Below are 60,122 nucleotides of genomic sequence, written 5' to 3' on the forward strand. Positions count from 1 at the left end.
TGGTGGTCAACCGACACCGGTTAATTTTCATAGGGGCATAACCCTACCAATGAGTCGTTGAATCTTTTCGATCCAAATGTAACGAAGAACCAGGGTCTGGTCCTGAACAAATTTCACCCTTTGTTTTTTTTCTACCTATTACGGTTACGGTGTTGGAACGATAACAAGGTTTTTGGGTTTCGGAGGGATTACTCCGAACCGACAAAATATTTCGACTCACAGGGTGAGTTCCGGATAGGTATTCATGACACCGATACAAAGTGTGAACATGAAAGCGACACGTCTTACGGTTACGGAGGCTAACTTCGTCAAAGTTTGGCGGAACAAAAAGAATAATAATAATAATAATAATAATCAGAAGAAATACAGTAAGGTCTTTCCTTATAGAAAAGGAAAGACCTTAATAATAAACAGAAGAAATACAGTAAGGTCTTTCCCTTTTGTAAAAGGAAAGACCTTAATAATAATAATAATAATAATAAACAGAAGAAATACAGTAAGGTCTTTCCTTATAGAAAAAGGAAAGACCTTAATAAACAGAAGAAATACAGTAAGGTCTTTCCCTTTTGTAAAAGGAAAGACCTTAATAATAATAATAATAATAATAATAATAATCAGAAGAAATACAGTAAGGTCTTTCCTTATAGAAAAGGAAAGACCTTAATAAAGGAAAAGTAAAAAGCAAAAAGGGGGGAAAAAATCTTTCAATTAAACAAATAATTTAGTATATTTATATACAATCCGTATACTCCTGGTCCGGGGTTATATCAGGTCACAGTCCGGACTCGCCTAATTTTAATTTGTTGATTCTCGGGTACACGTCTTTTATTAATGTTTCCGACGACAATCCAATAAGGAAAAAGTTGAATGAATAAAAATGAATAAGTTGGTCTCATCAAATAATTTGTGAAGTTTTTATATCTCTATCGATGTCTATAGTTTGCGAATACACCTAGTCCGGGGTTACTTCAGGTCACCATCCGGACTCGCCTATTACAATTATATTTTTCGTTAAATGTCGGATAAATATCTTATAAATTTCTTATGTATTACATGCTTGATCAAATGTCCCGTCAATATACTTTACGACGATAAACAGTTTACATACAGTTAGTCGTCGTAATGCAATACACGCAGGTATAGTAAACTTCAAGCTAGTCCGGGGTCATGTCAGGTCACAGTCCGGACTCACCTGTTCAAGAATGTGTATTACATTGTTGAAGGCCGCTTAAGTGTCGTTTATTGATTTTCCCGATGACAATCGAATAACTAAAGAAATAGAGAAATGAATAAAGGAAAAGTAAAAAGCAAAAAGGGGGGAAAAAATCTTTCAATTAAACAAATAATTTAGTATATTTATATACAATCCGTATACTCCTGGTCCGGGGTTATATCAGGTCACAGTCCGGACTCGCCTAATTTTAATTTGTTGATTCTCGGGTACACGTCTTTTATTAATGTTTCCGACGACAATCCAATAAGGAAAAAGTTGAATGAATAAAAATGAATAAGTTGGTCTCATCAAATAATTTGTGAAGTTTTTATATCTCTATCGATGTCTATAGTTTGCGAATACACCTAGTCCGGGGTTACTTCAGGTCACCATCCGGACTCGCCTATTACAATTATATTTTTCGTTAAATGTCGGATAAATATCTTATAAATTTCTTATGTATTACATGCTTGATCAAATGTCCCGTCAATATACTTTACGACAATAAACAGTTTACATACAGTTAGTCGTCGTAATGCAATACACGCAGGTATAGTAAACTTCAAGCTAGTCCGGGGTCATGTCAGGTCACAGTCCGGACTCACCTGTTCAAGAATGTGTATTACATTGTTGAACGCCGCTTAAGTGTCGTTTATTGATTTTCCCGATGACAATCGAATAACTAAAGAAATAGAGAAATGAATAAAGGAAAAGTAAAAAGCAAAAAGGGGGGAAAAAATCTTTCAATTAAACAAATAATTTAGTATATTTATATACAATCCGTATACTCCTGGTCCGGGGTTATATCAGGTCACAGTCCGGACTCGCCTAATTTTAATTTGTTGATTCTCGGGTACACGTCTTTTATTAATGTTTCCGACGACAATCCAATAAGGAAAAAGTTGAATGAATAAAAATGAATAAGTTGGTCTCATCAAATAATTTGTGAAGTTTTTATATCTCTATCGATGTCTATAGTTTGCGAATACACCTAGTCCGGGGTTACTTCAGGTCACCATCCGGACTCGCCTATTACAATTATATTTTTCGTTAAATGTCGGATAAATATCTTATAAATTTCTTATGTATTACATGCTTGATCAAATGTCCCGTCAATATACTTTACGACAATAAACAGTTTACATACAGTTAGTCGTCGTAATGCAATACACGCAGGTATAGTAAACTTCAAGCTAGTCCGGGGTCATGTCAGGTCACAGTCCGGACTCACCTGTTCAAGAATGTGTATTACATTGTTGAACGCCGCTTAAGTGTCGTTTATTGATTTTCCCGATGACAATCGAATAACTAAAGAAATAGAGAAATGAATAAAGGAAAAGTAAAAAGCAAAAAGGGGGGAAAAAATCTTTCAATTAAACAAATAATTTAGTATATTTATATACAATCCGTATACTCCTGGTCCGGGGTTATATCAGGTCACAGTCCGGACTCGCCTAATTTTAATTTGTTGATTCTCGGGTACACGTCTTTTATTAATGTTTCCGACGACAATCCAATAAGGAAAAAGTTGAATGAATAAAAATGAATAAGTTGGTCTCATCAAATAATTTGTGAAGTTTTTATATCTCTATCGATGTCTATAGTTTGCGAATACACCTAGTCCGGGGTTACTTCAGGTCACCATCCGGACTCGCCTATTACAATTATATTTTTCGTTAAATGTCGGATAAATATCTTATAAATTTCTTATGTATTACATGCTTGATCAAATGTCCCGTCAATATACTTTACGACAATAAACAGTTTACATACAGTTAGTCGTCGTAATGCAATACACGCAGGTATAGTAAACTTCAAGCTAGTCCGGGGTCATGTCAGGTCACAGTCCGGACTCACCTGTTCAAGAATGTGTATTACATTGTTGAACGCCGCTTAAGTGTCGTTTATTGATTTTCCCGATGACAATCGAATAACTAAAGAAATAGAGAAATGAATAAAGGAAAAGTAAAAAGCAAAAAGGGGGGAAAAAATCTTTCAATTAAACAAATAATTTAGTATATTTATATACAATCCGTATACTCCTGGTCCGGGGTTATATCAGGTCACAGTCCGGACTCGCCTAATTTTAATTTGTTGATTCTCGGGTACACGTCTTTTATTAATGTTTCCGACGACAATCCAATAAGGAAAAAGTTGAATGAATAAAAATGAATAAGTTGGTCTCATCAAATAATTTGTGAAGTTTTTATATCTCTATCGATGTCTATAGTTTGCGAATACACCTAGTCCGGGGTTACTTCAGGTCACCATCCGGACTCGCCTATTACAATTATATTTTTCGTTAAATGTCGGATAAATATCTTATAAATTTCTTATGTATTACATGCTTGATCAAATGTCCCGTCAATATACTTTACGACAATAAACAGTTTACATACAGTTAGTCGTCGTAATGCAATACACGCAGGTATAGTAAACTTCAAGCTAGTCCGGGGTCATGTCAGGTCACAGTCCGGACTCACCTGTTCAAGAATGTGTATTACATTGTTGAACGCCGCTTAAGTGTCGTTTATTGATTTTCCCGATGACAATCGAATAACTAAAGAAATAGAGAAATGAATAAAGGAAAAGTAAAAAGCAAAAAGGGGGGAAAAAATCTTTCAATTAAACAAATAATTTAGTATATTTATATACAATCCGTATACTCCTGGTCCGGGGTTATATCAGGTCACAGTCCGGACTCGCCTAATTTTAATTTGTTGATTCTCGGGTACACGTCTTTTATTAATGTTTCCGACGACAATCCAATAAGGAAAAAGTTGAATGAATAAAAATGAATAAGTTGGTCTCATCAAATAATTTGTGAAGTTTTTATATCTCTATCGATGTCTATAGTTTGCGAATACACCTAGTCCGGGGTTACTTCAGGTCACCATCCGGACTCGCCTATTACAATTATATTTTTCGTTAAATGTCGGATAAATATCTTATAAATTTCTTATGTATTACATGCTTGATCAAATGTCCCGTCAATATACTTTACGACAATAAACAGTTTACATACAGTTAGTCGTCGTAATGCAATACACGCAGGTATAGTAAACTTCAAGCTAGTCCGGGGTCATGTCAGGTCACAGTCCGGACTCACCTGTTCAAGAATGTGTATTACATTGTTGAACGCCGCTTAAGTGTCGTTTATTGATTTTCCCGATGACAATCGAATAACTAAAGAAATAGAGAAATGAATAAAGGAAAAGTAAAAAGCAAAAAGGGGGGAAAAAATCTTTCAATTAAACAAATAATTTAGTATATTTATATACAATCCGTATACTCCTGGTCCGGGGTTATATCAGGTCACAGTCCGGACTCGCCTAATTTTAATTTGTTGATTCTCGGGTACACGTCTTTTATTAATGTTTCCGACGACAATCCAATAAGGAAAAAGTTGAATGAATAAAAATGAATAAGTTGGTCTCATCAAATAATTTGTGAAGTTTTTATATCTCTATCGATGTCTATAGTTTGCGAATACACCTAGTCCGGGGTTACTTCAGGTCACCATCCGGACTCGCCTATTACAATTATATTTTTCGTTAAATGTCGGATAAATATCTTATAAATTTCTTATGTATTACATGCTTGATCAAATGTCCCGTCAATATACTTTACGACAATAAACAGTTTACATACAGTTAGTCGTCGTAATGCAATACACGCAGGTATAGTAAACTTCAAGCTAGTCCGGGGTCATGTCAGGTCACAGTCCGGACTCACTTGTTCAAGATTGTGTATTACATGGATGATCGATCGTTGCTTAAATTTTATTGGAGCAATTCCAACTTTGTATCATCCAATCAGGAGCCGCAGAAGATTTTATTCAGAGTACCATCTTGGGGTAAAAAATATTCCGGTTAACGTGTAACACAAGATTATTTCTGTATTTTTTACCAAAGGAATACTACTGATACGGAGATTACGAGTGAATAATTCATAAGCGATGTATCTTAGTTTATTTTGACAATGGCTGCTAAAATAAAATTATTTCACTATATTGAACATTTTTATTTATTATTTCATTATATCTCGGAGCTAATGCCCCTTTAAATCTGACTTCTATACATGCTTGATTATGATTGATAGTGTAGTCTTTGACACCTTTTGCGTGAAACATTGGATTGTTGAATTATTTTAATAGACTTTGTGATGACAATCAAATAAGAAAGTAAATCTTTTTTCTATTATTTTATTTATAAATACCATGTTATCGACAAGTGACGCGTTATTTGCGATGTTGATATAAGAATAAGAATGATGTGAGGTGATGTTATTGCCAATGAGACAGCTGACAAAGAAGACCAAATGACACAGACATTTACAACTATAGGTCACCGTACGACACCGACTACAGATATGAGAATACTCGCAGTTACTGATCACAGCTAGTACAAAAAATTCGTAAGGGTTCCGCAGAACCCAGTGTCTCGCCTACTTTTGCTGTTAATCGCAGACTCAACAAAATGAGGAAAAACATCAATAAAAATTTCCCTCTCGATACTGTCTTTTGATTGAAAGAAGCTTCCAAGTTTGGTAAAAAATCCAGGATAGTTTATGAATCTAATAAATGTTGTATAAACTTTAACTGCAGACTGTATGTAATGTTAACTGGAAGAAAAACTAAGTCCATTGATAAGTAAAATACGAAAAAGGTGAATTTTTTTTTTACAAAATTTACTTCTGAATAATATCTTATGATCAGAAACAAGCTTCTGTCTAAGTTTGGTAGAAATCCAGGATAGTTTAAGAACATTATAAAAATTTTAAAAACTTAAACCACAGAGTGAATCTTTTGTTTCTGGCAAAAAAACTAAGTCCATTTATAAGTAAAATACGGAAAAGTGGAAATTTATTTTTACAAAATTTTCTTCTTGATACTATCGTATGATTATAAACAAGCTTCTGTCCAAGTTTGGTACAAATCAAGGATAGTTTATGAAAGTTATTAAAATTTTTAAAACTTTAACCACAGAGTGAATGTAATGTTTCCTCGCAGAAAAACAAAGTCCATTTATAAGTAAAATACGGAAAAAATGGAATTTTATTTTTACAAAATTTACTTCTGGATACTTTCTTATGATCATAAACAAGCTTCTGTCCAAGTTTGGTAGAAATTCAGTATAGTTTAAGAAAGTTATTAAAATTTCAAAAACTTTAACCACAGAGTGAATATTTGTGGACGCCGCCGACGACGACGCCGCCGACGACGACGACGCCGACGCCGACGGAATGTAGGATCGCTTAGTCTCGCTTTTTCGACTAAAGTCGAAGGCTCGACAAAAAGCAATCCATCATAGTTTTTACTTTGGTTATTTAAACACTGAATTACCAATAGCCTTAATGTATTTTGTAAGTAATTCCTGGTTGTGTCTTCTTTTTTCTTTTTCTTTCAATTAAACCAATATCCTAAAATAGTGTAAACCTTTGTCAATAATTCATTCTGAGGAACAGTATTAGAGAAGAATTTAGAGAAACAATTAAAACTCATAAGAATTCGGAGAAACCATATAAGTCTTAGAGATTATAATAACTCGGAGGAACAATAAAAAATCATAAGGCTTCTGAGGAACAGCAAGAGATCATAAGAATTCGGAGGAACAATCAAAAGGCATAAGAATTCGGAGGAACAATAAAAAGTCATAAGAATTCTGAGGAACAATAAGATATCATAAGAGTTCGGAGGAACAATAAGATATCATAAGAATTCGGAATTACAATTAGAGATCATAGGAATTTTTATGATACTAGTTGACAATTCATAACATATGTACAATTGGCTAACGAAAGAGGTTTATATTGATGAATAGAATGTGACATTCACCTGCAATTAACCTGTGCACAATCGACGCAAATGAAAGATCGAAACTTTTAAAAATCGGCGCAAATGTCAAACACCCAATAAAACACGAGACTTTCATTACACAGTGACATAACAACGCGTAATTGATGTTCTCATAACAGGAAACCAATATTAAAAGTGATTAATTAAGACTGCCAAAACAATGTTTTAGAAAAGCAGGAATTCTATTTTTCCCTTAATGTCTAGAAGAAGAAAACAATACAAAAAAAATATAACCCTCGAATGTTTCAAACTATTGCGCTTTACTCTTCCTATGAAAAGAATTTAATTTGCTGTCATTGATAATAAAAAGATTTTATTAATTTCAATAAAACAATAACGACAAAGGAATTATTATATATCTCTTCCTTACTTTACTTTACTCTTTTTTGTTCAATTTTGCGCTCGGAATGTGGATTTTTTAAAAAAAATTATATATACTGTAACTAATTATATGACAAGTAATCTCAAAAAAAAATCAAAGTGGTAAAAAAACCCACAGTCCGGGTCCGGCATTTAGTCCGGGTCCGGGTCCGGGTTTCATACCAAAGTCCGGGTCCGGAGTCCGGTCCGGTCCGGGTTTCAGTGCGTACCGACAAAAACTATCAATCGAAAGGGATATATTATTCTATCTTGCGTTGGATTTTGAAAATAACTTGTCGTCCGTTTTCGTTCGTTGATGTTCTCAGTTGATTTTTGCAAAGCATATATCTGATGAAACTTTTACCAAAATTGACCACAATCATTAGAATAGAACAGACGGGTAAAATGCATGTTGTGTCCATTATCATGAAAACCATGCACTATTATACATATAGAAAAGTTTAGACACAAGTAAACGTGTTCGATATCAGATTTTCATTTTGTATATGTACACCAAAACGACTAGACAATTAATGGCTCTAAATGACGCGATTTTTAATGTTTTTGTTTTCGATTAATAAAGGCAACAGTAGTATGCTGCTGTTCGCAATTCATAAATCGATTGAGAAAATAACAAATCCGGGTTACAAACTAAGTATGAGGGAAACACATCAAATATAAGACGAGAACTACGACACAACAGAAAAACAACACTAAAGTGTAACAAACAGAGAAACGAATTATAATAATTATAGCAATTACCATTTCATCACTTGGTACAGGACATTTTAAGAATAAAATGATGGGTTGAACCTGGTTTTGTGGCTAGCCAAACCAACCCCCATCCCCGCTTTTATGGAAAATCATAAATATAATATTATAATGACAACATAACAATACAAAACTACAATACAAATAAATGGGAGAACATATAGGACAGAGCAACACACAAATAATAGTTATCCAATGGTACCAGTTTTATAATTTAATACACCAGACGCGCGTTTCGTCTACACCAGACTAATCAGTGACGCTGAGGTAAAAAAGTTCAAAAGCCAAAACAAGTACAAAGTTGAAGAGTATTGAGGACCAAAAGTTAAAAAAAAAGCTTGATACGGCTAAGGTATTCTGCCAGGGATAAGAAAATATTTAGAAAAGTTCATACTTTTGCAAACATATTTTTATGGATAAAAATGACTTTAAAATAAATATATTAATTATAGATTAACTCCTATTATCGAAAATGATCAGCGCGATAAGTCTCGAGACCGAAATAGTCAAAAGGGATCTAGTTGTAGTTATCACTCTTTCAAATAGTATTACCATGTTTTTGTCTATAATTTTTGAAACTAAAACAGAACGAGTAACTGTTAGAGAGCACACAAGACCCACAAGCAGGAAATACAATAATTGAGTTTTACAGTAACTGAAATCGTTGGTCAAATCTTAGCAAGATCCCTTAAATTTGGATGTCAAATAACCAATATACTTGGTTTTCAGTTGACTCTTATTCTGAAAGCTATATTATATAATATATGTACATAAAAATACTTTTCTATGTTGTGATGTTTTGCTATTGTTTCAGAAAAAAGGGAGAAGGTTTGGTACAATTAAAACGTTTAATCCCGCTGCAAATGTTTGCAGATGTCCTAAGTCAGGAATCTGATGTACAGTATTTGTCGTTTGTTTATGTAATTTATACGTGTTTCTCGTTTCTCGTTTTTTATATAGATTAGACCGTTATAGGTTTTCCCGTTTGAATGGGTTTACACTAGTAATTGTGGGGCCTTTTATAGCTTTTTGTTCGGTGTGAGCCAAGGCTCCGTGTTGAAGGCCGTACATTGACCTATAATGGTTTACTTTTATAAATTGTTATTTGGATGGAGTTGTCTCATTGGCACTCATACCACATCTTCCTATATTTAGAGATGGATACAAATTTGAAAAGCAAAAATGAACAGCAAGCAAAGACCAGATCTGCTTCTAGGAGTTTTGTTAAATAAACAATACGTTTATACCTTTTTTTTGTGCAACTACTTTGGATACAATAAAGCAGGTAAGAAAAATTGAAAAAAATATCAATAATTCAGCAATACAAATTCAATAAAAAATTCAATTTTATTTATCAATAGTATTCTAGTCTACAATAAAACAAGGTGTATTGAAGATGCAAATACACCTATTGGTACTGTCTCAAGTTTATACACAATATAGTAGGAAATTGATATATATGTAGCACTTAACTACCAAAAACACCCACTAAAAACCACAGAAAACCAAAAAGCAGACCGTCTTGAAGACTGAAGAAATTATTGCAACTATTCAACTATGGAAAACTTTGCAGATTGCAGTATTGTGAGCATTTGTATGAAATGTAGTTCAAAACAATTTCATATGGGAAATAGTTGGTGCTTGAACAACTTCAAACAAATTACGGATAAAAGCTATCATTTCTATATGCATAAATTACCAAAAGGCATTTGAGGCTCAAATGTAGGTATTTAAGCTTTTTTTCTAAATATGCGTTTCTTTTTGATATTTGATATTGCCATGTGATTATCATGATTATGGACTTTCCAATTAGATTTTCCTCTGAGTTTAGTATTTTTGTGATTTTACGAAGATTATTCTCACTTTCAATTTGGTACTTTCTATTGTGCAGCAGTAATATACCAAATGAACATCGTTTGGCGTTAACATAATTGTTAATAAATAAATAAGTTTGTGGATCCTCATTCTGTACTAAGAGTATGCGTAGGATTTAAAGGGAAAATTATAACTCATAATACGAAAATAAACTGATAACACCATAGCTGAAAACGAAAAGGAACAAACAGACAAACAACAGAAGACAAAACACGACATAGAAAACATCAGACCGAGCGACATAAACCCTGCTAAAAACTTTGGGGATCTCTCTTGCTCCAGATTGGTATGCATATCCTGGTCAGCACGCGAAACTTACTGTAGGTCCGAGTCATGGAAAAATGTGTCTGTTATTCGAAATTTCATCGGCATATATATCTTAATGTATATTAATTTACCGTTTACCTATTAATATACTCATTTAATGTATTTGTGAGTTGTAAGTGAATTTATTGATTGTTTTCTGACAAATATGAATCAGATTACTCATATAGGTTACGTCATTGTGCTACTACACAAATATAAACTTTTTAAAACGATTTTTTTTTGTGATAACGTAGAGTGGTTTAGAATCAGAACTAGTTTATCCTACTGAGGAGGACAACTTTCAACCAGCACCTCTGCTGAATAGGTACGAAACGCAATCGTTTCGATTTTTGACAAAAAATCATTTACTCCAGTTACCATACTGCAATGTATCTGTTCGTTTAGAATTTCCTGCGACGACCTTTTAGTTATAGGAGAGTTAGTAGCTTGCAAAACAAAAACGTGGATGTATTTATTGACATTTTCAATTTCAATTTACCAATTTTTTTTTTACTTTTTAAATCTAACGGCCTCATCAAACGTTTAAACTTTAGTCTTTGTGGAATTTATTTCCAAATGCCATTCCTGGGCATATAAAGTCAATTCATCAATCTGATTTTGATTGTTATTTAAACCTAATTGAAGACACAAAAAATAAATCATCTAACAATTTTTTTTTATATTATCGTTATTGATCTTTAAAGAGTCACAAGATAAATTTATATTTTGCAAATTAAACATTGATAAATAAATAATACAGATTACGGCTAGTCCAGAATATACGGACGATAAATGGCTGACCAGTGTTAAGGGCGAGCTATTTCTCTTGCATGTAAAAGACACCCTAGTAGATCTCAAACAAGAGCAGGCTTATTTTGCTACAAGGCAGCACTCGCGGCCGCAAATTCAAGTAGAAAGGGATTGATATCAGTTACAAAAATATAACTTCTTTCCCAATCCTCTATAAATATATGTGAATTAATCCAGATTATTTCTCTGTCTAACACTAATGACTAATGACAAAAAAAAACTAAGTATCTTGTATCTTATTTCATATGTCAACAGCGTTATAAGGACTTGAGCACGAAAGATACAAAAAATAAATAACATGCAAACCAGTAGATCTAAATTAAACTGGCACCGCCATGACCAAGAAAGTGATGTAGGTATAACAAAAGAAACTATTCAATATGCTATGGTCCCATACATGTACTTATATAATATGCGTCATTATATGGTCCCCTTTATACTCGTTGATTCGTTGGAATGATAAACTACACATGACTGTAGCGATATATGTGTCATCGAATTTATTTTGAAATTGTCTTTAGAATATATGATTAGGTATTTACGTGTAAGAATATCTGTACAAATAGTTTGGCTCACGACACATTTAATTGAAACTTGGTTACGGACACGATCCGTGGACATGTATTGGAGTCAAGCCTATATATGGTCCCATCTCACTTTCAGACCAGGAACATACATTAAAAAAATACAGAAGCTACATCATAAACGAAACAAAATCAAGCTATGCATCATGATTTCCCAGAATTGTTAAATAAAATAGAAGATATTTCTGTCTTAACAATTAATACATGTAACAATCAAGTTCTTCAAAACAATTTCCAGAGCCGGTATCAAGTTTCGATTCTTGTGATCTAAATTGCATGTTACATTAATATTACAGATATATGAGTCATTATTCTGACTCCGAGTTGACCAGTCTTTGCTCCTACATCTAAATGGTGCGTGCTGAGTAGAGAAGCATCAAATACGAAATTTTGCATTCTGGTTTAAAGCGGCTAGGGCTCGAAGCTATGGTCCTCTTTTCTTTTTTAACTGTAAATCGAACATTAAACACAAAATGAATTGCACGAGGAAAGGATTTTTTAAGGGGTACCGTATAAACATTAATTTTCGTGTGGTTAAAATTTCGGGGTTTTGTTTCCAAAAGTAAGTTCTTGGGGATTATTTTCGTGGTTTTTAAGTTTGGCAAACAATAATGTAAATTTCACTTTACAATTGACAATACTCAATAAAACTGATCCAACATTCCCGTTTGGAAAATCAATAATTGCATTTCATAGTAACAGTGACCACTAATAAAGTGTTGCAACCTGCACACACTAATTGCCAATTTGGCTTTTACACACCTTTAATGTTTTTTTCGGTCCGTGTAACACTTATCAATTCAAAGTTTTAAAAAGATTTGAAACTTTAGATTTTTGGAATTTTGATCAAAGTTTTAAAATATCAAAATTTCAAATTGTGTAAAAGTTTTGAAATTTTGAAATTTTAACCAAATTATTAAAATATTAAAATTCTAAATATCGTTTATACATTTGATAGTTTAGGAATTAGATCAAACTTTTAAAATACTAAACCTAACGTGCAATTTTGATTATTTCACTTTTTAAAAGTTTGATTTTTAAATTTTTTTATTAAAATATCAAAAATAGAAAAGGGGCGAAAAGAGGGTTAACTGTTAACACTGATGTAAACACGGCTCTGATAACAATCATTTTTAGTATAAATAAATAGCACGAAATATATCAAATCATTTTTAATTACAAAATAAATAATGGAAAGAAGAAGCCTTTTTTTTTATATATATAAAACATATTAGACATCACATGGGATAACAGCATCCTGAAATTTTAAGGTTGTGCATTTATCAAAAAAAATTGTTAAACCTAATTAAACCGGAGTTAAATAAGTTGATTTAAATCTCTTATATAAGGTTAGCGTTTGCGATAAATAATTCAGAGTTATTTGGTGTTCCCAGTACCCAACATTTAGAATTATCGAAGTAACAGTGAAAACTGACCAACTCGCAGTAAACCAAATAGTATTATTCGCCTTTTTGACGTTCCTGATGAAGGTAGATCCAGAAAAAGCGCTTCGGTGGCATGCAACTTTAAACGTTTTGTTTTCTTTTTTATCAATTGCATGATGATGATATATTGCCTTTTATGATTTATTTCAGTTCCAACAAATAACACAGAAGGAATACTTAATGTATAGCGTCGCAATGAACGTTGTGCTAGGCGCGCTTCAGCTGGCCCCTAGACAAAAAAGTGTACTGGTTCAGTGATTATAGACGTCTTACTAAACTTCGAAATATAACAATGAACTAAAATTAAAATCATACAAGTCTTAAAAGAACAGAGGCTCCTGAATTGGGGCAGGCGCACAAATGCGACGGGGTTGAACATGTTTCGTGAGATCACAATCCTCCTCTATACCTCTAGCATATAAAGAATGAAAAACACACAGTAATACGAACAGTGAAACGCACTTGAAAAGGGAATACAAGTCCTATGTCAGAATAGGAAACAAACTAAACTAGTAATCAAAATGACAATGATAATAAATTAACAAAGGACTACTATAAAGCTAGCAGTTACTGCCATACGCCAGCTCCAGACCTCAATTAAACTGATTGAAAGGTTATGTCTTCAGTATGCACACTCTCTCCCTGTTGTATTTATTGCTAACTTGTTCCGGAACATTCATGAAATACATGTATGCGTCACTGGCAACAAAAAAATCGATAATTTAAAATAGATTGTTAACGTACAAATTACGAAGAAACTTAGGATTCAACTCCCTCGGACAAAGTAGCCCTTATAGATGGATTTTGATATGTTTAAACTGCACTTTGTCCAAACACCTCTTCAAATTTTTTCTGTTCTTATTTTTCTCGACTTTCAAATTCCAGTTGTCAGCGTTCCGTAGTTGAATTCTTTACTTAAAATTCAGCGTTTTACATTGTACTGGTTTTTCGAGAGCAACATTGGTGTATGGCCAAAAATGAAAAAAATCCATCATGCAGCTGACACTGTGGCTTCTCTCTACACACCCCATTCTGACTGGATGTACCTGTGTTCTTTTAGTTTGCTAAAAGTCGATTGTCGTACGATACCTTAAAAATGTTCAAATAACAAAATGCAAATACGGAACAATAATATCTCTTAATACAAAAAAATCTCTTTCCTTTTACTTACTATTTAAAAACAGTGGCTGATCTAGGACCCATAATGGAGCTACATGTACGTATATGATAACCAGTCTATAAGGGAGCAACCATTTAACTTTAAAAGTGGGGTGTTGTGTGTTGTCGAAGCGCTAACAATTTTATTAAGTATGTAACACTCTCAAACGTGTCCTTCCCCCAAAACGTGTCCGATTTCCCCAAACGTGTCCAATCTCCCCAAACGTGTCCGTAATATTCAATATTCCCCAAACGTGTCCGATTTCATAACCCTCAAACGTGTCCGATGATTGTTATTCGCCAAAACGTGTCCATTATTACACGCCATTTTTTCTGATATTTTAAAAGCTCTTAAAATCATAAACTGGTTATAAGTTTTTTTTTTATATAAATCATCAGGTTTCGATCACCACTAAATTCGGCCCTTTTATAGCTGACTATGCGGTAAGGGCTTTGCTCATTGTTGAATGTCGTAAGGTGACTTATACTAGTAGCTATTAATTCCTGTGTCATTTGCAATCATACCACATCTTCTTATTCATACTGTAGATAGGTTCTTTTATCATACCGGGAATTTAAGATTGGACCTAATTTCTAACGGTTATTCGGGATTAACACGTTGGGATTTTAATCTAAAAATAATTGAGAGTTAGTAAAAACCTAGTTTTTATAAATTCAGTAAGAAACGCGAAGAGAATAGCACATTCTCCCTACACGAGGTGTCTGATTTAATATCTTCACGTATTTATGTTATTGACACGAATGATAATTCCAGTAAAAATAATGGACACATTTTGGGGATTGGACACGTTTGAGTGGGTTTTTTTTTAATGGACACGTTTCTAAAGGCGTTTATACAAATGACACGCTTTGGCGCTGTTACAACTAGACATGTTTTGCAGTTCAGTGACGTCGATGTGGACACGTTTTGGGGAATCGGACACGTTTGGGGGGAAGGACATGTTTCTGAGTGTTACATATATATCGCTGATATAAACTTCAATTTGAAAAAAAATTTCAATTTTCAAAATGCCGACACCTACAAATAGATAGATGGGCGCTTAATGTAGTACAGTGGCAACTATTACATACATATGAATGCTGAAAATAATGTTTAGTGTATAGGTTTATATATGATATGAATGGTTTCAACTTTTACAAAACCAGAGCTATAAGTTTGATATAAACGGTTAATTTGTTTGGCCTTTTTAATTTTATTTGACTTTATTTGCCTTTTTAACTAGATTTGAATCGAGCGTCACTGATAAGTCTTTTGTAGACGAAACGCGCGTCTGGCGCAAAAACCGACAAAATTTATATCCTAGTATCCATCTATGATGAGTTTATGTAGATACCTTGTAACAATATCTTGGCTCCAGTCTACTAATATTTGGTCGTAGTACTCTTAATTTCAGCGTAAATAAGATATATATATATATATTTTATAACAACATTTTCGTTTAATAACACCTTATATCAGTACCGTTGTGCAAATCTTTAGACTGATTTAATTTTTTCCTTATCTGCATAGTATCGCCTATTCTAGACGATCCGGTACATAGTAAATTTGCTGGTTGGTCCTTTTTATAGACTTTTATATATATATATATATATATATATATATATATATATATATATATCAGTCTAAAGATTTGCACAACGGTACTGATATAAGATGTTATAATACGAAAATGTTGTTATTAAATCGTGCTGACAAATATTTCGGCTCAACAAATGGCCTTCTTCAAGTGTCACAAGTTTTAACAATACTGATACATGATGTATAAGGTGTAAAAATAGATCAGTAATAATACAGGTAAGTTTTGGTCGATTGATTTTTAATCCAAAAGCCTGAATATCATAATATAAACAAAACACTATAAATCAATATACGTGACTGTGTATATTAACAATAAAAATGAGTGAAAAAACAAAAACGCTAGTATTTCTTATTGATGCCGTTTGGATGATGTACATAAAGTTCCTTTATCCAAAAGCTTTCCCTAACCTGTCGCTGGGCATCACTCCAGTGAATATTCTGTTCAATCACTAGAATTTTCATGCGGTTAAAGTCATCAGGTTTGTGACCCGACTGTCTGAAGTGCTGAGAAACTGGGAGAAGTGGCTTCTTAGAGATATCACTCCTATGGCCATTGAGGCGTTTGTGGAAAGGCTGCTTTGACTCACCAACATATTGGAGGCCACAAACCGAACATTCTAGTATGTAAACAACATTCATACTTTTGCAGGTAACATTATATATATATAAAAAAAATAATAATAAAAAAGGCACATCAGCGAAGCTTCATATTTCAGAAGTATTGTATTTATATATATATATGTCATATTTCCATTGCCCTTGTCCACATTTTAGTAGTTCCGCGATTTGCTAACAAAAATTGAATAGCTGTAAATTTTATCAATTGAATTTCACACTGTTAATGGTTGTTAACTATGATCAATGTGAACATTTCGAGTTCTAGTCCTTATCAGGGGCGGATCCAGCCATTTTAAAAAGGGGGGTTCCTAACCCAGGACAAAGGGGGGGGGGGTTCCAACCCCCGGAACCCCCCCCTCTGGATCCGCGCCTGCTTATCTCTAATACCATAAGCAATACCGGTCAACTTTATTTGCTCGAATTGCATTTGTGCACATGACTTTTTTTATAACTTTATTTTCTTGGTTAATTGGTGAAGGTTGAGGGTGGTTTTTTTTGTATTAATGATTGAAATGTGTCAAAGTCCGTCAGGCAGATTTCATCTGACCTTAACTTTTATTTATGGTTTATTATTTAACAAAGTTAAGTTTTTATAGCACCGCAGGTAAATTATCACGTTGTGATTTGTTTAACGCCGTAACGTGGTGGCCCCCTATGAGACCGTAAGGGGTTCGTGACGCGTTAATTGTGACGTCATCTATTAATGTTGTTGTGTTTCATAGTTTATTTTTCAACAAAACGCAGCAGTAAAAGTCTAGCGTGCGATAAATTCGTTATACGGTTAACTACTGACCTCCTACGGATCCATAGAGTGTGTATAAAGTCCATGGGGGACTCGGCCTCCTAACCCCCTATGGATTTTAATTTTACTAACCCTCTATGGATCCGTAGGTGGTCAGTAGCGAACCATATTTAACTTATAATGTGACACTTTTGTTTAAGTCAAACTTTTATCTTGAAAATAAAATCAATTACGATCATAAGCAGGCGCGATAATTTACATTTTAGTGCGTGCATTATTGTATGAATAACACGTAGTGTCTATTTATGTTGAAAAACGAAGGGTGACATTTTTTCCGCATGTTTGATTTGTTTCCCGCTCGTTTGTGAAACTTAATTGTGAATTGTTAGACAAAATTATGAAATTTAAGAACAATGAAATTTTGTTTGGAATTCTTTGTTGGTTTTAGCCAACCTAACCCAAAATGAAAGGTGAGCTTTTCTCATTACATCGTTCGTCGTCTTCCATTAATTTTTACAATAATCTTCTCCTCTGAAATTACTTGGCTACATTTAACAAAACTTGTCCACAAACTTTTGTCGGTTTAAAAGGTCGAAAGAGCTTATTCTTTCCTGTTTTGTATGCTTTTTAACGACTTTAAATACATTTCCTTTTATTTGATTTGACAATCATCATTGGGATATAAATCAAGTTTTTAAATCATGTTTCGGTTATCCCGCTTACAAGTATGTTTATTTTGGCCGACATGCAACATCGGGGGATTAGGGAGTTTTGTCTGGTTTTTTTTAAAACCGCAATAGATAAAGAAATCGTTGCTTTTCATAATTCATTTGTGGTTTCCAAAAAAAAAAAACACCGGGTCTTATACAAATACAAAACCGGGTCGTTGTGTAGTAAACAACTCTGATAACTCCGGGTCTTTCTATTTGTCATTTATGTCCATGCACAGAAATACAAGTAGTGAGGTTTTCAAAGTGGCTATAGTCTTGCAATCTCCATGTAAATATCTTCCGTCCCGTACCTTTCTTTACAATGAGTATAAATGAGGGGGGATAGGACCTTTATCGGGACTCCGGGATCGGGTGTTTTTAAGCTCGGGATTTCGGGATTGACCCATTCGGGATCCGGGAATTCTTTTTTTCGGATTTCGGGACGTCGGGATTAACTTTATTTAAATTCGGAATTTTGGGATTTCATGTTTTTAAGCTCGGGATTTCGGGATCAGGACCCCTCCTATCCCCCCTCATAAATTAACAGGAAATTAAAGGCAAGGTTCACTATAAATGTATCATCTTAATTTGCAATTTCTACATTAATCTATAAAGATTACAGAAAATATAGCACCTCAAAATCGAAAATTGTATGTATTTATACTCTTGGATATCATAAACAAATAGTGCACAAATACCTACTTTTTCCGTCTGCCTGTTGATGTTCCATCACAGTTCCGAACATCAGATATCATTGAGTTCACACTTTTTACCGGGATAGTTTAGACACAGTGTACATGTGCTGAGTTTTAACTAACAAAGTCACACAAAATAATTCTCTGAAATTGTAATTTTGGCAAAAAAATATACAAAAAAACGTCAGAAAACTATTCTCGGATATAAAGAAAACAAAACGGAAAAAATAATATTAGATGGCAGTTTTATTATTAAATGGCGAAATAACTTTAAATAGGTGCCTATTTGACAAGGTGCATTAGCAATATAGAATATAGGTACCGAATACACCTTATCGCTAATCCCGGCTGACCCGGCCGATTGAACTTTTGACGCATACAACAATCACTTTTCCATTGTGGCGTCAGGTATTTTGTTTTGTGACGTCAAAAATTTACGGGAACCTGTGTGATATCTAGTTATGGCGGACAAATAGCGATAAGGTGTATTGACCAGGTCACGTATTCCTCGATGGGTACTCCAAATAAAGGAGGGATCTACGTACATACATAAATTAGACTAATGTCTGTCTAAATTGTAAAGTTATTTATCCAACCGAGTCTATTAAAGTTGTGAATAACTAAATTTTAAGGTATGCGAAGCAAAAAATAAACCAAAAAACAAATGTTCAATTCTGGGTCTAATTCTAAGGTCAGAGTAAAGGGATATATTTTAGCATTTTCCATAACAATTGCGCAAGCGTGAATTTAACTTCCGGCAAAGCGCAAATTTTGCCGGTGATTCGAAACGACAAAGAAAACAGCATATATTTTAGCAATTAGTCTGAGTATAGACCAAACAAACCATGTCTGACTCAGAGGCTGAAAGTACCAACGATGAACCAATGGAACTAGCTGTAATTAGCCTTATAGAAATTGTGGAAAACGTTTAACAACAAACTGATATATAAAAATTTGCATTTTTGCGGGAAATTGTCGTAAAACTGTTATTGAAATATTACCAAACAATTAATTTTCTTAAGCCCTAACTGTTTTACTCGTACATCATGACATACTTTGTGGTTTAGGGTTCATGAAAACAAATGTACAAAAAATGGCTGTGTCACTGTCTGTGTTTACAAAACTTTACAAATCTCAAACTACTGAGTGTATAGTACGGTATCAGGTCCGTTCGCGCCCAATATACTTTCGCACCCTACACGTTCGCACCTCGCACGTTCGCACCCAAGGTCCGTTCGCACTCTACACGTTCGCGCCCAATTTTAATTCAAATTCGAGTTGAATAATTGGAAAATCATGATTGTTGTTTTTAATTGCTTTCGTGTAAATACTGAATGTATTTATAGCTTGGTATGAGTAAAAGATTGAAGATTTTAAATGAAAAACACAAAAGATAATTGTTTTTAACAGCTTGGTCCCTTTGATCTGAAATAATGAAACAATACACTATTATATATTACTATACATGATAAAATTTAATCAACACACAAAAAAAAAAGGAAACGTAGTCAGAATCTCACTTCATTTTGAAACAAGTCAATGAAACAAAAGTTATAGCAATACACTAACCAAAACATGATAAACAGTTATTCAACACAAAATAAAACGTTGACAGAATCCCACTTTATTTAGAAAGGAATATATTTTTTTTTAACAATACACTATCCAAAACATGATTAAGATTTATTCAACACAAAAAAAAATGCTGTCTCACTTTATTTTGAGACCATGAAAACAATTATACTTATAAGAATACTACTTGCCAAAACTTGATTACAAAGTTATTAAACACAAAACCAATTAAAACTGGGCGCGAACATGTAGGGTGCGAAAATGAAAGGGGGCGAACATGAGTGGGTGCGAACGTGAATGGGCGCGAACGGACCCGGATTCGTATAGTACCAGGATTTATCACAAACTGATGTGTATAACCTTGTTCTCAGTACCATATTGCATTTCTGAGAACTCAGAAAAGCATTGTACCCCTGTGATGCCAAAAAAAATATATCTGTTTAAGGTTACATCATCAAAATAAATAGGGTAGGTAGGTCGGTATGTCCATTTTATTTTTTTTCCTGCAGTCTGCCTTGCCATGGGCCGAAGTTACCCGTATTTTTAATGATTGGATTATTTCCCTTTGTTATTGATTGGGAAAAAATGACGGCAAAATGTTTATTAATCACACGAGTCGCAAATTTCCTTAAAACAGCTATCATATTCATGATTATGAACATTGGGATGCATCAGGCAACACTATCTTCACTTTTAACACGAGTTCAGTTTATTTTTCACTTCACAACTGAAATAAAATGGCTTAGGGTGGGCGCTCAAAATAGGGTCGGTCTGGTAACCATAAACAAGAAACATATAATAATTTATTTTTTTTGGCCTGAGTAAATTTAAATATAGAATGCAGGACGCAACTTCCATGGGATGAAACGTGTACCTTGAAAAGATGTAATGGCATACTTGTGAAAATGCATCGTCCATGTACTTTTTTTTTTAAATACATTTTATTAAATCAATTACATAATATATATATGTACATCAAATGGATGTTTAATATCTTGTATAAACAAACTGAACAAATAAAACAAATAAGAACATTGAAGAATCAATATTCAAATGGATGATTAATTTCTATCATCTTCAAAACAATAAGTTAAGTTTGAAATATAAAACAAAGTAATTAAATACATGTAATGATTAAAAAAAAAGTGTTACATCTTGCAAATGAAAATAGATATGTATTTTTACAATTCTTACTTGCAGGCAAAGGAATATGACTCGAATATTACAAGTTTAAATTATGCATGGTTGCAATGCCTAATAATCACAAGAGACAATGATTAATCAAATTTTGATTGGCTAATAAACATGATTAAATCCCATACTTTCTACATAAAAGCTTGGCTATAACATGTCATATGTTGATTGTTGACAGTCATGTGCTTTTTTGACTGGAAAATAGGGGATTCTGACAAACACCTGCAATAGGAGTTTTATTAAAATCTATATGATCAACATGATGAATAATAACTTTTTGGGATAAAAATGATAAAAGTGAAGCAAGTATCAATAAGAATTAATGACTAAGATAATAACGTACAATGTATACCTTGCTAATAAGAATAGAAATCCTTACCTACTGACCCTACTTTTAAAATTACATATGCCTTTACTATCAATATCATAAAAAGTGATTGATTGGTGTTTAATTCCACTCTCAGTACAATTGTGTTTCTGTATTTTGTGTGGTCAGATGTTTTGAAGCCTGTACAATTAAACACAATCTATTTAATTTTCTATTTCAGCCAACCATTGAACCAACAGTTCTACTTAAGTCTCCACCTAAAGTGAGGAATCCTCAGGAAAATGCACAATTTGAAGCTAAAATTGTAAGTATTGCCTAAAATGTTATGCTCCTGATGCAGATCTAGAGGAGCAAACATTATTATATAAAAAAGAAGATGTGGTATGATTGCCAATGACACAACTGTCCATAAGAGACCAAAATCACACAGAAATTAACAACTAAAGGCATACCTGTCAACCTGTGACGATGAAAATGCAGGTCATGACCTGCTTTGAAGAATCAAATCTCAGGTCATAACGCGTACAAACTTTTTCTAGCTGAATTTCAGTATTTATGGTACATTTTCTTATAATGTATATCAAAGATACCAAAACATCAATGCATGTTCACTTGGTTAAGTCATTTTAAATCTTATTTATTATTATTTCATTACACTTTTAATGATTTTTATAAACTTGTGTATCACAGTCTTATGTCCTTTACTTTTTGTCATCGTCTAAGATTTATTTTTCAAATGTAATTTTAAAATGAGACAACTAGCCTTTAAACATACCATGTAGAGGTATTACATGTATGAACATTCATCTCTCAATTGAAAAGGAAATTAGACTATGATAAAATATAGTAATACAGTTAAAGGAAGTATAAATGTAAAAAATAATTTGCAACTTTTTTTTTTAAATTGTATAAAGGTATAAAAATAATAAAAAGTTATTTTTCAATATGTATTTGAATTTTATATTATTATGATTTAAATCTTTTTCACCCATAAAACGTAAATATAAGGAATAATTTTGAATGGTGACAAATAAGGGGAAATATCTTTGTAAAACAACAGGGCAATTTATTTACGACCTAAAGCTAAGGTAATTGGTGTTAATCAGCAGTGTGTTTGACACCAAAACTGTCAAGTGAAGCCATGCACTTAATGGGTCACTTAATTTGACAGTTTACATAGCTAGATGAACTGCATGTTCATGTCAGAATTACGAATTTGCCGGTATTTCAAAGGAATAATTTACTTCAGAAAATCAATCTCAAGGCTAAGAAATACGGGTGGAATCGGGTCATTTCCGGAATTTCCGGGTTATTTCAATGACCCGGCGGGTGATCCCTCAGAATTGTGAAAATCTCGGGTCACACCCACAGAATCCGGGTCAGTTGACAGGTATGATTTAAGGTCACCGTACGTCCTTCAACAATGAAAAAAGCCCATACTGGATAGTCAGCTATAAAAGGCCCTGAAATGACACTGTTAAACAATTCAAACGAGAAAACTAACAGCCTTATTTATATAAAAAAATTAATGAAAAACAATTATGTAACACATTAACAAACGATAACTACTGAATTACAGGCTCCTGATATGTTCTCCTTGGCTTTGCTCATCCGAAAGCAAATAAATTCTGATAACTTCAAAATAAGACAACTGATCATGAAGACAGGTATGAATTGAGGGACGCATCAAAGCAGTTTGAATAAACATGAGGAATTACAACAATACGTGTAAAAGGTGATATTGGACAATCAAATAATAACAAGTCCATTTCATCTTAATCTAGGGTCCTTTATCATTGTTTATTCAACAATGATGTAATCATATAATTATATACCCTACAATATATAAGGAGTAAAATTTAAAACACATTACTCTATAAATACTATATCATACTGTGTTACAGTTATTATAACATTACTACAGGCATGACAGGTCAACATTTAGTTTCTCCCTAAAAGGATATGTTAACATAATTGAAAAAAGGGCATCTTATGATCTAGAGGCTAGAGCGCACAAAAATCTATAAAGGGCACCTAGAGTGTATGGAAAATAAACTAAAGGGCAACCACTGATTTAACTGCAATAGATTATTATGATGGTCAATTATAGAAGTTTATGAGGATTATTGATCCATCTGACGGGCATTATGTTTTCTGGTCTGTTCATCCGTCATTCCGTTTGTCCATCTGTCTCGCTTCATGTTAAAATTTTTAATCGAGGTAGTTTTTGATGAAGTTGAAGTCCAATCAACTTGAAACTTAGTACACATGTTCCCTATGATATGATCTTTCTTATTTTAATGCCAAATTAGAGATTTCCCCCCATTTTCACGGTCCACTGAACATAGATAATGATAGTGCCAATGAGGCATTCATGTACCGGGGACACATTCTTGTTTGTAAATTTTAATTAGTTGAAGGTCATAAACTTGTCAGAGACATGAAGACAAGTAGATTTTTAGTTATTTAATGCCAAAATATTTTTGCACTTTCCAAATTTAAGTGACTAAATTGATTTGGAATTCTTTCGTCATTTTGAAAACCGTTTCGTAAAAATAAAAAACGGTTTTCAAATGATGAGCGCTAGCAAAATCGCTGTCTAATCTGTAGAAGAAACAAGCAACACTTATAAATGATAACACTACATGTAAAAATTAACATAATTTTCTTTTAAAACAGGCTACTGACCAAGGCAACAGATTTGAGTTTTTGCTCAAACAAACTGAGTTGTTTGCTCACTTTATGCAGACTGGTGTCGGAGTCGGGAAGAGTAAAACACCAACAAGTCCTTTGAAAATGAAACCAGGTCGACCTTTGGCGAAACCTACGGAAAAATCCAAGTCATCTGCAATAGGAGAGTAAGGATTTTCAGTTGACTAGAGTTTCTTAAGCTCTTAAACTGCACAAAACATTTATGACCATAGTTGATAATAATTATACATACATTTTTAAGCGTTCATCTTTAAAAAAAGACGCATTATACCAAATATTGGTTAAATAATGATTCTGATTTTATTTTAAGCTTAATACAGAACCCGCCAATAAAAGTCTCCGGTAATTTTAATTGTGATAGAATTACAATTTACCAAAAAGATATATTATTATAAGAAGAAAAGAAAGTAAGACCCTGTTCAGATAACCTAAGTACTGATAGCACTTCATTTTCTCCATAGAGATAAAAAGGTTGCCTCAATAGATTGCAATCAACTACACTTACCTATTTTAAATTAATAAAGGGAAGTAACTACTGCAAATTCAGAAATAAATCGTGAGGTTTTTATCTTTGCAAATTGTGACAATAACAAGAACTCACATACTGAAATTGACACATATATTTGTTTCTAGCTTTTATTGTTATCCCACTTTTTGATTGGCAATGGCAAAATCACAATAATAATTGTACGTAACAAATTTTGAATTGAAAATATTTTTATCTGGTTTTTACTTTCAGTCATAGACATAGAAGAACGGAAGAAGAAGAGGATGCTGAATTATTGACAGAAAGTAAAAAGTCCAACAATGTTCTGGTTAGATTTGAGGAATCTCCATCATGTAAGTAGTTGGAACAAGGAATTATGGGTAATCTAAGCAGAATTACTGACAGAAAGTAAAAAGTCCAATAATGTTCTGGTCAGATTTGAGGAATCTCCATCTTGTAAGTAGTTGGAACAAGGAATTATGGGTAATCTAAGCCAAATTACTGGTAGAAAGTAAAAAGTCCAATAATGTTCTGGTCAGAATAAGGAATTATGGGTAATCTAATGAATAGGTATGATGATGAAGATTGAGAATGGAAATAAGGAATGTGTATAACAACCTGACCTAAGAAAACTCTCAATTGGAATCAGGGTTTCATTGGCCCCTAAACAAAAATGTGTACTAGTTCATCCAAAAATGGACTTCACACTAAACTATAAAACATATATATTTGAACTGAAATTTAAAAAAAAAAAACAATTCAAGACTTACTTTAGTAGACTTAAGGCTCCGGACTTGGGTCATGCACAAAAAGGCAGTGAGGTTAAACATGTTTTGTGAGATCTCAACCCTGAATATAAATTCAAATAGGATTTTTCCATCTTGTAATCAATTTGAATAAGGAACTATGGGTATAATGAATATGCAAAAAGGGAATCTCCATATATATGTCAGTTAAAAGCTCATTAGAGATTATGTTGTCTCTGTTTGGATATCTTGCCAACTCTAAATTAAGCTGATTTATTATCCATCATGTAAGCAATTTGAAAAAGGAACTATGGGTAATCTACTTGATAGGTATATTATGAATATGCCAATAGGGAACCTACATCATGTAAACAATTTGAAGAAGGTATTGTGTGTAATCTAATTGTTAGGTATAAGGAAAATATGCAAATACCCCCCTGAATAGGGAATTGTCAACAATTTATAAAATATTTATCATAGCGAGTTTTATTTTTTCAGACATTAAATCAGGTGAGATGAGAGACTACCAGATAAGAGGTCTGAACTGGATGATATCATTATATGAACATGGTATAAATGGTATATTAGCTGATGAAATGGTAGGTTGAAGTTGATTTTGCTAGGCAGATTTTGTCAGAGAAGTAAAACTTAAGCAAGACTCTCTTTCAATAACTTATAAAATCTAGTAAACGTTATTATTATTTACAGATACTGAATAGCGGGTTATTTTTGTGAGATGTTAATTTTCGTAGATAGAACAAAATTGTTCGAATAAATTCCACCAATGTAAAAGTATACATGCAAAGGTATTGATAAATGTTTCGAATCTGTCAAAATATTTTGTATACCTTATTAAATGAAAATTAAGTGAAATTTTACATCCAAGAAAATAACTCGCCTTTATGGTAAATCTAGTTGTATAATTGTTGGTGAAAAGAGTTGCAGAATAATAGATCAAATTTTGCCACCTCGTAGTTCATTCCATTACCATTTTTTACAGTAATCCCTTGAATACCAGGAGGGGTTGAAAATTGATATTGGAGGTGAAAAGTCCTAAGACTTTTAGGTTTATCAAATCAAAATTCTACCTCGTAAAGTGATGAAACTGATGTTAAAAACTTGCAGTCCTGAGTGGAACTGCTCAAAAATTTTGGATTTCAGAAACTAAATTCCATCTTTGAATAAAAAAGTCTGGGACCTACATTTATGAAATCTGAATTAACTTTGCATACAATCTATGATGCAAGTAATATTCATGATGTAGAAATAGCATGAGAAGGAAGAAATAAATTTTTTGAATTTTTCTCATACTAATAAATTCAATTATTTTTTCGCAGTCAACATTTTTACACTTTAAGTGTGACATTCAATTGCAGATGAAGCACAGAGAGAGCTCAGCTTTGCTCTCTTTGAAATAATATCTTCTGATGTGTACTGAAATTTTTGACAGTGGTGCAAATGAATAAATGATTTGTTTTAATATTTTCAGGATCTAGGAAAAGTACTTCTATACCATTGTATACCGACTATATTATAACTAGGACAAATTATGCAAATGTTTTATTTATTTTTTCTCCGTTTTTTTCAGGGTCTAGGAAAACTCTACTTGGGCAAATTTTTGCTAAGAAATGTATATCTTTTCTTCATTTTTTTCAGGGTTTAGGAAAAACTCTACAGACTATATCATTGCTAGGATACATGAAGCATTATAGACACACACCATCTCCACATTTAGTTATAGTTCCAAAATCTACACTGTCAAATTGGATGGCTGAATTCAAACGATGGTGTCCATCAATGACAGCTGTCTGTCTGACTGGAAACCAAGATGAAAGGGTATGGGTTATTCTAGATTTATTTACTGTAAATTCAGAAATTATTGCAATTTGATTATTATTGTGAAAAATGTGACAGGGTTTTAAATTCAATAATTTAAACTCACATTTTGAAATATTTTTATATGAACTTCAAGGGGGCCTTCACATATATTTTAATGTTGTTTTTTTTTGGCTTCATCATACTCTTACAAGCTAAGCATATATATAGCCATTGTAAAATTAATTGTTTTGTTTAAAATTGTGGACGAAATTGCTCTTTAGAAATTTCTATTTGGGGAGCCTCCATGGGGGAAATCCCCCAGAAATAGTGAAGGTTGTCAGTATAAATGTGTTAAATGACATCATTTCTAATTTTAGAGTGTATTTATCAGAGATGTTATGATGCCAGGAGAGTGGGACGTGTGTATTACGTCATATGAAATGTGTATCCGAGAAAAATCCGTGTTTAAAAAATTCAACTGGCGATACATAGTGATTGATGAAGCTCACAGAATTAAAAATGAAAAATCAAAGGTATGGTTGTCGCCTATTTCATCCAAATTTCCACAAGAATAAGATTATTTTATTTTCCAAATTACAGGGCCCATAAAGAGCATATAAATCAACTACAATGATTGAAGTAATTCAGTCAACAATAAGACATTACAATATAAAATATATATCATTTTTATCAATAATCATAATCAGCCTCAATCAGAATCAGAGCCAAAACATAATTAAAATTTTAAACAACAAACACATTTATAATAAATTTTAAATAACAGTATGAAAACCTGAAAAAAGAACTACCAATAAAATCACCAATTTTTTCCATTACAGTTAAGTTTTTTAGTACTAACATCAATACACATTTGGAACAATCTAAATCATTAAAATTCTAACAAGTGCTAGAATTTTACTGAAAGAGGTCATCTCTTTAAAATTATTATATAATGAGCATTTAATTAAGAATTGACACTTATTCTCAACTTTATTAGCTGTACAATTTAGACAGTAGCGCTCAGTGATGGAAAGAACAAAGAAATGACAAATATTTATCTTTGTTTTTATACGACCACAAAATTTGAAAATTTTTTCGTCGTATATTGCTATCACGTTGGCGTCGTCGTCTGCGTCGTCGTCGTCGTCCGAATACTTTTAGTTTTCGCACTCTAACTTTAGTAAAAGTGAATGGAAATCTATGAAATTTTAACACAAGGTTTATGACCACAAAAGGAAGGTTGGTATTGATTTTGAGAGTTTTGGTCCCAACAATTTTAGGAATTAGGGGCCAAAAAGGGCCCAAATAAGCATTTTCTTGGTTTTTCGCACTATAACTTTAGTTTAAGTTAATAGAAATCTATGAAATTTTGACACAAGGTTTATGACCACAAAAGAACGGTTGGGATTGATTTTGGGAGTTTTGGTTTCAATAGTTTAGGAATTAGGGGCCAAAAAAGGGCCCAAATAAGCATTATTCTTGGTTTTCGCACAATAACTTTAGTTTAAGTAAATAGAAATCCATGAAATTTAAACACAATGTTAATGACTACAAAAGGAAGGTTGGTATTGATTTTGGAAGTTAAGGTCCCAACAGTTTTGGAATTAGGGGCCAAAAAGGGACCCAAATAAGCATTTTTCTTGGTTTTCGCACCATAACGTTAGTATAAGTAAATAGAAATCTATGAAATTTAAACACAAGGTTTATGACCATAAAAGGAAGGTTGGTATTGATTTTGGGAGTTTTGGTCCCAACAGAATAAGGGGCCCAAAGGGTCCAAAATTAAACTTTGTTTGATTTCATCAAAATTGAATAATTGGGGTTCTTTGATATGCCGAATCTAACTGTCATGACTGTGAATGTAGATTCTTAACTTTTGGTCCCGTTTTCAAATTGGTCTACATTAAGGTCCAAAGGGTCCAAAATTAAACTTAGTTTGATTTTGACAAAAAAATGAATCAGTTAGGTTCTTTGATATGCTGAATCTAAAAATGTACTTAGATTCTTGATTATTGGCCCAGTTTTCAAGTTGGTCCAAATCGGGGTCCAAAATTAAACTTTGTTTGATTTCATCAAAAATTGAATAAATTGAGTTCTTTGATATACCAAATCTAACTGTGTATGTAGATTCTTCATTTTTGGTCCTGTTTTCAAATATGTCTACACTAAAGTCCAAAGGGTCCAAAATTAAACTTAGTCTGATTTTAACAAAAATTGAAATCTTGGGGTTCTTTGATATGCTGAATCCAAAAATGTACTTAGATTTTTTATTATGGGCCCAGTTTTCAAGTTGGTCCAAATCAGGATCTAAAATTATTATATTAAGTATTGTGCAATAGCAAGTCTTTTCAATTGCACAGTATTGCGCAATGGCAAGAAATATCTAATTGCACAATATTGTGAAATAGCAAATTTTTTTTTAATTAGAGTTATCTTTCTTTGTCCAGAATAGTAAGCAAGAAATATCTAATTGCAAAATATTGTGCAATAGCAAGATTTTTTTTTAATTGGAGTCATCTTTCTTTGTCCAGAATCAACTTAAATCTTTGTTATATACAATATACAATGTATATTCACTTTTTACTACCAACTGATAAATTAAAATAATCTTTACCATTCAGTGATAACAAGCAGTTTTTTTACATCTTAATATTTTATGATGTATTTAAATGAGTAGTTATTGTTGCAAACTCCATTAGAAATTTTAATTGAGATTAGTTTTGGAATAAGGGAAAGGGGGATGTGATTAAAAAAATTGGGTTCAATTTTTCTCATTTGAAATTTCATAAATAAAAAAGAAAATTTCTTCAAACATTTTTTTGAGAGGATTAATATTCAACAACATAGTGAATTGCTCTAAGAGAAAACAAAAATTTTAAGTTCATTAGAACACATTCATTCTGTGTCAGAAACCTATGCTGTGTCAACTATTTAATCACAATCCAAATTTAGAGCTGAATCCAGCTTGAATGTTGTGTCCATACTTGCCCCAACCGTTCAGGGTTCAACCTTTGCGGTCGTATAAAGCTACGCCCTGCGGAGCATCTGGTTGCTTCTGATAAGGTGGATTTCAGAGGCAGTAAAACATGAGTAACCCTCTAAGAGTCTCATGTTGAAATTCTCTCCTGACAGATATGATGTCAAGTTCTTATAAAATTGAGAGCAGAAATGGGGAATATGCCAAAGAGCCACAACCTGACCAAAAAGCAGATAACAGCCCAAGTATTTATCTATGGAATAAGTGGTCAAAAACACATCACCATTGTGAGCCAACACATTAATTACATCTGGAACAATCAAAATGGTTTAAACTTGTATCACATCTGGACTAATTAAATGTTTAAAATAGTAGTGTCCCACAATGCATCATTCTATGACTGTTTCCTTTTCAGCTGTCAGAGATTGTGAGAGAATTTAAATCAGCAAACAGACTACTGTTGACAGGAACACCTCTACAAAATAATTTACATGAGTTATGGGCCTTGTTGAATTTCCTGTTGCCTGATGTTTTCAATTCAGCAGATGATTTTGATTCTTGGTTCTGTGCTAAAGACTGTCTGGGTGGAGACAATGAATTAGTATCACGTTTACATGAAGTAAGATCAGATCTAAAAACTATTTTGGGGGTATTTGCTTAATCTTATTTGGAATATTTTTTGTGAAACAGAGGAACATTCAACAAATTGTTGGTCTTAGTCTAATCACAATCATTTGAAATATGTGTACTATGTTTAATACTGTCAGGCAAAAATAAAAATATGTGTGTTTCCCTTCCCTTCAAAGGGTAGATTTGGGGGAGGGAAACAAACATTCTTTAAATTTGGCTTCATGCAATAAAAAGATTGAAGGTGAAATGAATTAATGCATACTTTAATTTTTCAAACAAAGAAATATTTTAATCACCTGAAAAATTTCATTGTATGATTTAAATTTTCAACAAAAAAAAACATTAACACTTTCATAAATACCACCATATAATGTATCTCTCATACTTTTTTCAAACGTAATAAATCTTTTGAAATTTTCATGAATTATAATAAAAAAAAATCAATTTTCTTGGGCTTTAAAAGTTATATGTGTTTTAATGGTACAAGTCGATACAAATTTTTTGTTTACAGGTTTTGAGACCATTTTTATTGAGAAGAATTAAGTCTGATGTTGAGAAAAAACTACTTCCGAAGAAAGAAACAAAAGTATTTATTGGACTTAGTAAAATGCAGAGAGAATGGTAATATCATATTTACTGGCACAAAATTTTGGTCATTAACATTAAGCATCTGTTGTCTGTTATGTGTTAGTTTAAGCAACTCGTACAAGACAAGTTAAGCTCATTTGCATTTAACAGTTATAGATTATCGTTGATCATCTCTACAAGATTGATTTTCTCGCTTGAGCTGGGACAGCGAAAGCGAGTAAGGCAGTCAAGGTGAGATGACCGATGATAATCTGTTTATCGCTATTTTACCTATGACGCGTGTCACTTTCATGTCAATTTTGTTAGCAACGCCACGTGCCTGCTTAGTTTCTAGCTATAATTTCCCATCTCAAGCGAGTAGCATGATATTAAAAATTACCACTAAAAAAGATCAGAGGAAAAATTCCCAAAATAGCGATAATACGGATACATTAATATTCTTTGGATACCAATTTTCAAAGATTTCATGATATGGGAACAGGGGAACCACATTTTAAATATTCATCGAATTACAAATTTACATAAGGAATATATGCAGACATTTCCAAAACCATGAAAGGAGAAGGTTCAGTAAGCCCCCTTTTTGACCCCAAAATATAGCAGTTTTAAAAAATTGTTAAAATGTAAACTTTTAGTTATTATGCTTCTGCTACATAAATATGGACTGTTACAATGCACATATATAGGGTACTAGCATCATTAAGTCATGCTAAATTATTGAAATCTTCACAATTTTAGCATTTTTGTTAAATATTAGACGGTTTCCGTCTTAAATGAAAGTGGCTGCATTCGTGTTCATTCTTAATATTGAAATGTAATTTGTATTTTATGATAATATATAACATATATAAAGGTTGTGGATGAACATGGATGCAGCCACTTTCATTTTTGACAAAAGCCATCTGAAAAGTGATATTTTTGGGCATATTTGATAGATTTTTCATATTCAAGCTAAAATCAGAGCGTTTTTAATGTCAGAGTAAATTAGTTTAAATCTTTCACATAAACTTATTGAATCAATTGAAATAGACACTTTAGTGTTTAAAAGGTGTCTAAAATCTTTCGTCAGATGAACTTGAAATTTGAGGCCAAAATCGGCCGTTACAGGACCTACTCCTTTAATGTCAAGGAAAATGCAAGTTTTTCTCAATCCACTAATATTGGTTAGATGATAGTGTTTATGATTTGGTGACCCCTCCAGTGGATCCTGGTGTAGTATGTATTGTGTGCCACATAACGTTTTGGGTGGCATAAAAGGTGGCACTAGTTCAAATTCTTTCATCCTTTCTGCTATCAAATTCAGTTGAATACCAAAGTAAATAGTGCTGCTATTATGCCATAAAAAGTTCACCAAATAGGCATTTTCCTAGCAGTCCTAAATTTTCAAGTCATAAATTTTGTCCTCTCGATCATTAATTTTCATATTACATAAACTCATCATAGACACCAGGATTGAAATTTTAGAAACATCTGACATATATATGATTGTAAACATTTAAGCATTCAATTTTAATTTTCAGGTACACCAAGATTTTAATGAAGGACATTGATGTTGTGAACGGAGCAGGAAAATCTGACAAGATGAGATTACTAAACATACTTATGCAGCTGAGAAAGTGCTGTAATCATCCATATCTGTTCGATGGTGCAGAACCAGGTTTGATTTTAACACTACTTGCTATAAAAATTTTGGTCTGAGGGCTAATTCATAAATATATACAAGATACCCATAAGGCAGTAGAATTTTGAAATTGCAAAAATTAGCATAATTGACGAAGACTTGCACATATAAATAATGATATAAAGTTGAAAGTGATATATAGGCGTTTTTACAAATTTTAGTGAAAATAACATTAGTTATCAAAAAAGTATGCAGCTTTGTTTAAATAATAAATATAATGTTATTAATAGATTAGAAACACTTGAAGGTTACACACATGAAGCTCAGAAAAATTTGCTATTTCTGCCAGCTTTCCATTGTTAATAAAAAAAAAATATGTCCCTCCTAAGGGAGGCAACTAGAAAAGAGATCTCTAATTACAGGATCAATTATGGAAAACAAGACTATTAAGACTTTTTGAATATCGTGTACATTATAAATGTAGGCAATATTATAAGCTTGCCTCTATAGATTGTTACCTCATTTTTAAAGTGCCTTCTCTGGGTACCCTGTATGATTTGATTGGATAGACCTGATTGAGGAGGGGGGAGGTCTGAAGGAATATTTATATGACCCCACCATGCATAAATTTTTAGTTGGACATTTCATATAAATGTTCAAGCAATATAACCACCGATCATCAAATTTTAATAAAAGATCCCCCCCCCCTCCTTTCCATTAAACAATTCATTCTCAGAAAAGTCCATAGATAGACAAGATTACATACATGTAGCTGTTTAGAAGAAAATGTGTTCATGTTTGCAATACTCTCGTTTGACTACTTATTGAGTTCCTTTTTATGAGTGAGTTGACTGTTTGAATACCAAGATCAATTATTCAAAAACTTATGGATTAAACCTGGTCTTAAAGCTAGCTTAACCTCTCACTTGTATGACGATTGCATATAATTCCTTTGTATAGACAATACTATTATATTGTGAACACAGCAAACAGAAATCATAAGTTAATATTTAAAAAATAGTGAAACAGCTGTCAACATTGTGTTATAATCTTAATAATTAATTTCATTTTTGTCAGTTTTATAATAGTTTTTGTGGAGCCTGCAACTTTTGTTGCAGAAAGCTCGACATAGGGATAGTGATCCGGCGGCGGCGGCGTTAGCTAACGTCTTAAAAGGTTTATATTTTAGAAGGTGAAAGACCTGGATGCTTCATACTTTGTATATAGATGCCTCATGTTACGAAGTTTCCGTCAGTCACATGTCCAATGTCCTTGACCTCATTTTCATGGTTCAGTGACCACTTGAAAAAAAAGTTCAGAATTTTTGTAATGTTGAATTCTCTCTTATTATAAGTAATAGGATAACTATATTTGGTATGTGCGTACCTTGCAGGGTCCTCATGCCTGTCAGACAGTTTTCACTTGACCTTGACCTCATTTCATGGATCAGTGAACAAGGTTAAGTTTTGGTGGTCAAGTCCATATCTCAGATACTATAAGCAATAGGGCTAGTATATTTGGTGTATGGAAGGACTGGAAGGTGTACATGTCCAACTGGCAGGTGTCATCTGACCTTGACCTCATTTTCATGGTTCAGTGGTTATAGTTAAGTTTTTATGTTTTGGTCTGTTTTTCTCATACTTTATGCAATAGGTCTACTATATTTGTTGTATGGAATGATTGTAAGGTGTACATTTCTCGCGGGCAGATGTCATCTGACCATGACCTCATTTTCATGGTTCAGTGGTCAAAGTTAAGTTTTTAAGTTTTGGTCTTTTTATCTAATATTATATATGCCAAAGGTCAACTATATTTGGTGTATGGAAATATATTATGATCTATATGTCAGTCCCACAGGTTTTATTTGACCATGACCTCAATTGCACAGTGTTAAGTTTTTGTGTTTTGGTCTTAAACTATAAGTAGTAGGTCAACTATATTTGTTGTATGGAAGCTTTGTTAGCTGTACATGTCTGCCTGGCATGGTTCATCTGACCTTGACCTCATTTTCATGGTTCATTGGTCTTTGTTTAGCTATCTTTGTTAATGTTAAGTTTATGTGACAGTTGTAATAAAGCTTTATACTTAGGACTATCAACATAATATCAATGATTAGTAAAGAAGGCGAGACATTTCAGTGTGTGCACTCTTGTTAGATATTTACATTGTCTTTCAGTATGATAAAACATATTTATTTTTTGCAGGTCCACCCTACACCACTGATATGCACTTAGTAGAAAACAGTGGTAAAATGGTGATCTTACACAAACTGTTACCCAGGCTGAAGGAAAATGGTAGGATACAGAAAATACAGATTATTTTTAGTGCACAATACCACTTTTTTTAACACCACCCCTTATTTAAAAATCTTTTCTTCCACATATTAGTTATTTCAACTTCTTACTTATTTTATCAAGATACCCGACATAAATGGTAAAAAGTTATTTCTTAACAGAATTTTCGAAAAGCATCACTGGTTTTCTCAAAATATTGCAATTGGACCCCTTTATATACTTTAAGAGTACCATAGTGCCCTGGGGAGAACACTGGAATACATATGGCTTAAACAAAACTTAGTCAAAAAGCGAAACTTCCAGATTTGGACCCCATTACAAATAAAAACTTCTGACCTACTGATTTATTAATTTTGGTATAAAGGAAACTAAAGACATAAGAATGAGAATGGAAACGGGGAATGTGCAAGGAGACAACAAACTGAACAAAAGCAGTAAACAGCATAAGGTCACCAACGGGTCTATCAACACAGTGAGGTGAGCTTCTGCTGGCCCCATATTATATAAAAGATGCATATTTTGTTTTGGCCTGGAAAATATTAAACTTTTATCTCTTGTTATTCAGGATCTCGTGTATTGATCTTCAGTCAGATGACCCGACAGTTAGATATATTAGAAGATTATTGTTTCTGGCAGGGATACGACTACTGCAGACTGGATGGAAGTACTCCTCATGATGACAGAACGGTAAAAAAAATTATTACTTTACGAAAAAATATTTCTTTGCATAACTTTATGAATGAGAGAACAAGAAAAATTATTATACCTTACGTATATGTCAAACAATTCTATTGGGTGAAACATAATCACGTGACATGGAATAATTCAGTTAATTTTCATTCAATTGCAAGGAAGGACGAATAACCCTAAAGAATTTACACCAGCGGTGAATAACCCTATTATTCACTGGTGAATAACCTTTTGAGTTTGTTTATTTGTACTTGAGTTACCTCCCATAAAAATGACGTCACAAACGTAAATAAACAAAATGGCAGCGTTCACGTTACACTGGAAGCCCATCGAGAGACGAGGAAATACGGCATTGAACATAAATAGAGCTGAGAGTGGCAGCAGACGATGATGTCTCTTATAAACGGTCCTTTTCAGGGCCATCAACATTTTACAAAAAGATTCTACTTTTGTTGTATATTCGAGAAAATCGAACACAAATGTATTTTCAAACGTCAGTCTGTGTGTTATGTTAAAAATATAGACTTGCAAGTGTTCGAAATGCACTTCCACTGTTAGTTCGGTATAATAAAACAATTGTGGCCCCTTAGAATCGATGAATATCCAAAATTGTCAACCCTCAAAAGTTATTTCACTTCGGGCTGCGCCCTCAATGAAATAACCTTCTCGTGTTTACAATTTTGGATATTCACCTCTTCAACGGGCCATAATTGTATATTGTTGCACTTTTTATAAAATTGAGAAAGGAAATTGTGAATGTGTCAAAGTGACAACAACCCAACCATAGAGCAGACAAGAGCCGAAGACCACCAATGGGTCTTCAATGTAGCAAGAATTCCAGCACCTGTAGGTGTCCTTCAGCTGGCCCCTAAAAAATGTGTATACATTTCCATTCTCAATTTTATACTAGTACAGTGATAATGGACGTCATACTAAACTCCCAATTATACACAAGAAATCATACAAGACTAACAAAGGCCAGAGGCTCCTGTCTTGGGACAGGCACAAAATTGCGGAGGGGTTAAACATGTTTATAAGATCTCAACCCTCCCCTATACCTAACAAATGAAGAAAAGTAAACGCATAACAATACGCAGAGGTTCAAGTTCAAGAGAAGTCCGAGTCTGATGTCAAAAGATACTGTTGTTAATTGTGTAATTCACAGACACTCAGATGAGCCTTTTGAATTTAAGAAGAGGAAAGAATAATCAATAGGTGAAACTAAATAGATGTTAGATTTATATCAATGAGACACTAACACAACTATGTAAACCTGCTATTCTGTGTAATGTTATTTTTGCCTTCTTTATGTTACAATATCATGTTAACCATATCATGCATATTATTATATATTTATTCTCATAACTTCCTTTTTACCATATTAACATGTTGTCGTCCTGAATTTGCGTTTTGTTTGCTGCTGGATTTCTTGTTTGAAGTACAAAAATATTACATGCATGCACTCTCTTTTCTTAAATTAGATCAATTTTTCAGTATAATAAAAACTATTTAATTTTTTTCCATACATACATTTGTAGAATTCTATCAACGAATTTAATGCTCCAGGAAGTTCAAAGTTCGTGTTCATGTTGAGTACAAGAGCTGGTGGATTGGGTATCAATCTGGCCACAGCAGATATAGTAGTTATATATGACTCCGATTGGAATCCACAAGTTGATCTACAGGCTATGGTAAGTACAATGTATTGATATGGAGTTTTTCTGGTATTTACAAAAGGTTGTTCCTTGAAGGATGTCATGGAGTTTTTCTGGTATTAACAAAAGGTTCCTTGAAGGATGTCATGGAGTTTTTCTGGTATTTACAAAAGGTTCCTTGAAGGCTGTCATGGAGTTTTTCTGGAATTTACAAAAGGTTGTTCCTTGAAGGATGTCATGGAGTTTTTCTGGTATTTACAAAAGGTTGTTCCTTGAAGGATGCCATGGAGTTTTTCTGGTATTTACAAAAGGTTGTTCCTTGAAGGATCTCATGGAGTTTTTCTGGTATTTACAAAAAGTTATTCCTTGAAGGATGTCATGGAGTTTTTCTGGTATTTACAAAAGGTTGTTCCGTGAAGGATGTCCGCTATTCTGTTTCAAAATTACAACTTTTTTCAAAGAATGTTATAGATTGATAGTATATGAATAAAGGAACCAGAAAAGCAGGAAAAAATGAAGGGTCAATGTGCTTGTTTTCTAGACAAAGCCATTGAAAATTTGGGGGGAAATGATTGTCTTTAGATTTTTCTTACAATTAAAACATTTTTTATTTCAAAAAGAATTAAAAGATGATAAGGATTTTAGAAGAATTTCAAAAATGGCTTTGTAAACTATATTTACTAAAATTATGAAAAGAAAAGTGGGGGCTAGCAATCAAAGGAGTAGGTCCTGTAAGGGCCAATTTTGGCCCTGAAATTTTAGGTTCATCTGACGAATGGACACTTTTTAAGCAAGTGTCTATTTCAGTTGATACAATTAGTTTATGTGAAAGATTTGAACTGATTGACTGATTCAAAATGCTACAATTCTAGCTTAAATATGAAAAATCTATCAAATATGCCAAAAAATGTCACTTTTCAGATGGTTTTGGTCACAAATGAAAGTTGCCGCATCCGTGTTCATCCTCCACCTTTTATATATGTTATGTATTATCATCAAATACAACTTGAATTTCAATATTTCAAGATCAAAGGTATATGTTTTAAGGCAGACATATATACATATTTTACTTCAGTAATACATGTATGTGTAAACTTTTTTAAGGGCTATTCCAGAAAAATTGCAATGGCGTACTGCCCTCAGGGAACCACTATTTTTCAAGGAGGCATTTTAGTTTTCACTTTACTTTTTAGGACAGAGCCCATCGTATTGGACAGCAGAAACAAGTCAGAGTTTTCAGATTTATTGTAGAAAACTCTGTGGAAGAAAGAATTGTAGAGAGAGCTGAGATGAAATTGAGGCTTGATAATGTTGTTATTCAGCAAGGTAAATAGATATTTTCAGTAAAATGTGTGAAATATTGGGATATGAAATTGAGAATGGAAATTGGGAATGTGTCAAAGGGACAACAACCTGACAAAAGAACAGAAAACAGCCCATGGCCATATTTCCAGATGGTCAGTTCTGACGGCATTATCTGTACTTTAAAACTACTTTACAAGTCAGGTGATTTACGTTTGATTCATTTACCTTCATGGGTACCAATTTTTGGTGGTTTTAGGATAACTTGCATATTCATAGAAAAAATATTTTTTGCGGTTTAGGCCAGGTTTGCATACATTCCTTTAATAATTCATTGAACATTTAAATTCTTTGTTCTTCTTTACCCACGAAATCTACAAAAATTGATACCCAATGAATATAAATGAATCGACAGTAAGTCATTTCCAACAAATTACATGGTACCATTTTTCTGAGTTTCAACCAAGATCTTTAGAACTTCACATTAAGTTTTAAAAAAAACTTGATGTTAAATTGCATTTTCCATTATGGAGTTGTTAGTAAAAATAATTTTAACACTTTTAAAAAATTCTATTTTCATATATTTCAATTTAAAGGATAGACCATTATTGGCCTTTCTTTAAGAAACATTCAGCCCAACCTGGCCATTTGAGATATGACTTGATCCTTTTTTTTTATTGGTAATCAGGGAGATTGCAGGATAGTGCGTCTGCTAAACTTGGGAAGGATGAAGTGCTGAACATGATCAGACATGGAGCCAGTCATGTCTTTGCATCGAAAGAATCAGAAATTACAGATGATGACATTGATAGAATTATGGAAGAATCTGAGAAAAAGGTATTTTTAAAATTAGGATTTTTTATGTTTTAAATTCTATCCTTTCAAAGTCCTCTGTTATAAAGGTTTTCTGCTAAATATACCAAATTTTCAGACTGCAAAAAGTATACAGTATATGAAATTAAGGTCAGTTTAAAAAAAAACCTGGAATATTTGTAATATTAAAGCTTTAATGTACTTAATGTCATCCTTCAAAGTTAGCTTTAGAAATTCACTACTTAAAACAATTTTCAAAGAAAAGAAGTTTGTCCCTGAAAATTTATGATTTTAATGTATTTAGATTTCACACTTTGATACATCTGAAACAAATAAGTTTTGTAAAATTAAACAACAGAACAATTTCATTATAAGCACTTATTTTAGGTTCTGAATGCAGTCATTTTCATCTTTCTAAAAAAATATATTTATAACCAAACCTCACTTGGCCTCTTCAAATAAGAATCTGTCAACTATGAAAAAAAACCTAACTTGAACATATTGCATTTTTAGACAGAAGAAATCAAACAGAAATTAGACAAGCTTGGAGAGAGCAGTTTACGTGGGTTTACTCTAGACACAGGAGATAACAGTGTGTACCAGTTTGAAGGTGAAGATTATCGAGACAAACACGGTAAAGGTGGCATGGGGATGTGGATCGAGCCACCCAAACGTGAGAGGAAAGCCAATTATGCTGTGGATGCCTATTTTAGGGAGGCTCTACGTGTCAGTGAACCTAAAGCACCAAAGGTTAGTTAAATTAAGAGATGTTAGATTGATATCATTACTTAAGTGGTGGGGCTTTTATGTTTTCTGGTCTGTGTGTCAGTTGTTAAGTTGGTTCATCCTTTCTATCTGGGGTTGAAGTCATAAAACTTTGCTCAGTGCTGGGAGCACAAAAATCATGCTCGAAACGTGAAATCCAGCATTTTGATTGGTTAATTCTTGAGTCTGAGTACAAAAATCCTGTTCTAAAGTTTTATGACCGCAAGGCCTGGTATCTATTTAAAGGTTTTTGGTACTGTAAATTCAGAAATTATTGCGATGTTTTTATTATTGCTAAAAATGTGACAGGGTTATAATTGCAATAATGTAAACTCGCAATTTGAAATTTATCACATGAATTAAACAGGATTTTTCTTAATATCGCAAACTTAAAAATCTCATTTTAGTCTAAAATGACAAAATCGCAATAATAAATGCATGCAAAAATTTCTTAATTTACAGTACTTGATTCCATTTCCATTCTCAATTTGCCTTATTAACTGATGAAATAGTACATTTGTTTATTAGGCCAAATGAAAATTTATGTGTGGTTCCGGTTTCTTAACAACTGACTATTACAACATTGAAAATACACATCAAAACAAAGTATAAAATATTTTGAATAACAGTTTCTACTAAACAAATGTTTTTTAGTGATATTATCATTTGTGTATAAGTTACCAGCGCTTGTTGTGGGGATAGTTATTTTGAATATGCAAGAGCTTTTAATTACAACATGATTGATGATTAATGAGCTGACTTAAGTTTTATATAATATGTTTATTTTTCAGGCTCCTAGACCACCAAAACAACCAAATGTGCAGGACTTCCAGTTCTTCCCTCCACGATTGTTTGAACTGTTGGATCAAGAAATATACTTTTTCAGAAAATCAATCAGTTATAGGGTAAATACCTTGATGACAAGAATAAATATATGCTTAGAAAGGAAACAATTATATGCAGTTTTTGGCCTCAGAATAATGGGTCTTGGCTGAGTTACTTGTCTCAACGGTAGATGTTTGAGCAAAGTTTTATATAAAAAAAGTTACTGTGCATAAATGTCAATTTGACAATAGGGTTTATCTATATGACAGTAAATTGCTACTGCCCTGAATATGAATGTGACATATCTTTGAGACTATTAAATTAAGTATAAATGCAATAGTCAACCTAATTTTTGAGGGATGAAAAAACAATATTTCCATGTTTTTCTTTGAATTTTTTAGCAAATTTTCAAAATAGTCTTAACATTGAAAAATGATTTTTTACTCAGGACTTACTTTGTCTTTTATAATTTTAAGGATGGATTTCAAATAATTTAGTCCTTCATTCAGCATATGTTTCCTTATACCTTAACAGAAGAGTTCACAGAAAGCTTATTCATTATAACTTTTTTTTTAACAGGTCCCAAAGAATCCAGATTTGGGCTCTGATGCAGAGAGAGTAAGGAAAGAAGAACAGGGTAAGATAGACAATTCTGATGTCCTGACGGAGGAAGAGACTGCTGAAAAAGAAGATTTATTACAACAGGTTTGATCACTTTATATTATGAAAGATGAAATATGTAATAAAATCTTTTGTAAGCAAAACTGTAAACCCTTTTATGGGAAGCTCATTGAATTTCTAATCATTGTGTTTTAAACTATATGCAGCATTCTAAGTATATTCTTACTAACATTAATAAAGTGTACAATATGAATGAGAAATAATCATATATAATATATTCAAATGAGGTGATAGAAAACAGTAAGGTCTATTCCATTAATATGTATGTGGGAGGGTAGGAAACAGTAAGGGCTATTCCATTAATATGTATGTGGGAGGGCAGGAATCTATAGACTTTCAAAATATCACTACAACCAAGAACCTTTCTTGATAATTTTGCATAATGGTAAAAGACACATACTGAAAAAAAATAGACCCATGATCCACATTCCATAAATTAAACTGCCTTCCTACCTTTTCACATGCATTTTAATGGAATTGCCTCAACTATGTACTGAAGTCAAATTTTACAATTGAAATGAAAACAACATTCTTTTGCATACATTTATAAAATTTGTATGGATGAAGTTTTTTAAAACATTAATCTGAATACAAATTGCAATGTTTTTGTAGGGCTTTACTAATTGGAGTAAGAGAGACTTTAACCAGTTTATCAAGGCCAATGAAAAGTATGGAAGAGATGACTTGGACAGTATATCGAGAGATGTGGAAGGAAAGACTGCTGAAGAGGTAGGATCTTTAATTTTTCAACCAAGAATCTACAGGGCTTGATTATTAACCTTCTTTGTTCCTGAATTTTAAGATGCATAATCAAATAAATACCTGAAATTCAGAAATTATTCCAAGGTTTTTATTAACATGATTAATAAGAAAATGTGACTGTGTGAATATCCCAACAATAAAAAATTGCATTCTGCTAGCTGATACCTTTTATGAGGGTTATAATTAGTGAGCAGCTGTTCTAATTCTACTTGTTGTAACATTGTATAGCCATAAATTGCTGAAGCCACATATGAGGATCACTTTTGTTTGCTATCCAGGTCATTCTTACCTTATTATATGGCTTTTTCCAACTGGAAGATATGCACCTACATACCAAAACATGAACTTCAACATTTGAACTTCTTTGGATAGAAATCAGTCTTACCCAAGTGTATGTCTACATGTACATGTATAAGATATGTTTGATTACAGAACATTCATATAAGAAATGAAAGATTAATTACGGTCAGTTTTGTAGGGTTCTAAAAATAGTTCAATTTTCAAACCGTTATAATATTTCTGTAGAGATTTCATTTGCATACTTTTGTATTCTTTCCGACCCAGCTCATTTGAAGGTATAATGATTACAAATAATAGTAGGCTGCCTTTGTAAGACTAACACATTCTTTATCTCTTTTAGGTAATGGAGTATGCCAGAGTGTTCTGGGAAAGATGTAACGAGTTACAAGATATTGAGAAAATTATGGCTCAGATTGAAAGAGGAGAATCTAAAATACAAAGACGTATCAGTATAAAACGAGCATTGGATTGTAAGGTAAATATAAGAATGTAAACCAGAATGAGGCTGTCTACAGGGTGTTCAGAGACCATAACTGAAATGACTGGCAAATTAAAAAAAAAAACAATTTTAATTTTTAAAAAATTTATGTAATGTATAATGCCAGGCCATACTAAGGGTGTCTATAGACTACAATCAAGTTGTGGTCAAATATTTATAATTTTTAAGAAAAAATATGTTGTGTTTTGGACAAAAGCAATGTTCCATAGTAGAAAAATGATAAACTGTCTAGAGACATATATTATGCTAAATGTGTTCAAATAGTCGGCCTGGCAATAAACTTTTCATTTTGATATGCAATTGTCCCAGTTCTTTAAGTCATATTCTGACTTGACTTTGAAATAAATTATTACAAAAAGTTACATAATGGGTTTTTTTTAAATGAAAAAAATTTAATTAACCATTTTCAGCATGAGTTCACAACCTATTAATACTACATGTAGAAGAGTAAATGCTCCTTATAATGAACATTTATGTTTACAGTTAGCAAGATACAGAGCACCATTCCATCAACTAAGAATACAGTATGGTACAAACAAAGGCAAGAACTACACAGAGGAGGAAGACCGATTCCTTATATGTATGTTACACAAGTTAGGTTTCGATAAAGAAAATGTGTACGATGAGTTACGAACAGCTGTCAGACAAGCTCCACAATTCAGATTTGATTGGTTTATCAAGTCTAGAACAGCTATGGTGAGTTTATATAGAATGCACTGATTTCAAGTTTGCTGTTTAAAAGGGAAGAGATCTGAGTGACAGCTCAAAAATCTAGTTGGAGCATGCTACAAGTGCATGTGTGTCTGTCTGAAGTCCAGAAAATTTGTCAGTAGTTTTCATTTTGTATGGTTAACTCATATTTTAGTAACTGTATACAGAGGGAGAAGGTTTAGCATTTTTGTTAACCTTGTTTAAGCACACTAACCATAAAAAAAATAGATCCGGCGGGAAAAGTATAAACCAACAATCTTTATTGCATGGTGCCATCAACATTTGTCTGGATCCCAGAGACCAATGAAAAGTCTTTAAATTCATAAAGATAAACAGTAGGTGTTCAAAAATATGTTCAGTCTTGCAAAAGTGAGGATAATATTTTACTTAGAAGTAAAGTTATAATTTTGAGCTATTAAATATTTCATTTCGAGACTTGAAATGTTGTAGGAATTACAAAGAAGATGCAACACTCTGATCACATTGATAGAGAGAGAAAACATGGAACTTGAGGAAAAAGAAAAAGCAGAGAGGAAGAAGAAAACACCAAGATCTGGAACACCAAAGGTTGGTATATTGTAAAAAAAAATATGGATGTGTTCTTGGTCATGTCATTAGTTCTCAATATTTTCTAGCAATAGCAGTTTTTGATGAGCGAAGTGTAAGACTCATTTTCATTAGTGACAAAATTATTGAATGGAATCAGCAATCACTCTGCCCATGAAAAAATAAGATAACAAAAATGCTAAACTCCCAAGAAATTCATACGGAAAGTCCCAAAACAAATGGTAAAATCAAAAGCTCAAACACATTAAACTAACTGTCATATTCCTGACTTGGTACAGGCATTTTCTTATTTAACAAATGTTGGAGTAAAAACATCCATAAATGAATTGTTTCTTTTTAAATTTGTCTTTCCCTCTACATATTTTAATTAGATAGCATATTGATTCATTACAGGAAATACATGCATTTGACAAAACTGACACAAAAGAACTGATTTAATTGCTTTTTTCCATTTTAAAGGCACAATGAAGCTCTTCATGTATTTGTTATACAAGCTGGAATCAAAATATAAGTAAAAACATGTTACTCACTCATGTACTGTAAATCAACTTATTTTCTCATCCAATTTAATTTTCCTCAATTTAAATAAATAGAAAAAATAATGTGAATATTTGAAACTTGGACCTTTCTTATATAATTCCCTCAAGTAAATGTGAAAAAAACGCAATTAAACCGCTGGGAAGTGGGCTTGAAAAGGCTAAAGGAGATAAGGTATCTGCGAAAATAAGTTGATTTACATTGGTTATCATTGATCTCTGAAATTCAAAATGTTCTGTATGTTTTATTCTTATAATGATTTTAACATTTTCTGAATTCATTACAGAGTGGCAAAAGGAAAGCTGACACATCCATAGACAGAAGTAAACAAAAGAAGAAGAAATGAACTTAAAAGGACTATTTATCATCAATCTGTGATGTTGACTGTATTCTGACTGTTGTGATTCGTGTCGGCATTTTATTTACAATTTTTTATTTGACTTCTGTCAAAGGTAGTGCTTTACAACTTGATTTCAACAAGCCAAAAGTACTAATTGTTTTAAAGATTGTAAAAATGGAATATATGTGAACAAAAAATGGCATCCATGGCAAAAAGAATTACATAAAAATAAAATGTAACAAAATAGTAGTGTTTTACAAACCGACATATTGAAATTTTACAATATATATAATGTTTGATTATACACTTTTAAAAAGTGTTTTTAATACATGTCTGACTATTGATGATATACTTCTGCCTGATTGGTTATAAAGAAACAGAAAGGTTTAATTCATTTACTCGTACTTTCTTGACACTAAGTTCTTAACGATAAAATAAATAGATGAAAGGAGATTATGTTTATAGTTTTGTGGACAAATTCAAGTTAGAAATACTTTGTCAATTAAAAGGATATAAATTTCTCTGCTTAAATTGATTGTAAAAAATTAGACCAAGATAATAGATTATTTGTTGTTGTTGAATAATATTGGCTATAAAGAACTGTATTCATTAAAAACATTCATTAGTATGTTTTCATTTTGTCATAATACAGTTTTTCTTCATGGAAAAATCGTAATAACAGAGTGTGTTTTTCATCATTTTGTATAATTTTCATTATCATTAAATGTAAATCATATGTAAATAATCATCAATAAATCTTATCAATGTCTGTGTTTTACAGTGTTTTTTTTAACACAAAACCATATATAAGGTATTATAATTAAAATGGGATCTCAACCCAAACTGTAAACCTACATTATATTATGTATTATGCATTTGAAAGCGGAATCTAGCATAATTATTCCAGCAAATACAAATTACTAAACTACACATACAAATTACAAAACTATCATACAAATTACAAAACTACACATACAAATAACAAAACTACACATACAAATCATGACCATAAATGATATGGATATTTAATAATCATACCACATCTCATTCTAGTCACATTGTATGATGGCGGATTACATTACTCCCCAGTTATGCAAATGCGACTTTAGTGAAAAAACCACAATATATGGAATAGGATATATTTGTTTAAATTAAATTTCAAATGTTCCAAAGATTTTATTTTACACTCCATTTCTGGTGGAGATTTATTTCCTCAAGGGTATCACAAGCCCAATAGTCAGTGCTTTTTGTGCTGACATGAATTGTCATTGATATGGTTATATTTATAAATTTACTGTTTGAATTTTTTTTAATTTTTTGAAATACAAAGGCTTTTCTACCTCAGGCATGGATTACCTTAGCTGTATTTGGCAAAACTTTTAGGAATTTTGGTCCTCAATGCTCTTCAACTTCGTACTTTATTTGGCCTTTTTAACTTTTTTGGATTTGAGCGTCACTGATGAGTCTTTTGTAGATGAAACGCGCATCTGGCGTATATACTAAATTTAGTCCCGGTATCTATGATGAGTTTATTTTCACCATTAGATACAACACAATGCAATTATAAATCCTTCAAAATCTAAAAATAAATGTTTTGTCAGACTATCATATAATCATGCCATAATAATGAAGATAACAAATAGTTGGTATACAATCTTATCAATAGATATTTTGAAAATAAGGAATAAAGAATAATTTTTTTCATATCTTGGATATTATATATAGAGGATACACCTTCGGTAGGAATTTTGGTCCTCAATGCTCTTCAACTTCGTACTTTATTTGGCCTTTTTAACTTTTTTGGATTTGAGCGTCACTGATGAGTCTTTTGTAGATGAAATGCGCATCTGGCGTATATACTAAATTTAGTCCCGGTATCTATGATGAGTTTATTTTCACCATTAGATACAACACAATGCAATTATAAATCCTTCAAAATCTAAAAATAAATGTTTTGTCAGACTATCATATAATCATGCCATAATAATGAAGATAACAAATAGTTGGTATACCATCTTATCAATAGATATTTTGAAAATAAGGAATAAAGAATAATTTTTTTCATATCTTGGATATTATATATAGAGGATACACCTTCGGTATCAGTGTAAACATAAGGCCGTTAGTTTTCTTGTTTGAATTGTATTACATTGTCTTATTGGGGCCTTTTATAGCTGACTATGTGGTATGGGCTTTGCTCGTTGTTGAAGGCTGTACGGTGACCTATAGTTGTTAATGTCTGTGTCATTTTGGTCTCTTGTGGACTGTTGTCTCATTGGCAATCATACCACATCTTCTTTTTATACGACCGCAAAAATTGAAAATTTTTTGGTTGTATATTGGTATCACGTTGGCGTCGTTGTCTGCGTCGTCGTCGTCCTTAACAAAAGGAAGGTTGGGATTGATTTTGGAAGTTTTGGTCCCAACATTTTAAGAATTGGGGGCCAAAAAGGGCCCAAATAAGCATTTTCTTGGTTTTCACACTATAACTTTAGTATTAAGTTAATAGAAATCTATGAAATTTTGACACAAGGTTTATGACCACAAAAGGAAGGTTGGGATTGATTTTGGGAGTTTTGGTCCCAACAGTTTAGGAATTAGGGGCCATAAAAGGGCCCAAATAAGCATTATTCTTGGTTTTCGCACAATAACTTTAGTTTAAGTAAATAGAAATCAATGAAATTTAAACACAAGGTTTATGACCACAAAAGGAAGGTTGGGATTGATTTGGGGAGTTGAAGGTTCGAACAGTTTAGGAATTAGGGACCAAAAAGGGGCCCAAATAAGCATTATTCTTGGTTTTCGCACCATAACTTTAGTATAAGTAAATAGAAATCTATGAAATTTAAACACAAGGTTTATGACCAAGGTTGGGTTTGATTTTGGGAGTTTTGGTCCCAACAGTTTAGGAATAAGGTGCCCAAAGGGTCCAAAATTGAACTTTGTTTGATTTCATCAAAAATTGAATAATTTGGGTTCTTTGATATGCCGAATCTAACTGTGTATGTAGATTCTTAATTTTTGGTCCCGTTTTTAAATTGGTCTACATTAAGGTCCAAAGGGTCCAAAATTAAACTTAGTTTGATTTTAACAAAAATTGAATCCTTGGGGTTCTTTGATATGCTGAATCTAAAAATGTACTTAGATTTTTGATTCTGGGCCCAGTTTTCAAGTTGGTTCAAATCAGGATCCAAAATTATTATATTAAGTATTGTGCAATAGCAAGAAATTTTCAATTGCATAGTATTCAGCAATATCAAGAAATCTTCAATTGCAGAGTATTGCACAATAGCAAGAAATCTTCAATTGCACAGTATTGTGCAATAGGAAATATTTTCAATTGCACAGTATTGCACAATTGCAAGAATATCTTAATTGCACAATATTGTGCAATAGCAAGAAATTTTCAATTGGAGTTATCTTTCTTTGTCCAGAATAGTAGTTGAATCAACTTAAATCATTGTTTTATACAATGTACAATGTATATTCACTTTTACTACCAACTGATAAATTAAAACAATCTTTACCATTCAGTGATAACAAGCACTTTATTTTACATTTTAATATTTTATGATGTATTTAAATGAGTAGTTATTGTTGCAAACTCCATTAGAAATTTGAATTGAGATCAGTTTTGGAAAAAGGGAAAGGGGAATGTGAAAAAAATGGGGGGTGGGGGGGGTTAAATTTTTCTCATTTCAGATTTCATAAATAGAAAGAAAATTTCGTCAAACGTTTTTTTAAGAGGATTAAGATTCAACAGCAAAGTGAATTGCTCAAAGGCAAAAAAAATATTTTAAGTTCATTAGACCACATTCATTCTGTGTCAGAAACCTATGCTGTGTCAACTATTTAATTACAATCCAAATTTAGAGCTGAATCCAGCTTGAATGTTGTGTCCATACTTGCCCCAACCGTTCAGGGTTCAACCTCTGTGGTCGTATAAAGCTGCGCCTTGTGGAGCATCTGGTTTATATGTCAACTAATGTCAAAGCAAGTTGTTGCGAGGTTTTGGAATTGTAATTTTCTAAAAGATATTTTTCCCGAGTTTTACTAAGACTGAAATTTTACTAGTCTTTGCGCATTATACTATTTAATTCCAAAAAAAACCCACATAATATGCTGTACACAACCAACAATTGGCATCTGTATTGTGTATATTAGGGTTAAACAATATGAAATACAATTTAAAAAATATAAAACTGTAATTACAAAAGTACATATTAATTTAAAAGTAAAATTCGTACAGTGACACTTATTTTTCATTAACTTGATCAAGTACTGTTATTGTTTAAGATTATTGTATTTTTCACATTGACGCTACCAAGGAAAGTCTTTTAAATTGCTTAATATAGTATGGATACGGCTGTAACAGTTCCAATGTCACGTTGAAAGCTTGCTTGGCTGATACATGGTCTCCAATTAACTGGTTAGCAGTACCAAGACAGTAGTAAGATATTGATTGAGATATTGGTTCATTTCTCATGAAATAGTTTTTGAATATTGTCGTTTGTAGATCTCGGAGTGAATTTCCACATTCTCGCACATTGTTCAGATGGTAATGACATAGGAAAGATAAAAAATGACCGTAAACTACAGGCGGTATTTCACAAAGCTTTATGCTCATTAGCAGTTCCATTGGAATAAATTGGCAAGTTCCAAATACAATATAATCTGCCATTACGAATTTTAATGAACGCACAAATCCTTGCTTTTGTATTAAGTGGCATTCTATAGGACGTAATTGCGTGACTGACAATTTCGTTCCGTAGAATATTTTTTCAAGTGTACATTTTGATAATGCATACTCAATGATGGTAAGAGATTTCTTATATTGTTTAGCTTTGTATAAAAACGAAGCAACCATTAACCACCCAGACACAATATCATGGTTGATGTTCATAAGTAGATAACCGAGACAATGGTTGTATTCGTTATATTTATGCTTATTACTGATTTTACTCCTCATATATAGTGCTTGATGAAGTCTGTTACACATAGCTGAAATGAAATATGCATTAATGTATTTTGATTTTCTGGAGAGACAAAATAATATGTTATGAACAGCTCTATTAAAGTTATGGGGGCTACCAATTAGAGTCATAACATGACCTAGGACGTTTGACTCTAACAAAATGTTAAAATCGTCATAACGAAAGAAACTTTGATCATTTTTAACATTGCATGACAAAACAAAATGTGATATTTGTTGAGAGAATAAGATGCATCGCCATCCATAACTGAAAAGCACACGAAGTGTATCTATCAAATTATCCCTATCCAATCCTTCTATTTTATTCTCAAACAAATTATTTTCTGGAATGAAATAATGAGGACATACAGAATACTCAATGCAATAAATCAGCCGATGGAAGCATCTCATAAAACACTTTATCAATTTACCAGGTGTCCATGAAGAAGGATGTAATTCTTCTGATATCCAGAAAAGGATTGTCTTCAGGTAATACGAACATAATAGATCTGAACATCTACTATCAGTATTTATTATATCCTTTAGAAGAATTTTCATCATCGCGTAACAGAGTAATTGAGTATGACTAAATGTATAAGTAAGAAATTTTTCTCCAACTGAGAATGACATTCGCCATTCCAATTTCTCGTGTGGTGACCCTTTAGAACCAATTGGTACAAAGAGCAACCCATGATTAATGATCATCTGCTTTGTATTTTCATTTGGCCATGAATTATTAGACCGTATAATCCATTGTGATGCTGACGTCACCCAATTTATGCTACGAAGGCAATAAGCAATGTCAGTTGTACCCTGCTTATCGGAAATACAGGGTCCATGTACAACGGGACTATTTTCGGTTAAAAAATATTTATTGAATAATTCATTTGACAGATAAGCGTCCCCTCTGACATTTCCACACAATTGTCGCACTATTGGACAAGGGCTACTTTTAAGACGTAACATAGCGTAACATGGTTTTGTATCCTCAGTCATCAGTGAAAAATATGTTGTTTTTGGATTAAACGCAATAGATGTTATGTTATCATGAACCTCGATATATTTTAATACAAACATAACATCTAGATCACTACCACGTATCTGCAATCCTTCACCAAAACTGCCGCTAGTAATATACACTGTTGAGTTGTCACAGGATAAATGATCACAAACTGAGTTCATTAATCGTATAGTTTTGACGTAATGTTCTGTTCCGACGATGGTTTTGCACATATAATGATAAAGGGATAATGACACATCTGAAACAATAAATTTCAACATAATTGAATTTGACGATCAAAGGCATATCAATGTTAAACATGTTGAGCTTTTTCAATTGCAGCTGAAAACATAGCTCTTTCTGGAAACGAAAGATGTATTTTGTTACTCAAAATTAGTTTTGGGAAAGAAAACCGAAAAAGGACACGAAATTTTTTTCACAAGAGACCAATTGACACAGACATTAACAACTATTGGTCACCGTATGGCCTTCAACAATGAGCAAAGCCTTTACTGGAGAGTCAGCTTAAAAAGGCACCAAATGACAAATGATAAACAATCCAAACGATAAAAATGACGGCCTAATTTATGTACAAAGAGGGACGAAAGATACCAAAGGGACAGTCAAACTCATAAATCTAAAACAAACTGACAACGCCATGGCTAAAAATGAAATAGACAAACAGAAAAACAATAGTACACATGACACAAAATAGAAAACTAAAGAATAAACAACACGAACCCCACCAAAAACTAGGGGTGATCTCAGGTGCTCCGGAAGGGTAAGCAGATCCTGCTCCACATGTGGCACCCGTCGTGTTGCTTATGTACAAAATAATAAACGAAAATTAAACATGTAACATAACAACAAACGACAACCACTGAATAACAGGGTCAAGATTTTGAAAATACACATACAGAATGTGTTGGGATTAAACATGTAAGTGGGCTCAACCCTCTTATAACCTGGGATAGTGGTGTCTCCGTACACCATAAGAACATAGCTGAAAAAATCAGCTGAAAAAGGTTTAACTGAGTAACTCGATCAGATAGATACAAAGATATAAAGTTTCATCTAACTCTAACAAAAACACAGAGTGAACGTCAGCGGGTACTTTTACATCCAAACAACAAAATGACACTTAGCACAAATCTGAAAGTACTTGCAGTTATTGGCAGCTAGTTCAAAGCAAATGATAACTGATAAAAAAAAAATCATGCAGTTTTTAAGACTACAAGATACAGGTATCGACATGGTTTAAAGCCATTAATATGCATATTTATCGCTATTATCTGTATTTTTCCTTTGATGTTTGAGGTGAATGAGAAAATGCATCTTGTTTAAAAAAAAACATAAATAATCTATAAGTATATAATAACAATATTCATTTCGCTTTTAATTTACTGATAACAAAATCAGTATTCATACCAATAAAACAATATTCAAAGATCTATTTACAGTGTTAAATTGGTAACCTTTTAGAATAAGTTTATTCATTAGGTCTCTGTTTAAGCAAATATGCGCTATCTCGTTTGAATTACGTTTACTACAACAGTATACTACTGTTGCCTTTATATTTCAAACTTCAAAACCAAATATTTATACTTATGAAGAGAGTAAAGGTTTTGTGTAATTTATTGTAACTAATCCCCAACTTAACAACCAGTAAAACATAGATTACGTTAATTTAACTCCAAACAGTAACAACAAACACTGGCATAGCAAACGAGTTGCGATATATAAACGCCATAAGTAACATACCCATAAAAAAGGAAATTCTACAATAGGGAACGAAAAATCGTCCCTTTCGTCATGTATGTTTTTGTTTCCCTTGTAAAATTGAAATATCTAAATTTAAAAGGAATGTTATAACCTATTGTATTTGATTTAGTTAAAGTCATATGAAACGAAGGATCGGTAAAAAGTTCTTGAACCAATGCATACATATATCATAAACTTTGTCTTTTGTGCACAATTTTATCATTTTTAACGCATAAATTTTGTATGATCGTCAAAAAATATTTCAATTTGTCATGTTTTTGTGAAAATATGGCAGTTAATGGTCGTGTTTTGAAGGCGACTTTTAACGTCGGCAAGTGACGACGTTGCGGGCATATTGTTACGTAAATGGCGGTAAAACGTTAAACAAATAAAAGAGTATAAAGTAACTATAACTAATTCACAACAATCGTCATCCGTGTGTAAACAGTCAACAGAGAAGCATTGATATTCAGGTAAGCACGTGTATAACAGGTACAATAAGGTAAACATTTTTTTTATGCCGGAACAATGTTTACCTTTGATTTTCCATTCGCACTTGTGTATTGCGATCACCGGAATTTTACTAGAAAGGTCACGCTGCATGCGCAAAACATGTTGGCGAATTGTTTGCTGGAAACAAGCAGTTAAAAAAAGTAAACTTCCTCATATGCATGATTTTTTTTTATTTTTAAGTTTCATATGACTTTAATTTTTTTTTAATATCTTTGGGTAAATTTAGGCAGTATATTTTTAAAATAAATCTTGAATATTTATGAAAAAGATCATCAAGATAATGGTAAGTGTTGTTACTGCTGGTGGGCGTTTTGTCTCCAAGAGTATCAACAGGCCTGTAGCCAGCACTCATGTGATGACATGAATATTAATTATACGGTCATTTTTATAAATTTCCTGTTAACTTTGAATTTTTTGAAAAACTAAGGATTTTCATACCATAGGAACATATTACCGTAGCCATATTTGGCACAACTTTTTGAAATTTTTAGTCTTCAACTTTGTACTTGTTTGGTTTTATCTCTATTTTGATATGAGCGTCACTGATAAGTATTATATAGACGAAACGCGTGTCTGGCGTACTTGACTAATCATGGTACCTTTGATAAGTATTTACACCCCGGGATCGATGCCACTGGTAGTTGACATGTTTGTCCCCGAGGGTATCACCAGTCCAGTAGTCAGTACTCTGGTGTTGACATTAATATTAATTATATTGTCATTTCTATAAATTTATGTTCACAAAACTTTGAATTTTTCGAAAATCTAAGGATTGTCTTATCCCAGGAATAGATTATACCTGAGCCGTATTTGGTACAACTTTTTGGAATTTTTGGCCCTGTATTCTCTTTGAATTCCTTTCTTTAAAATAGAGCGATACTCACCTTTACTTTGAACAGTTCAACTTACAGTTATTTAGAGTCTTTTCATGATATTCAACTTTCATCTGCGCTTTGAAATATTTGTAGCTAGATACATATCCTTTGGTTTGAAAATTTCGTGCAGCAACATCTCGTTATTAGTTGAGAATAAATGTAGCTCCAAACAAATTATGCACAGCTCTCATATGAACTTACGTTTTGTTCTTCTTTAGTAAATATATATATCGGACATGAGTTTTTTCTCCAATTTCGTCACTTTCGTTTCTTTTCTATGAACATATATACTGATATAGCTAGACAGACGAAATTTAATAACTGAATTGATATGCACAATTAAAAATGAAATGATAAATGGCTGATCAGAATGACTTTTTCCCTCACGAGTCATTGCTACAATTATCGTAAATATTAAACTGAAACTATAAATTTGATAGACATACCAAACTAGTAATAGATAATAACAATGGTACAAAAATAATTACCTTTAGTATCCATTATTTCTGTACAATCTCTGGACTAGATGAGAATAAAAAATGCCCTTTTAGTTGAACATTGAATAAAAATAGACACACGGATTATTGATCCACACAATCTTTATTTAGAAATTGTAGTTAACATCACTTCAATGTATTGCATTCATTTGCATTTTAATTACCTGTTCAGGTAAATATAAAGAACGTTCCAGTTCAAATCTTTTGTAAGACTTTTACATTTAAATTAAACCTCCTCGAGTTGAAGAATTTTGCAGTGAGAAATATAACGAAGTTATTTTCCCATTAGGTCATATATGCAAAGCAATTTTTGGCTGTTGCAGAAATCTTGGATGGTCATCAGTTAAAATTTAAAATAGGACCAACATTTGATCATTCGTACAAAGTTTGGTTCCAGGTAGTTGACAAGAAATGATTTTCCGTAGGATCCTATGTTTGCATATTTTTTTCAACGGTGACTAACTTGGTCGACAGGTGGGGTCAATACAATTACGAAGAAGAACCAACTTAGAACCATTACAACAAAGTTTAGGTCAAATTTGTTAAGTGCTTTGTAACATACAAATATAGCATGTATAGATGATTTACCCATAAGTATCTATTTTAAACTATTTTTTGCTCTCCGTCTCTCTATCCATATCGTTTTGTTGATTAAGCTGAATTTTACAGACAACATGCTTGACGTCAAACTAAGAAACACTTTATGCTATAATTTAGTGATACTGCAGTATAGATCACGTATGGTTTAAAAACGATTTATTGAATACATTGAGAGAATAAAACGCATTAAATGTTGAAATTGTCGACCTTCATATGATGGTAATTATTCAAATAAGTTAGACTGAGATACTTCAAATTTCAGACATCAAAGGATATACATGATAATTAATTGTCAATATTTTAGTTGATTAACATGCTTTAAAATTGAAATCTATATTCAACTTTGAAAACATCGCGTCATTTCGTTCATAATTCTTTATTATATAGAATGGCACTTGTATCTGAATTTATAAAATTATTGTTTTATTCGATGTATTTATAATGATTATTGTATTATATGTATTACAAGTGGTGAGACTCTAATGAATTACTGAATCTCTTCAACCCAAGATAGGAACTACTTAATTTGAATGCAACATAATTATAAAATAAAACAGTTGAATTATTTCTTGAGATACGATTTAGATGGAAAACAATGCAAATCATCAAATATAACAGATATAGTCATGGCAATCGAAGTTCTAGTACCTTCGTATAGGAACAAAATAATTGGATGGCGGAATTTGTTTATAATGCCCCAGTGTACATGTTTGAAGCTCTTAGTTCCCGGTCTCAACTTACCAGTATATGTATCATGATATCAACTTAATTGTGTCTGAACTTATCAATCGTTGGAATCTACTTAACAAATGCTACATTGATTCTATTGCCTCAACCTTTTTTCTACTAACAAGTAATGTTTTCTACTTTATAAGATATATATCAACCTTACTGCAAAAAAAACCAACAACGTACTAGTCTAAGTTAACTAGTCATTTCTTTTTATTTCAAGAAAAGTACAATATATGTTATCTATTATAAGCAACTATCGTTATGCATGTGTAAGACGAAATAAATATTAATTCTAAAGCAACAACGTCAATTGACAATTGATGCTATGGAACGTACGCGCAAGCACCGTCGATATAAGACAGGTTTTAAATGCACGTTTTAACGTTGTTTTCTGTCAGTTTCATTAGAGTAGAGCGTCACCAGTAAACTTAATTTGCGACTATCAAATCACTAATTGATGCCGTCAGAGCTTAAAAATACAATACAGTTATCTTCTAAATACAATGTCTTGTAAATTTTTTATTATTTTTAAATAAACGTAACAATGTTAACAGTAAAATATATAAGTACTCTTACTGGCATTGTTCATCGCCATAATCAAGCACGTATATTCATTGTACAGTTCAAGATAAGAAAAAAGGAGGCTGTCAGAAAAAGTATTTTTGCAACCCCTAATAATCCATTGTTGCGGAAATACATTTTGTCTCAGTGTAAAATTGTTTGGCTTCAATATTAGGTCTCATCTACTGAAAAGCAGTACCAACCAATACAGAAGTAGGATAGTGATTTAGGTTATCATTATTGTCTATGAAATAGTCTTCGGCTACTGTCAATTGGAAGGAATGTCAACATTCTTGCACATTGTTCAAATGGTAATGACACAGGAAGGACAAAAGATGAGCGTAAACTTATTTTTTCTAAGACTAAAGGCGGTATTATTAGACCTTTTTGTCACTTAGTAGATCTTAATTAATTAAAGTCGAAGTGATAACAAGAGTGTACACGCTGACATGTTTCGCCTTCTTTACGTACCATTGATTTTATATTGATAGTCCTAAACATAAAGCTTCAGTAGAAGTATCACATAAACATGATCCAAGATGAGATCAAAGTAAGATTAACCAAACAAGAAATACATTTTCACGTCATTTAATATACCAAATATAGCTGACCTATTGCTTATAGTTTCTAAGAAATAGACTTAACCAAAAAGGAAAAATAGATCAATGAACCACGAATATGAGGTCAAGGTCAGATGAACCATGTCTAATAGACATGTACACCTTACAATAAATCTATTCATTAAATATTGTTCACCTATTGATTATAGTATCTAAGAAACACAACTCAACCATAAAAACTTAACATTGACAATGTACCATGAAAATGAAGGTCAAGATAAGATTACTAGTATACATTCTAATATAGTTGACCTTTTGCTTATAGTTAAAAACAGACCAAATCACAAAAGATTTACACTGAGCAGCAAAGAACCATGATAATGAGGTCAAGGTGAAATAATACCTACTAGACTGACATGTACATCATAAGAAATTTGCATACACCAAATAAAGTTGATCTTGAGCATATAGTATCAGATAAAAAGACCAAAATTCAGAAATTTAACTTTGACCACATACTTGTGTCAGTAATACATAAACCGAGACGGAAAAGAATCCAAGTAATTGTAGACATGTCCCATAATTGATATTTTTGTTGGGTAGCAAATTCAACACTGCACAAACACAAATCCCCTAGAAAATACCAGAACCATTAAAATTGGCATGTGTTATGTTAATTGAGGATTGATTGTAACATTTTTTTATGAAGTCATTCCTTATAATTTAATTCTAAATTTCATATTTAAGGGAGTGAATCTTAATCTTAAAAATAATTTTGATGACATCACAGTCACAATACAATATTATGTCAATGAGCTGATAGATCAAATACTTTCAGCCAATTAGAAGACCTGTTACATCCAAAATCATAGTATATACAGAAATCTAGTTTATTTTTTCCGAGTTTAAGTTTCGGTTCATGCATTTCATTTTTGACTGTTCCTAACATTGATTTTTCTTAAAAAAAAAAGATAATTTTGTTTTGCGGAAAAAATATCTAAATCTTGAGAAAAAACATACCACTTCACATAGAAAATAAGATATGTTATATAGACATAGCACATGATACAATGAATCATGAAGTTATCTATTGGTACATACTATATAACACAAAGTTGACTACTGTATCCCTATTTTTGACATGTTTACCTATTGTGTCTGTTTGTTTTGTTCACGCATCATTGACAATATAATGGAATTTGATGCGACTGTCATACAAGTGAGAGGTTTAGTTAACTATAAAACCAGGTTCAATCCACCATTTTCTACATAAGAAAATGCATGTTCCAAGTCAGGAATATGGCAGTTGTTATCCATTCGTTTGATGTGTTTGAACTTTTGATTTTGCCATTTGGTTGGGGACTTTCCTTTTTGAATTTTCATCGGAGTTTTTGTTTCGTGATTTTACTTTTTACAAAATCGTCAAGGTAATTTATACATCATTTCAAAACTTCATTATTTACTTTGAGGTAATATCAAATATATTATAAAATACATGTACATTGTTGAATATTGAAAGACATCACACAAAAGCATCGGGAAATCTCATTCTTGTGTAGATATATACTGATAATTGTTTTTCATTCGCTAAAACATGACATTTTTTATTAAGAAATATTGGTGTACATTTATTATTGGACTTCTTTATCACATTTAACAAGAATGTGTCCAAAGTACACGGATGCCCCACTCGCATTATCATTTTCCATGTTCAATGGACCGTGAAATTGGGTAAAAATCTAATTTGGCCATAAAAGTAAAAAGATCAACCAATAGGGAACATGTGTACAAAGTTTTAAGTTGATTGGACTTTAACTTCATCAAAAACTACCTTGACCAAAAACTCTAACATGAAACTCACACTTTTAATTTCTGTGTTCAGTGGACCATGAA

The 60,122-nt window shown here is 32.4% G+C and overlaps 2 protein-coding genes across 2 annotated transcripts; one reads left to right on the forward strand and one right to left on the reverse strand.

Moving 5' to 3' along the window:
• Positions 1–19,468: 19,468 nt before the first annotated feature.
• On the forward strand, positions 19,469–46,927 carry LOC139486432 (SWI/SNF-related matrix-associated actin-dependent regulator of chromatin subfamily A member 5-like). The gene is made up of 23 exons (XM_071271309.1): positions 19,469–19,640; positions 22,059–22,142; positions 24,518–24,696; positions 25,290–25,390; positions 26,282–26,382; positions 27,440–27,619; positions 27,979–28,134; positions 30,994–31,197; positions 31,720–31,829; positions 33,317–33,453; positions 35,622–35,711; positions 36,277–36,398; positions 37,940–38,092; positions 39,250–39,382; positions 40,047–40,195; positions 40,685–40,921; positions 41,728–41,841; positions 42,341–42,466; positions 43,055–43,171; positions 43,845–43,979; positions 44,487–44,699; positions 45,165–45,281; positions 46,105–46,927. The coding sequence occupies exons 1-23, from the start codon at positions 19,590–19,592 to the stop codon at positions 46,162–46,164; spliced, it is 3,069 nt and encodes a 1,022-aa protein (XP_071127410.1). The 5' UTR covers positions 19,469–19,589; the 3' UTR covers positions 46,165–46,927.
• Positions 46,928–50,273: 3,346 nt separating this feature from the next.
• On the reverse strand, positions 50,274–55,898 carry LOC139486433 (uncharacterized). The gene is made up of 2 exons (XM_071271310.1): positions 55,768–55,898; positions 50,274–52,389 (listed from the first exon to the last, which is right to left on the reverse strand). The coding sequence occupies exons 1-2, from the start codon at positions 55,778–55,780 to the stop codon at positions 50,468–50,470; spliced, it is 1,935 nt and encodes a 644-aa protein (XP_071127411.1). The 5' UTR covers positions 55,781–55,898; the 3' UTR covers positions 50,274–50,467.
• Positions 55,899–60,122: the final 4,224 nt, after the last annotated feature.

Source organism: Mytilus edulis, chromosome 8, assembly GCF_963676685.1.
Source record: "Mytilus edulis chromosome 8, xbMytEdul2.2, whole genome shotgun sequence".
NCBI classification, from domain to species: domain Eukaryota; kingdom Metazoa; phylum Mollusca; class Bivalvia; order Mytilida; family Mytilidae; genus Mytilus; species Mytilus edulis.

What these genes read in the sequence shown, in the direction of transcription:
- LOC139486432 (XM_071271309.1), top strand. Translation starts at nt 19,590, where the DNA reads ATGTCTGACTCAGAGGCTGAAAGTACCAACGATGAACCAATGGAACTA. An exon ending in GTATATTAGCTGATGAAATG is followed by an intron (nt 26,383 to 27,439) that starts GTAGGTTGAAGT and finishes CATTTTTTTCAG; the next exon opens with GGTTTAGGAAAAACTCTACA. An exon ending in CTGGAAACCAAGATGAAAGG is followed by an intron (nt 27,620 to 27,978) that starts GTATGGGTTATT and finishes TTCTAATTTTAG; the next exon opens with AGTGTATTTATCAGAGATGT.